This window comes from Diadema setosum, chromosome 9 (assembly GCF_964275005.1).
Source record: "Diadema setosum chromosome 9, eeDiaSeto1, whole genome shotgun sequence".
NCBI lineage: Eukaryota > Metazoa > Echinodermata > Echinoidea > Diadematoida > Diadematidae > Diadema > Diadema setosum.
The window spans coordinates 32212428-32284516 of NC_092693.1; the positions used below are offsets into that span (position 1 = coordinate 32212428).

General features: G+C 38.5%; 1 protein-coding gene across 1 annotated transcript; it reads right to left on the bottom strand.

The window, feature by feature from the left end:
• Positions 1-34239: 34239 nt before the first annotated feature.
• Positions 34240-36940, bottom strand: LOC140232932 (uncharacterized). The gene is made up of 2 exons (XM_072313042.1): positions 36478-36940; positions 34240-34529 (listed from the first exon to the last, which is right to left on the bottom strand). The coding sequence occupies exons 1-2, from the start codon at positions 36938-36940 to the stop codon at positions 34240-34242; spliced, it is 753 nt and encodes a 250-aa protein (XP_072169143.1).
• Positions 36941-72089: the final 35149 nt, after the last annotated feature.

The window sequence follows — 72089 nt, forward strand, 5'->3', positions numbered from 1 at the left end:
ATTTTAATGCTGATACAGCTGCTAACTGGATGATTGGATATTTGGTTTTTGATAAATGTAAAACAATACATGGAAAATATTTATGAAATAGACGAGCCCGGTTTGCTGATGTATCGTAGCAAAGCACTTTATCACGAACACCTCTTGGTAAACATAATAACTACCTCCGACATTGTCCGACAAATTTTCAAACCGTTAGCAACTCTAACTATGCATTTAGAATGAAATTTCTGCTTTCTGTAGACATTAATGAGATGGAACTATTAGAATAAGCAACAACAACAAAACATAATGATAATAACAGCAACAACAACATCAAGATCTCAATATGTAAGTAAAAAAATGAACAAGGGATTTCACTCCAGTTGATATGCACAGAGCAGCTTAAAGATGTTAAAACACTCCATCATTCGACAAAAAAGGCCCAGTTACAGGCGTAGGTCGTGGGCAGGTTAAAGGTAATGACATTGATACCTTCATTAAATTTTTATTTCATCACCAGATATGTCAGTCTGAAGCTTACAAAGACCCATAAATCCACGTTGCTCATGCGCCTCTTCCTAACCAATGCGTTGCCTTGGCAACAGACATATACCCGTATCATTTACACCCGGGTAAGTCCTGGATTTTGACACAATGTCATTTGGCGGTGTTTTTTTTTTCTTTTTAATATACTGCCGACGTCTCTCCCACGAAACGATAGTCACTATTTATTATTTTTTTTTAAACTCTTGATAATGGCCTAACTCAATCATAGGTTTCTTTATGACGTCATTTCTAGAATATGATTTCGTAGTCGTCCTTCGTTTTGTTGACTCCCAACATCACATTCATGACATTTGAGGAACCACGCTGGCAACACAAACTGGATGAGGTTTGCTTTGAAATTAGCAGCAATGGTACACCAGCGTGTATTATGGACATTTCTTCGCAATAGCTCGAGCACAGTGTCCGAGAAGGGGGCGTCGCAATCCAATGTGTAAATATCAATTCAAGAGAATGCATTTCGTACTTTTTTTTTTTTTAACGTGAGTGCAAATTTGCTGATATCTTTGTTGACATATTGCCATTGTGTTGTTGTTTTTTTTTTTTTTACACATGCAATTTAATGCTGTATTCTTAATACTGGAATATGATACATACATACAGACAATAAAAGACATACAAAAACAAATCTATCCCTGCATCCTTTTGGAGTGTATGGTCCCCCTCCATCCCCCCCCCCCCCCAAGGGGTGTCTGTTCGGGCAGTTTTGCTGTTTTGTTTTATCAATGTGAATGTATAGCGTCAATACCTAATGGTACCAATTGTAATATATGGTGATGGTAGTGTTGCTGACGACGATGATGTTAATCTTTCTAAAGTCAAGGCAGAGGGTGGAGGCGGGGGGGGGGGGGAGTACGGGGTGCCGCTTTACCTACAGGTCAAAGCACTTATTTGTAATCCTCTGTTGAAGATGAAATTTGATCGAGGTGATGACGGCATTTAGGCAGGAACGTAGTAACTCCTTAATGTTTGTCAGTGAGAAAAGCTCACATCACATTTTGGTCATTTCTAAGGGGAAAACACACCCACCAACACACACACACGCACGCACAAACACATACAATACCTGTGCATGCGTGTGTGAGTACGTGTGTGTATTTATATATACACAAATATTACAGATATATAAATTTCTTGGAATATACATTAATTCAATCTGTTTCGGGGAGGATGAACTTTGATTTTTGTTCTAGTTTGGATTATCCTTCAGCGTGTTTCCAAGTAAGGCAACAGATGTGGCACATGAAAGTACGCGAAAATGATGCGAGAAACAAAACTAATGTAGGAATAGTAAAATTGCTGTGTATGTCATTTTTGTTTCAAATTTGTTTGGTCGTATATCACAATATGGCCACAAATGCAAGGTAAAATGCTATGTTGACGCCATTACCTCATCTCAAAGAGCTACCATTCACTTGCACGAAAAAACTTATAATTATAAATTAATTTTTCATATGTGACCCTGCACCACCAAACAAACAAAAAGTCGGCAGACATGGATTTTTAGTTAAGACTTGATTCTGAAAGAGCAGACTCTAAGCTTTAAAATGATGTATAACTCAATTCAAATAGAGTCTCCTAACCTATATAAAAACTGGAAAGAAAGCACACACTCTGGAAAGTGTGAACTGAGAAAAGAGGCTCTGAAACAGGGTCTATTCAAGTGCTTAATATTTACTAAGCCGTGTTACCTGTGACATGAATGGGACAAAAACATGATGTTAACCACTGTAGCACCAACAATTAAGGGATTATCAGATTAAGCTTAAATTGAGCATGGTCTATAACCACATTCTGATCATAATAAATGTCAACTTTCAGAGCCGTAGCATTATCCTTTCAAAAGTCATTAGAGTTGATAGTAAAGAGGGTGCAAAGGATTTTCAAGAAATGAGAGGGGCCTCTAAGAAAAACCTGATCACAATACTCTACCAAGAAAGGGGTTGTAGAAAAAACTGCTGAAAACCCACCTTCCCAATGCAATTTATGATTCCAAACTAAAGAATAATGTAGAAGAAGAATAGCTCTTTCAGAAAATATGGAAAACTAAAAATTGACTCGGTTCACCCATTTCACCTTTCTTGAGTCCTCGCGTAAAATCAAGGGGTTGCGTTTTTGTTTGTTTTGTGGTGCACGGTCACAAATAGAAATTGCAACCTCATCACTCCAGCAAGTTTGTGAGTATGATATATACTACAATAATTTGATGGAAAGATAAGAATTTCTTCTTGACTTACTTCAAAGTAGAACGTTAAAGGTGAATTCCAGTTCAGTAAAAAAAAAAAAAAATCTGAAAAGAAGCAGCAAAATGTTTTTGGCACAATAATGAACATTTGGTCAAAATAGGGTGAAAAATAAAGAAGGTATGACATTTTGAAATTTCGCTAATTTTCAGGAAATACTTCTTGAAAAGTCAATATGAATATGCAAATAGTGAAGTGCTGATGTCCTCCCCTCACAACTTCCATATAGTTTGTACATACAATTTTGAAATTCCCATTTTTTTTTTATTTAAACGCAATTACGCCCCAGTCTCAATCTTGAAAGACCTATATCTGACTGATGATTATTGTAGGGTTAGTCAAATGTAGGAATAACATCATGTTTTACACTTAAAGAACAGAAACATTGAATTTTCGTCATCTTTATTTTGTACACAATCAATGGAAGATTGTGAGGTGGTGACATCATCAGCTCACTCATTTGCATATTAATATCAACTGCAGGAGAACTGTTCAGCAGAAATTAGGTGAATTTCAGAATTTCATAACGTCCCTAACTTTTCATCCGATTTTGATCAATTCTTCAGTGTTATACATGTAGAATTTTAATCTTCTCTGGAGACCAACTTATAACTGGACTGGAATTCCTGTTTAATTTCTAAAACTATCTAATCTTGTTTCTTCGAACACGACAGACAAGGAGAAAGAGAAGAAAGAGATATAGAGGCTAAGAAAGAGAGAACATATTAAGAATCAAACAATAAAAGAAAGAAACAAACAAAAATGAAGGAAAAGTTAACACCCCCTACAAAATAACACACACACACACACACACACACACACACACACACGCAAAGACTCAAAATAGGTGAAACTAATCTGAAAAGGCAATTGATTCTTTTACCTTATATAGTTATACAAATATAATGAAGTGTTTTGCGTCTCCACGTGTACAGGTGAATTTTAAAAAAGGACTTCACCCTAATCAACCACAAATAACATGTATTATATATTTTTCCTTACATAAAAAAAAATATGGACATATCTATATGCTGTACGTGATTTGGCACGAATGACAGGCCGATTATTTTTGCTATTCCTGATATGACAATGATGGCAATTGGCCTGGGATGTTCCGTTTGATCTACGGGAGTTAGCGAACTTTAGTAATGTTTTTCGAAATTCACCGATCAATCAGTGTGAAATGTACACGTAAAAAGCATTGTATTAATTTTTCTCTCCCTCTCTTCTACACTACCATAAGAAAAGTAAAAATGATCAAACCCTGACATGATGTGACAAGTTAGATTGTTTCAGCAGGAGAGGGGTTTTTCATAATCATCTCGTATTTTCGTTATTGTTCTTGAGATTAAGCTGAACTTTTCTTTTTACTATACCTTCCATCTTGGTTCCTTCCTTCTTAACTCCTCTTGGTGTTCTTCTTTCAGCGCCTCACTTCTTTTCCTTCTTTTCATTTCAGTGAAATCCTTTAAAGATCTATAAAGAAATAACCAATACTCAATTTCAAGCGACAAGCCCACGACTTTTTTTTTTCTTTGAAAAAGCTCAAACTACGATTTGTCAAGTCCATTAGCAAAATCCAGGTGTAGCGCGTGTGTGCCGAGACGCAAATCTCTTCAAAATATATCCGATTTGGAGCGAGATATTGAAGCCGTTTTGATTGTTTATACGATTTTGTTTCCCTAATAGTGGCAAACCGTGATCCCAAGTGGAGCCATTCCGTCACAAGGGGAGAATGACAACGTGGGGGTTTTTGAGAAAAAAAAAATCGAGAAAAGAAATAAGGGGTTGCTGAAAAGGGGATAATAATACCCAAAAGCAAAGGGGTCAATATCTTTCCAAAGTGAATTGATCGAGGGTGTCTAATAGTTGATCCAATGATAGGGTCAGACCAGTTTTCAGGTCATACCAAGAGGCAAATTACACCAGTAACAATGGGGAAAATGACAGATATTATTGTATATACTTCGCAGAGCCCACTGAACCACTCTTTCTTAACGGTCAATCCCAATGCACAGTTTTGAGTTTAACCCTCAGTTGCTCTTTTGAAAGTGTGGGCATCCGAGCTTCTCTTTACTTTTTCTTTCTATTTCGACTCATGGTCGAGGTCCGTGATGACGAAATTTGAATGACTGGCAAGAGAAAAGTTTGTACAATTGTTGTACTCTTCTTACTATTTTAGATTTCAAGACAGTTTACTTCATCGCATTCACACATCGGAGTATTGTTTTCAGGTTATTCAAAGCTAAATCATAAGCAACTAAGGGGTGCATACTTAAAAAAACAAAAAAACAAAAACAAAAACAAAAAAACCCTCGAAAAGTACAACGACTCCAAGCCTATTCTGTTTTTATTATGATGTTATAATGTCCGGTTGTGAGTTGATATCGATGATTTGAAAAACAAAAACAAAACAAAACAACAACACAATTTGTAGACTAAAAATTTGAAGAAGAAAAAGAAAACGTAGCTCATTCATTCACATTTTATTTTTGTGTTTTTCTTCCTTTTTTCCTCTCCGACTTGCACTATCCTGAGAGGCAATGTGCACATGTCTCGCAACGTTATTCAGTAAATTCCTCTGCGTGACTGTCTACAGATAATTTTCTAAAGTTCATTTCCGTCTTTCTCCGAATTCCCAGACCTCTTACACTTGAAACATAGTGCGACGTGTTGCTACACATGTGACACGGGATGCTCTGGATTATGACTGGGATTTGTTTGTGTGTGTGTTTGTTTGCTTGTTTGTTTGTTTGCTTGTTGTTGTTTTTTTTCTTATCAGGCAACTGCAAGGTCATAGTAGATAACACTATCGCATCAACATAGACCAGGTAGCTTGGGGATTTATGGGTGACCTGATTCCCTGCCCACCAGATACAAAAAAAAAAAAACAAAACAAAAAAACACCCAACAACAAACAAACAATAAACACATGAATAATACCAGTCAGCGAATTATGTGCATCGAAGCGTACGCTCATCGGTAACGGTCGTCTCCAGTCGAGGTCCTTCGGCTGTGTGTGTACTTACATAGAGGTCAGTGATAAATCCTAAACACAATTCTTTACGATGATTCTCGAATACATCCGAACCGCGGACGCCCGGAGCCTTCGGCATTCCGTGGAATCTCCGTGCTATCTCCGTGGTATTTAACATATTATCATGGACATGATTAAGATTTTCTTTCTAATAGAGAAAACATTCCCAAAATGTTGTAATAGGATATAATGCATCAATTTTCTTGGAAATACAAATATAAAACTGGAATTCTTTGAAATATAAGGTATTGCCCAAACTACTGCGCAAACCAGTGAATTGAAATTTCACGGATACTCAAATCGGTCGGGTCAAATCTCCTGGCAATTCCTTGCCTGGTGTTTATTATTTGTTCCTTTTCTTCGTTTCAGGAAGTGTTCATAGTTATTCCACTGACGATCCGGATACAGCCTGAACTCAAAATGCACTTATGTCATTGGCCTTGACGCCAGTACCAACATGGAAGGACAAAACAAAACAAAAACAAAAACAAGCTAACTGATATCATGGTTACGACTTATCTCGAGACGGGTGAGACAGGTGCACTGCTATCACGCAGACACCCAGTAGTGGAAATATCATCATTATAATTATCACCTCAATCTTATCTATAATATGCCGTTAACACTATCCTGTGGGAGGAGTGCAGTACAGTGGACAAGCCTCTGGACTCCCAACCAAAGGACCCTTTAGAGGTGAGTATATACCTTTATTTGCTTGTCTAAGTAGTTTGCTAGTTGAGCTAGTTTTCACTCCAAATGAGTTTGCTTATCTTGAGATTTGGGTGAGTTTCGCGTGTGCCTTACCTGCTGGACGTGTGCTAATTACGTGCTACTCACGTTCTAGTTAAAGGCAAGTTGCGCGGGAGTTGCCTTAGAGGTGCTACCGCTACTGCCCTTCTACTGGTGTTCTGAGTGGACCTCTGCCGACAACCCCTGCGACTCACCCGGAACAAGTTTGAGCATGCTCAAGGACCCGGCTGTCACACACTTCGGGCAAGCCTTGCTTGTGACTTGCGGGGAATAATTTTTGCAACCTGGAGGTCTCCGCAGATGGCCAGAGCAGTGACAGTTCCTGGCACGCAGTCGCCCGTAGTTGCGCACGCAAGTCCGATTTTGAGCATGCTCAAAACTTGTTCCGGGTGAGTCGCGGAGCTTGCCAGCAGACGCCCACGCCGACGACGAGCATAATACGGGTGCTTTACTAGCAAGGAACGGTGTCGATACTGCCAGTTTTGCAAATTACGTTCATGCTTAGGGTCAGTTACTGCCATTCTGCTAGTTGGTTGAGAGTCAGCTGCGGCCAGGATAATGACATTCTCTGGGACCTCTGCCAAATAACCGTAGTCCTTCAGAGGAGTTCCTTCACTGATTGTCAGCCCCCACGCGCCAGGCACGCAGGTCACTCAGAATACCCGCAAGTAGAACTTAAGTAGCACGCACCCAGTAGGTAAGACGCATGTAAAACTCGCCCAAACCCTTGTCAGGTGTGACAGAGCCTTTATATTATATAGAGTAAATTTAAAATGCAGTTACCCCTGAATTGTAAAAGAATAATAAAAAAAAATCCCTTTAGCTCCTCTTAGTTGAGAGAGAAAATTTCGTGATGGAAACGGATTAAAGAATACCATCATCTATCGTCTTGATAAACAAGCTTCGCAAACATGGGAATGATCAACATCAACAAAAACAGCAGTAGCAGCAGCAGCAGCAGCAGCAGCAGCAGCAACAACAACAACAACAATAATAATAATAATAATAATAATAATAATAATAATAATAATAATAATAACGACAACAACAACAGCAGCAGCAGCAGCAACAACACATGTTTTACAGATCTGTGAGCCTATAAAACGGCTACCATTGATATAGTCATGAGTTATATTTTTTTCCACTGGAATTGAATTGAATGATTTATGAAACTTTGTAGCTATTTCCCTTTAAAGAGAATCTGAATATAAAAAGTCTTTTGGATATGACACGAAAACAGATAAGAAATATCATGATATTCCACCATTTTCCAAAAAAGGCAGTATTGCAAAAGTTCACAAATGATATCATAATGTTTTGATCAACTAAGATGTATTAATACATGCGTATTTTTTATTTTTTATTTTTTTTTTTTAGATAAGGTGATGAAGAATAGAATTACATTACATCATTACCTAGAGTTATATTGATTTGGCAATAATAGTTTCACAACGTATAAATAGTCCTGCTGAATACTGACAGAAGACAAGAATTCTTTGATGATGGCACTAGATATCATGTTTCATGTAAAAATCCTTTGTGCAAAAGAAATTACATAATCTCTCCTGTGCAATTTGTCCAGCGCGTCTGAATGTGATTGAATCCGATTAAGGGAAAAGTTTCACTTCCTTTTCTCTTGATAAAACTTCTGTTTGATTTTTTTTTTTTTGTGGTTTTCTCTCTCCACATTTGAAAGGGCAAACTGAAACATGAAGGGGGGGGGGGGGGGCATCGCACATTAATGTGCCCGGAGAGTAGCGAGGTTCTTGTGTCTCTCCCTCCGGTTCAGCTCGAAACCAAAAGGTGAACAACCCTAATGTCACCGACCCTTTAGATGCATACACTGTGTGCGAATCATGCCTCGCAAATTGAAACAGGAATCAAAGCATTGTTTGTCTGATGACTGCAAATGAACATTATAGTAGTCTATGCGGTGATGACGGGGATTATATTGTGTCTAACCCATTAAAATCGCCACCTTAAGATTGCTCGTTTCATTTTTCCATCTGAGAAGATTGCTGGATATAGCCCATATTCAGCTGTACTAGCTGATCTTCCATGGGGTACAGTGGTAATAGCCAGGACCACTTCACCAGGTTATGCGCCCTGCTCTTTTCGATGAATGAATGAAGCGGGATATTTTACGTGCATGAGTTGTGACTTTTTCAGACACGGGACCACGGTTTTATATCCTATCCGAGGGATAGAGTGTTTGCCTCTTACTAGAGGGGATGGTATGATTACACACCAGGGGTGGATCCAGGAATTCCGTAAAAAAAAAAAGGGGGGGGGGGCAAACAATATTTCTGGTGCTACTTCCGGGTTTCATTTCATTTTTTTCTTTTTATTTCTTCTGTTCTAACAACAAATAAAGAAGGGGCGCGCACCCGATGCGCCCCCCTCTGGATCCGCCACTGCACACAACACTGTTCAGATAGACTCGGGTATCGAATCACCTCCCTGTTCGGATCGTGCATGAAGCAGGCGCGCTACTGACTGAGCCAAATCACCAAATTCCTAAAAATAAGATGGCAAGGCAATGTAAACTGACAGGAAGGATGTCGAAGGCAATGACAACAGTAAACATGTTTGTTTATATGTATTTTGACGTTGATATGCTTCTTTTGTTCCACTTCAACCTGTTCATCATTAGGTGAACTCGGTGAATTCCAGACTACAACGTAGTTTGACATTCTGCACCGTATAGACCATGCATGTTAGTAGTTGGACATCTCGAGAAAAAAAAAGCCTTGTCATACAATTTTTATGTAGAATTTAAACCTCTTTTGTTATCTATTTCCACCAAAACTGGAAATTCTATGTAACGAGAACACGAACATGCTTTATTGGTGTGATTTATTGCATATCGATTCGCACTGGGTTATCTACGTGGATTTCATATTTCAAGGCCATATTCCTTTATAGTTTTAATCTTTGTGTGGGCTAGCTCCTGGGGGTAACAGTTCACTTGAAGAGTTAATCGTTTTGACATCTCAGATTCTATTTTACGTTCTTCTGTTCATCATTGTATTTTCTGGGTTCATATACTAGATAGTCTATGTTAAACGTTACTTTTGAAATGTCTTTCTGAGAGGGTAAATTTCTGCAAAAGAAAAGAAAAACAAAAACAAAAACAAACAAACCCGGACATGCTTACTGTCATTTTCACTTTCCTTACAGTGACGTCAATTCAATAAGGTTTAGAATGAGCACGCATTAATTTTTTAGATTCCTCAACACAACGAAAAAATCAGGCAATAAAAAGTGAATTTTGTTCCAAAAGATGCTTTATCAAGCAGGATCTAACCAGACACGAATGCTTAACCGCAGTTTAACCCGCGAGTAAAGCCAGGTGGGCTAGCTTTCATGCTTGTCTTGCTCTTCAGATGATCCACATACTTCTTGATTATTAGCTGTGAGATATGTTTCATTTCTGTGCATTATAAATTATATGGAAAGATGGAGGAAAGAGGAAGAAAGGTATAGAGTTATTACAAATCGTCCCACAAAATTAATTCACAAAGTCACAGGAAGAAGTCACTCACCGGTGCTAAAATTGTTGTTCCGAAAGGTGTTATACAGATCCACAAAATCCAAAAAGATATGAATTCATTAATATCACTGTAGACTAGTAGATTTTCCCGCCGCACATTTTCTTCATCTCATCATGAGGTATAGATATATGATTAAGTTATTGCGTGAAAACATTAATTAGAAGCATGAGAAATGAAAAAAAGAAGGTTTTTCTCCTCGTCACCAAAAGTGGATTTAGCATATTTTGAGACAACTCTTCATACATATCATGTATATATCAAAATTTATCTATCCATCTATCTATCTATCTATCTCTTTCTCTCTCTCTCTCTCTGTCTCTCTACCTATCTATCTATCTATCTATCTATCTATCTATCTATCTATCTATCTATCTATATATCGATCTATCAATCTATCTATCTATCTCTTTCTCTCTCTCTCTCTGTCTCTCTACCTATCTATCTATCTATCTATCTATCTATCTATCTATCTATCTATATATCGATCTATCAATCTATCTATCTATCTACCTACCTGTCTATCTATCTATCTATATACAGTATATCATATTGTATATATATATATATATATATACATATACATACATACATAGGCCTATTATATCCTATAAAGAGAGAAAATGTGAGAGAGAGAGGAAGAGAGACAGAGATAAACAGACAAACAGACAGACAGACGGACAGACTGAGAGTATATATATATATATATATATATATATATATATATATATATATATGTATATGTATACAGTATATAGGAGAGAGAAAAGTGGCAGCAATGAACTCGACCTTTACGGCAACAGGTCAGCTGGGGTAATAATACCCCGAGGAATCACTTTGGGAGAGAGACAGACAGAGAGAAAGAGAGAGGGGGAGAGAGAGAGAAGAGAAGAGAACAAGCAATCATCGTGCAACAAGGCTGCGTATGAAGTGGTCCGTTAAATCATCTCCGTATGAATTCTTTAATCGTTAATAGGTGTCCTCTCTCACTGTGTCAGAGTCAAACCTAGCGATTGACCTCTGACCACTTTGAAGGCATGTATTATCTTAATATCATTAAGACGTAGTTCATTGTCTTGTCGTTCCGCGACTGATCATACTATTGTATTGTATTGTATTGCATGTTTTAACGGTATTTTCACAGCGGTTCGGTTAATTGGTTAAAAGTGTGAGAGTTCAACAAATGTTTGAGGTAAGAGAAAATATGCCAGAGGTAAAACCCCACCCATATCGCGGTAAAACCGTGACTAAAAATAATCAGTATGTGGGTTGATATTTACATTTAATCTTCTGCAAGCTCATAGCTCTGACGTTTAACTTCTGGTACTGTTTAATTCTGACATTTTTATCTCTGACATTTCTACCTCTGACCTTTATCCCTCTAGCGTACGTATACTTTGACATTCTTTCCTACAACAACTACAAACTCTTGCGTTTCTATGGTGAAAAGGAAACTAAAAAGGGAACAGAGATCATTTGGCTACTGGCTTAATTTTTTTTCCTTGCCTATAGGGCGGCGGTATGACTTTCGTGTCTTTTTTATTTTCTTGGTAACTTCTTGTTTTTCTTTTCGTTATCAAATGAACTACGCAATGCAACTTCATGTTGACTTGTATTGATTCATGATACTCTGATCTGCACTTATGTGGCCGAAAGAATGTCTAAATATGTGCCAATTTTTAAAGTCACATTAATTGGATACGCCCATGCGAAAACCTTCCAACAATGATTCTACCAGTGACATCATCTGTCAATCATTGCTATAGTAAAGATAGATAAAAAAAAAAAATGAATATACCTTCCCCTATATAGACCGAACATAGCTTACCTATACTGCCTTGCAATGTCGTTTGTTAATGATAATAATACCTTAGCAATGTTTGCCGGATGGTGCCACCGGCAGAATCTTGGCTTGTTGTTGTTGTTGTGTTTTTTTTTTTTTTTTGATATGTACAATTAATCTGAAAAGAAATAGAAAATAGGAAAAGAAAAAAATAAGAGAGAATAGAAAAGTAATAGAAAATTATTATAAAACATATTTGGCACATATCAAGGTATTCATTTGGCCACATAAGTGATGTTGACTGTATCGTGAATCAACAGAAGTCAACATGCATTTGCACTATAAATAGTTCCTTTAAAGCTCCCGACCTGCATCCATCCTCCGGGATTTTCTAAAGAAGAAAGGAGAGAGAGAGAGAAAGAAAAAACATAAACATAATCCAACAGTGCGACAACGTTGATTGCCACATGTAATATTCCGTTTAATTCATCTTCTTTATGCATTACATAGCCTCTTAAATTGTTGCTCCTCATGAAAAACACCACAAGCAGAGTAACTGACCAGATACAGGAATTACATGTTTTTTTTTTAAGCTCATGTTTGCGTTTACGAATTGAATTATAGAAATCTATGATGTTCATAGTGGTTTATGCATTCCTCTCCCTGGATTAGGTTATGTTCAAATCGTTAAAGTTCCGTGCTATGTATTCAATCTTAATGAAGTAAATTTGTACATGGACACGATGGAGTAACAGTTTAACCAACCAGGAAAAAGCAAAAAGGAAATCGTTTTTGAGGTTTTGATAGCACTGGTACCCGATTGAATCTCTCGCTGTGGATTATGTTTAACCTGAACGATTGTTCTGATTCTTTCCTTATAGTGATTTTGTTGTTGTTGTTGTTGTTGTTGTTGTTGTTGTTGTTGTTGTTGTTGCTGTTGTTGTTCTTGTTGTTGATGTTAAGAATTGGGGTGGGAATAGTTATATGATAAAATATTGAAGAATTTGTTGCTTTTTTATGATCTCTTTAGTTTGGTCATTGCTTTTATGATTTATTGACTATAGCGTATGTACGACGATTGAATAGACAGTGACATAATATCTGAAAGAAGGAAATTATGTCTTAGAATTGAAGTTCATTGGGTCTGGGGTCTAGGCTGTATCACAGTGGGAAAAAAAGGATCACAATGGGGTGGGAAATAGTACAGAAACCGAAATTAGTAACTATGAGAACAGAAGAGGAGGAAGGAAGAGATGACGGAGGGAAGAAGAAGGGAAAATTAGGAGAAGGAAGAAGAGAATAGAAGGAGCAGGAGAAGGAGAAAGGAGAGAAGGAACAAGATGACGAATAAATGAGATGCATAAAATGAAGGGGGAGTGAGAGGGAGAAGGATAGAAAGGAGAAAAAACGGAAGAATTTTGAAGAGGAGGTACTATAGATATCAACAGGGTTGAAAGAACGCTAAGAAAGGTATCGCGAGTGAGGGGTGTCCGTAACTGTCCCCGAGGTGCCGCAGGTGATGACGAGACGCGTTCGCGCCTGGCAATCGCGCGGGAGCGCTGCGGCGGGCCGTGTTGTCGAAACGTGGTCATCAGTCAACGAGCCTTAGAACCCAAGAGCACACAGCGCAAAGGGATAGGGGAGAGGTTGGGAAAAAGAAGGACGAACGACGACACCATCATAGAAAGGCAACAAGAAAAAAATGCATGCAGATCCACTGGTACGGTGGAAAGTATATTCGATTCACACACGCGCGCTGAAAGTGCTCAATTTCTCCTACGCATTGAGACAAAATGACATATAAAGTTTTGCATTAAAACATGCATCACAATAGCACATCTAAAGGCCTCGCTCGCACCTAAGCGAACATCGGTCAGCAAATATTCTACAACCTCTGAAATCAGTGGCACGCAGTTGGTTGTTAGCGGCCTTTTATCATAAAGTTGTTTTTGGAGTGGGCCAAAATGGTTGTCAGTGCTCGGCGACCGGTCGATCGTGCTGCATCGAAAACCTTTGGACACCAAACTGGTTGGAGAAAGTTTTTTAATGGTCAGAAACTTGTTAAAAAGGTCCTTCATCGGTCGCCAACCTCTTTAGGACTAGTCCTCTGTAATTTCTAGCCCTTGACATAAAGATTTTTTGGCTGCAACCAGTTGCTAACCAGTAGCCATGAAAACAGACGAATTAAAGACTCATAACCAACCATTTGTCAAGTGGTCATGTACTAGATTATTGCAACTGCTGATACATTATTCTTGTAGGGTGTCCATGTTCCAGGGCAGTAGGCATATACCTGTTTGATGAGGGCTAGGCATATACCTGTTTGACGAGGGCTTGAAGTGCAAATGGTTGAAAACACAGCAGCCAGATACTGACTCATTTGCTTCACCGTCCACCCATATGATCTTGTAGTCGGCATTAACGATACCTATCGGAATAACGAGGAAAACTCCTTTGCAGGTTTAGTAGACGGTCTGTGAGTTCTTTGGGCACTGACACCAATACTTCTATTGTCCTTGTTCTTGTTCTTGTTCTTCAGTCCTACATTAATTGTAATCCTGCAATAATCTTTAAAAGTTGTTGCAAGCACCAAACGAACATAATCCGATTAATCGACCGATCGCCGAACAATTGCTAGTCGTGCTAGTGGTCTCGATCAAGGCGCAGACCAGTCGCCTAACAGTTGCCGCCCATTTGACGAGCACTTGACGAGCAGTAGACGACAAGTTGTTCACCAGTTACTGTCCATAGTTGTTGACAAGTTGTTGACCAGTTGCCGACCATTTGCTAGCATTTTTCGTCCATTTATCAACAGTTTTGTTGTTGTTGTTGTTGCTCGCCAAGCGTTTGCCAGACGCTCGGCAACCGGTCACCACTTGGTTTGCAAACGGTAGGCAACCAGTTGGTAACTAATAGGCAACAAATCGCCTACCAAAATGTCGAGGTTTTGGTCGCCGATTGGTTGTCCATGATTACCACTATTTTGGGGTTGTTGTTGTTGTTGTTTTGTTTTGCTTTTTTGGTTGCTGGAGGTCGGTGACCTGTCTTCGTGTGTATGTGTGACCGGGAGAGACATTTTGGGAGCACAAAATGTCCTGCTTGACTTTACAGCAGCCTTTCCTAGTAGAGCATGTCCTTCGTGTAATGGTATCAATTCAAACTCGGCTTTCCACCAATTTCGGTGATGTTGGTACTTTTTCTTTTGTCCAAACTGAAGCTGGCCAGTTCAAAATATGCATATTTGCGTAATCAACAAAATTAATTATCATAATCGTCATTATAGTCATCATCATTGAATATCATCTTCATCATCGTCATCTTTAGCATCATCAGAATCCGATTCGTCATTACCACCTCTGTCACCTTCGCTACCTGCTTCGAAGCACAGTAAATGTTGACCATGTGAGTGGGGGGGGGGGGGGGTAAGCAGTTAGGTTTCCTCTGCATGGAGCTTTCTTTATCTGCAAGGTGAAGAAAAAAAAAAGATAGGGCATAACACTAAGGTGCTCGGATTGTTGTCAGTGTCAATGCGTTTAGTGTGGTTCTACGACATTTTGTGTTTCCAATGGCATTTTCCCGCAAGGACATAAATTCTCGCACAGGCGACATGACTTCACCGTATTCACGAATATCTGTGCATCCTCTGCAACATGGCATATTCGTTTGTTCCATCTCAACGGTCACTTTGAAGTTCACGAGTCAATACTGCGAAAATAATGCCATTTATTCAAGTCATTGTGTATACACACCTTAAAATGCAGTGATTTTATGCTTGTTGTTTTTTCCCCTATTAGTAACATTTTCGTCAGGTTTCATTGTATCTTTTTTTAAATGATGAAGATAATGAAGGAAGGGAGAAAAGTTGATGTGTTAGTCTGCTATATTTTACTCTTTAATAGTGATCAGCTTTCAACGAATGTTTTTTTTTTGTTTCATTCAAAGTTATTACATTAACAAACGCAACAGAAACATATCTACTTGCGACATTTGCAAATTTACATAAGTGGGGCACCGAACTGGATTATCTCCAGCTTAGTCATGACATGACGAAGCAAAACTGTGGTGTGTGTTTCTTGCTTCGTGAGAAAGAGAAAGAGAGAGAGAGAGAGAGAGAGAGCGAGAGAGAGAGGGAGAGAGAGAGAGAGAGCGTATGTGTGTGTGTGTGTGTGTGTTTGTGTGTGTGTGCGCGCATTAAAAGTGGCAAAGATGAGACAGAAAAGGAAAAAAAAAGAACATTCTAAACGGTCATTTCAGCTCTAAATCTCTGAAACAACATGTACACCGTCTTGTTATTCTGAGCTTTTTGTTCGACATTAAACATTGTGAGTCAACTTCTGTATTTCAAGCGCGTGGAACAGAATAAACAGTGGCAAAATGAGACCACTTAGGACTGCAAACAGCTCGGGGCAGACTTGGCGGGGCACGCGCTCGATTTGTTGTCTTAAGATTTGCGGAAGTATCACACTCCAGAAGAATGAGAAGACATTCAAGAAATGCGCGTTTTGGGGAAAAACCAGACCATATCAATCACTACAAGTAAGTCAAATAGGTTTAAAGTAAAAAGTGAAAAGAAGTAAGTGAGAAAAAGAAATAGGCATTATGTTGGATACGAGTCAGATTGAGAAGGGTTAATCACAATATTCTAGTTACCAGTTATTTTCTATTTATTCATTATTATTGTTATTACCTCTTTTTTTTTTTTAACCGAAATATCCCTTCATAACCATCAAGACAATCATATTGAATACACCTTGATCAGGCCCGTAACAAGAGGGGGAGGGGGTTCAGGGGGTTCCGTGGAACCCCCCTCCCGTTTGCCAGCAGCCAAAAAAAAAAAAAAAAAAAGAGAGAAGAAAAGAAATAAAAAAAAAAATGAGTCGCGGAAACCCCCTCCCCCCGCTTGAAAAAAAAAAACAAAAAATGGGAGGGCTTGTAGTGGCACCAGAACACTGTGCTGAAGCCTTTTTTTGTTTTTGTTTTGTGGGGGTTTTTCTTTTATTTTTGTTTTTGTTGTTGTTGTTGTTTTTTTCTTTGCTTGTCAGCCTATGAAACCCGGGAGTGGCACGAGAAACAAAATAAACAAACAAAACAAAAATGCACTCTTTTTTTTTGGGCTTGTCAACTAAATAAACCCGGAAGTGGTCCACTTTTTCTAATTCTGAACCCCCACCCCCCCCCCCCTTAAAAGCCTAGTTACGGGCCTGATGATCCTATGTATTATGTAATTGGGTGTGAGAGGAAGAGCTAATGTAGGCCCTAGTGAGAAAGAGAGAGAGAGAGAGAGAGGGAGAGAGAGAGAGAAAGAAAGACTAACAGGCGGACAGAAACAGAAATAGACAACGGGAGTTAAATATATAACATATAAGAAGAAATGACTACGGAAAGTAAGTGTTTTTATTCCATGTAACAGTCATGCGTGAACTACTGTATCGCATGCACTAAGAGTATTTCACAAAAAAAAAAAAAATGTAGCTTGAAGCTTGAAGGTAACAATGTGTCATTTATAATAGACAAATCTGATTTCCCATAGTAGATGTACGATGTGTGTTGTAGGTAATGGCAGATTTATAATGTTCATTGTTCACCTACTTTGGAAAAAAAAAATCGAGCAAAGACCAAGATTAGTTTACAGGACATTGACTCCAAGCAATTGTCAATTTCACATCCTATTCGTCGCGTGGTCCTCAAAGCACGTGACCTTTGTTCTTTTGGGCCAATTTGTTGATTTCTGAGGAAGCACGCACTGTGCACACCGTATCAGCGGTAATTCGTTTTGTCATCCGCCAACTGTCGGCTGTCTGAAATATTATTCTCGGCGCAGAAGCAGTCGAGATGGAACAAGGTTCTCATCGCGTAGAAACAACACTGATGCATCCTGACGAGACTGCTGGTGAAAAAAAAAAAGAGTAGCTTTGCGGTGTGCGCTCACACGTTAGACAGTCGTAAAATTCAGAGAACAGGAAAGGGGAGGGGGATGCAGAAACGCAGAGAGTAGGAAAAGGTATGATATTTCATTTTCATGCTACTAAAACAACGATAAATCCTGGTTGGCTGTCGTCAAAAACAGGCTCGTTTCTGCTTCATGATGTACACACAAATTTATCTTTCCTTTCATTGTGTGTGTGTGTGTCTTTCTGTCTCCAGAGCCTGATAAGTAGCTCACCTCATTTATTCCAAGACGATTAAACTAAGTAAACAGACGAAAGAGAGGAATGGAGATAGAGGAAGAGGGAAAGAACAGAAATAAGAAGGAGGGAGAAAAATTGACACGTTTGATTCTTTCCCTTTTGCCTATTCAGACATTTATTTCATCTGAAAACATTTCCTGAAAATACAAATTGCAAGTTTACAGTGATCCCTAAAAAAATATCGATTATGAGTGAGCATTGATGTCTGATATGTACCGAGTTGATGTGACTACAATTGATCAAACAATGGGATTATGCCTGTTTTTCATTTTGTTTCACTCTTTGTTGGATGGAAAATAAGTGACACAGAATTGAATTACATTGAATTGAATTGAATTGACAAACGGAGATTCAAATATCAGATAATAGTACAATAGAGGACAACGTGTGTCCAACGGTAAACATGCAGTCTATGAATGGCCCTGGAGTGCATGAAAGAGATCAAATATCAAGAACGAACACAATCACAACAACAATACCAACAACAAAAACAATAAAGAAGACGACGACGATGACGACGACAACAACAACGACAACAACAAAACATTATAAATGTGCAGTTGCTGGAGATATAGCAAAATACATTCACGTCTCGGCAGGTTCTCTCATAGCCACCGACCTTCCTGTGTCACTGCTAATGCTACCATGTGTAGCACGAACTGCGAGGGACAGATGTGGTCGGTCTCTATCTGTAATTCCAAACCATTTAAATCACATTAAGCCATCAGAACGATCTGAGAGGGGCAATTTCTCGATGTCTCTTTCCATCAGTTGTGTCGGGGAAGAGCGGCAGAGGGGTCAAGGCGCAGGGAACCGTCGAAGCCAGTGGTACAGCGAACGCTGCCAATGGCTGCATCCGTAGGGCCATCACTGCTGTAGCAGAAGACGTACAGGGAGTTAGAATCTTGGCCCGTTATCAAGAAAGTCTGAAAGAGTCATATTAACATATATTTCTATTCGATATAATTGCAGACCTCGACTGCAGAATCACATAATGGAATGGGCATGTATTTCAGTCTGATTTGGCTGTACGTCAGTAGTATGAGAACTGATAAGCAGGTTGGCATTTCTGAAGCAAAGGCTTTGCATGTATGATTTACAAGTAACCACATCCGCATGCAGTTATCATTTCCTTTCAAGCCATAAACGCATCTCATACTATTCAAGGGAAGAATAGACTCTTCAATTATCTTTCAAGATGAATGTCAAATGAAGGACGGGCCGGGGGGGGGGGGGGGGGGGGGGAGGTGGAATGCTACTACAGTTTACATGTGTCACAAGTCAACGGAAGGATCCTGGCTGTGATGTTATTATGTTACTTGACGTGACATCCGTCAATGGTGTCAAACTGTAAAGAACATCATTCAAAGTCAAATTAACACACGATACGTGCATATCATATCAAACCTTCTTTTTTATTTAAACTAAGATGAGAAAATAACAACCAATGAACTTTGGCTCACTTTACCCTCGCTACCCTTGTGGCTGATTCCGATCAAGAAATCTAGCGAACAAACGAACGCACCAAACATTCGTAAGCATTCGGCACGCCTTTCTGACCTGCCACACTTAAACTATAGTGACGAGTATTCAGAGACAACTGTAAAATAAGATGAATTTCCTGGAAATCTGAGATCTAACATTTGTTCAGAAATCAACAGTTATTATTTCAAGTGTCAGGGTCGCGATGTCAATATCGAAAAAATAAATCGAAATTCAAAGCCTGTTCGAAATTTGTTAAGATTTGACCCTTTCAGTTTTGATGCTTTTCCTTATTTCGCAAAATTGTGAGTATCTCTAGGACGCCTTTCTCATAAGTTTCTTGTGGAGTGTGTGTGTTTTTTCTTCTTTCAAGAAAATGCCTCGAAAAAGTACGACATACACACAAAAACAAAAAGAAACAGAGACATATTGAGAAGTTTAGCGTGAAGACAACTTGGTAAACCTAAACAAGAAAATCGATTCTCGCTAGCTTTCAACAGCCTTGTTGGGTGACGTGTCATTATTATGTACTCGTGCAATAATGATAATTGCGAAATACTGCATGTGGAGGTTATGCGGCATTGGTATATGTTATCTGAAACCCTTAATTGGATCATGGAAAATGTGTTAGATTTTCAACCAGAAGGTATCGTATCGTTTTATTTACCCAGTGCCTTGGACGAGATGATTTGCCTGCACTGATCATCGTGACCCAGGTGTATGGATGGGTGCTATCTAAGTTCCCAACAACATGAACAATGTCGGGGTTTGGGGAATGGTAGGGTCCTTTGACGGAGCTGTGCCACATCATTGGCAAGGGATATCATTGGCAAAGTGACTACTGTATTATTGCAAAGTGATCCGTCAAGGACTCCATGTATGGAAATTTTGATATCATGATATTTTGATATTATTGATTCGTTTGTGTAATGTTTGTTGGCTTTTTCCTCGTCCTCTTTTTATGTTAACCCTCGCCAAACTGTCCAGGGGCGTAGACATGTTTCAATCCGTGCCGTTTGATTATTCAATATCAACCTGTCTTAACTGTCCCATTGGAGTGGGGAAAACCCCCAGTGCTTGCTCTTGCACATGGCGGAAGTCAGACACAACCCTACTTCCTCTCTCTGTCAAGCTCTAAAATGAAGCACACTGTTATCTCATAACGTCACAGCACTATATCTTTTCCCTGGCCCTTTGTATTGATTTGTCGAACTTGCAGCATCCGCGATGCACCAGGAAACTATATTCTAGGGAAGCTGCCATGTGAGTTTCCTCATTTCTTTCTCTCTTTTTTTTTTTTCGGCACTAGGAAATTGAGATGAATCGCAGAGCTAACGAACAAAATAATAAAATGATTGAATCCAAATTAGGGTGGATGTATCATAAGAGCGAATGGACTCTGTGGAGGAGGAGGTTGACATGTTACCGTGAATGAGGTTTCCCGTTTTGTTTAACCCCACATCTTGAAATCAAGTCATTACTAGTCCATGTGGCACGAACATTACGGTGCAAAGCAATAGAATGTGGCGTCGTGGAATGTCCCCTTGCCTTGTTAACTCTTCACTCCTTCCTTACCCATTGACATGATTGAGGTACTCTGGTAAAGTTGATAAGCTATCGGACTCTTGAACAAAAGGTCACGAGTTCGAATCCTGCTGAAGTCTTTTGGTATTTTACCTCTGGTGTCTCACTTCACATTGCTACATAACGTGGCAACTGAGAATTCTGAGGTAATAACAATAATGAAATTTCTAGATGGAGAAGCAGTGCAAAACTCGAAACGGCTACTCTGGGTTGATAAAACCGTTAGCATCCTTCATATTCACCTCCTTGTTCTTCTTCCTCTTCTTCTTTTTCTTTGTAATATCATTATCACTTTTTATCATTATAATCATTATCATGGCTATTGCTATCTTTTGCGTTAGTAATATCATCTGGATCACCGTTATCATAGTCACCAGCACAAGCTACATTTAATGCCTTGGATCTAAATAGCATTGAAGAAGAAAAGGTGCCTGAAAGAATACGGCAATCACATATCCTAAGCCCCTTAAACAAATACCAGTAGATTGAGACGTATGGCTGTTCTTGAACATCTTTAAGTAATCCTGTCCGTAAGCCTGGTAGCTAACCATTATGAAGCCGACATGCCATTCACTGGATTGTCGGTCGATAAGGTGGTAGCCGACTTAACATTACAAAAAGAGTAAACATGGCAAAGGAACACCCTTTAATTATGCTGAGAGATTTATAGGAAATCATCCTACTCATCGTCATCTCACACAACAAAGATTGTTGGTTAATATTTGTTTGGTTTATTTCTGTATCATTATGTTTTTCTCCAGTTGCAGTAACAAATGAATACAAATCGATAAAGGAATTATCTATGCAGTACTATCAGTGATCGCGATAAACCAAACAAACGGCTGTATTATGTGGATGTTTCTCGTGAAGGAAACAAAACAAAAGAAAACAAAACTAAAAAAAAAAAACCAAACTAAATAAACAGAAATATAGTACACACACAAAAACAAACAAACAAACAAAAACACCGAACGAACAAACAAGCAAACGCACTGGTGTCATGTACTCATATACACAAGCTATTTTGTTACAACAGGGGCAGGGAGCATTACCCACATAATCCACGATAGCCTGGTTTGTTGACGAACCCTTATTCTATTCGTCACCCCTGTGCCATGTCAAATTTGAAGTCCATCTTTCCGAAACAAATGTACCTGTCATGGAACCAATACTACAACGGATGTGTGGGCGATTGGACGAAAACATTCGGTTTCATTTTCGGCACAATATTGAGCTTTATTTTGTCCCAGAAAACACTCAATAAAACACAATTCTCTAATTCGTGTTTTTGCCAGTTCTTCGTCCAGTTATATGTTGCGGTTATACTCTCAAAAACACCTTGTGCGCACTGTGAAGAAACACCATTATTTTTGTTTATTCCGCTACAGAACACATGGCTGTTAATGCTATTGCAAAAGGTGTGTGGTTTATCAAGAGGAAGTTATTCACTTTCATTTCTCACCTATCTCATTTATTATTTGTTTCCATCATGAGTTACAGACAAGACATTTTGTACCCACGTCTGTGATCCACAATGTTTCCGCCCGATGCCCTGATACTCTTCCACGTGCAGCGGTTTGCCCTGAATCACCTTGTGCGTGTTGTACAAAAATTTGTTTGTGTTTACTGTTTATGCGTGCGGACTGTGTAGTCTAATTATTCAGACCCGAGTTTCATTTCTACATCAGCAAACTGATTTATCGCTAGATGATGATGGTTTTATATGGATGTCTCAACCTTTAATTCATGTTAGAGATTATTTCAACATGATAAGACTTTCCCCGCAAAAAGAGGTCCATATTCGACGGATTGTATTGACTTCGCCAGGGCCAGTGTATCCGTAATTCATAACCTTAGCGTCTGATGCCGCACGCATGGATCGACGCAATCGAATATTCATCGACAAGACAGTGATAAAACAGATGTATCCGTATCATTGCCATCAAACAAGTCTTGTTTGAAAGCGTCGGTTAGCACAACGGATTCTTAATTGGTTGGAATTGAATTTTGGGCAGTGGTCTTGACTTAGTGCAGTGGTCGTGAATCGGATCTCTGTGTTGCCGGCGAACTCCTTTCTCACCGTGGTGCATGTAAACACCGTGGGACGCTGAATCATTGGGAGAAATGTGGGAAAGTGCGTGACCCCTTGAACTTTGTCCAGGCTCCGGTTTGACCCCATTCAAGTACAAGAAGCAACAAAGACAAGTCTTCTTCCTCAGAAAGAATGGCGATCAGACGCGCAAGCTTACTAAATACTCAATGATTGGGCTGTTGTCCTGTGCTTTTAAACACAAACAAACAAACAAACAAACAAACAAACAAACAAACAAACAAACAAACCTCAGTAGCTCAAAAGACGACACCTGCAAGCAGCGATTATGAAGAATTATTTCTTCCAGTTGCAATGCCCCTTTTTCTTCCTGTAGGATGTTGTCAACGTTTAAAATTTTTTAACTGCTTGCTCTAAAAAAAAACAAACAAAAAAAAAAAACCCAGCTTTGATAACGACCCATACAGCACAGCTTTTCTACACACTTATCTAATGCATTAGAATTTAAAAATAGATTTATAAGTCTCCTCATGGAGTTTATGATGTCTTTTTTTTTGTGTGTGTGTGCGTGACTTCAATCGCATGACGTTTCCATTTGCAGTCTGATTCATAAAAACGTATTGCAGGTACCAGAGCTCCTTTTCTTTTGTAACGTATCATAGGTGTTTCAAATTCTTATACGAATGGCAAAACTCATTCGCGAGAGCAAAGTCGATACAGTTGGGCTCACTTTGATAGACGGATCAGAATCAGAGAATGGTTAGAGTTTCTTCATAAAATGCCGTAATATGGTAAGAAATCTGTGGTATTGTAAATTTTCGCACGTTTTCTTCGTGTAATGATATTTCACGCAACCCAAATATACAACACAGTCAAAATAATACCGTCATCTCACGATTCTCAACTTCATACTTGCCCAAAATGATAAAAATCACAATTTTCTCGCTAATTTACCAACTGTAACCCTTTTCCCAATAAAAGGGCAGAAGTGCTTGATTGTTCAAACACGATTTGTGACCTAAAACAAAAATAATAATAAAACTTTATACGTGGATCAATGGGAATCGGCTTGAGAGGCAGTGATATAGCACCATGCAATTTGAATACTGTTTTGTGGCTAACAATTATGTCGTACTTTTAAAATTCCTCGTATTTTTTTTTACTTTTTATTTGGTTATGAAAAAATAATCCATCATTCAACTTGCTTGACCTTACTCTACGGTTACAGCTCGTTATTCCGAAGGTTCGTTATTCCGAAGGCTCTTCATTCCGAAGATTCATTATTCCGAAGGTTCGTTTTTCCGAATTTCATTTTCTGATGAACAAATCTTCGGAATAACGAACCTTCGGAATAACGCCACAAATAATGTTCGGATTAACGAACCCTTTTCATTTTTGGATTAACGAACCTCTAGGTATAGGGAATTTGCGTGTTTCGGATTAACGAACCTTCGGAATAACGAACCTTCGGAATATCGAACCTTCGGAACAACGAACAGCACCCTACTCTACTTATCAAAGAAAGCATGTACTTGGTGTGTAACTACAATATACGAAGGTTTTAAAGAGGGTTGCGGTCTTGAAGAATAACTTCACAGCCAATAGTTATGAGACGATGTAAGTTTTGATTCAATTAGTTTATTAATACGATTAATCAATCCAAGTTAGAACAAACACCCGTCCATTCTTACATAATGTATTATTAGTGTAGTCTGTTAGGTGACAGATTTATTCAATTTAGTGCGCTTAATTATTGAAACTGTATTTAGCATCATAATTACGTAAATATGTATAATGGTAATATTTGTTTGAAGACAAGTAAATTTCATCATAAACTCTTGCTTTTACATCACTTTTACTGCTTATACTCTTCCTGTCATTTAATGTATCCATTGCTTGATTTACCCAGAAAAAAACTTCCTTTTCTAACAAGTTTATTTACGGCTAAAGATTGAATGGATGAATTGAAGTTGAAGTGTTGGAAAAATGACAGGTAACTTTTTTTTGCAGTCCTCTGTTGAAATTGTCAGTGATGTTGTGATGGTTAGCAATTTCCGATGGTTTTCGATGGTTTGCTTGCTTTATAAATAGCAACCGCACGAAATGTACATCGATTATAAAGTGAGGGCTAATGAAGACTTCATGACTGACTAATGGAATTAGTTGTAGGTTGTGTCTCTGTCACCATTTGTGCCAGGAGTATCCTTGATTGGGATAGGGTTTTGACCACCTATCGCGAAGATTACTGAGTGTCAACCATTGTAAGTTGTTAAATACCGATCATTAGTGGTACTTCCATTATTCCATTTACACAATTTGACATGATTATGATTTGCACAAATGATACTTTGGTTCCTGTCAAACACATCGAATGGCGAGGACTTCTGACCGACTCATAGTGGATCGTGTACTAACCACTACGTCTTATTATGGTGGTGTCTGTGATGGTGGGGGGGGGGGGGGGGGAGGCACAGAGTGTAAAACATCCGTTACTGTATGTCTCGACGACTCAAGAAGTCATCTGATCTCGGGCGCAGTATGAAGAAGAGAGACCATCTACATAAAACAACAATTGTTCTCGTGTTGACGAAGACTGGCGTACTTCTGATTCAATTTCACCCGTGACCCATTTCACTAGCCCAATATTGTGTTCCTCAAGTAGGCCGTGTCATCTGAGTATTTAGCACTTGCTTGGTGAAATTGTTGACACCTCCCCTCCCCCCCTCCCCCAGATGATCTTGACTACCAAGGTCAAAGTTGACATCTCTTCATAGGGCAACGAACGCTCTCCTTACCATTGCCACAAGTCTCACAAAAATGTAAGCATAATCTCGTCTGAAACTCGCCGACGTACATCTATTTATATCTTTCTCATGTTGTCCTACGAATCTCCTGTAACCTTCATCCGTCACAATGGCGTGCTTTCATTAAAAAGGGCTCTTCCCATACAAACACTGAAAAAGATATATAAATTATATATATATATATATATATATATATATATATATATATATATATATATATATATATATATATATATATATATATATATAATACCCGTGTCTGTATGATGCTATACAGTTTGTCAGTGTTTTTTTTTTTCATTCGTAAGACGTGTCAAGTGAAGTTATTAGTTGTTTCTTGACCACAGTTTAAAACATTTCATGTCTTTAAACAATAAATTCTGTTATTTCGAACAACACTGCCCTTCATATTCTATGTTTGGCTTTTTCTAATCAATCTATACATTGACCAGAATTAAGCACTTATATTTGAACTTATGAATTAGTCTTTAGTTCCGCAGAGTGTGTTGGTTCAGTTCAGTTTTATTTCTGCACTCACTGTTCAATTACTACAACAAAGTGTCGGCATGATAATGTTCGAACACTTTTTATTTTTTAACTGCTTGTTTTACGAATTACTTTTATTTTGAATCTTTGTCAGTTATTCGGATTTTTTTTTTTTGGGGGGGGGGGCGGGGGGGGGGGGGAGGTGATTTCATCAATCTGTTTCTACCAGTGTAATTGTTGTTTCTCAGTTACTATTAAATAGCGGGTATGTCTACTCATGACATGTACCAGGCCTGCAGACTTGGTGGTAAGCTGTCCACTTCCGTGTTGGCAATGTCAATAGGCATAGTATCTTATTCTTTCTTCAGAGCGTCGGCCAACCCCTACACAGTATCAGAAATAACAGTTCTCTCGTTGATAGCTCGATCTATAGGGCATCCGATATACATGCTCTGTGGGTTCATATCTGGCGAGCAAGATGGCCATCTCAAATGCACCACTCCCTCTACCTCAAGGAATTCCTTTACTGCAGCGTCCTTGTGTGGTCAAGTGTTGTCGTCCTGCAGTCGGAAACTACCACTGTACCCTTGTCTTGCATATGGAATAGTTTGCAGGCACAAACCCTTGTTGGTCGTATAGGAGTCTGCATGCGCCAAGACTAATACACGCACCACTACACTGCAGCCTCTCCCAACAAGTTGTTGTTGGGAGAAGCTTCAACACAGGGCCTATGGGACAGTGCCAAAGTGGTGCATGTAGTAGTCTTGGCGCAGACTCCTTTACGACCAACAAGGGTTTGTGCCTGCAAACTACATATGGAAGGCAAGGACATTCCAGCCAAGGAACTCCTTGTTCCAATATTATCTCCCGATACACGACGGTGTTGACGTTTCCTTGAGCAACCACCAGCGACGTTTTTACACCGGACTGGATGCCGGCCCATATCATTACTGAAGTTAGGTTCACACGCTGTTCCTAAACTTTAAGTTTAGGTCGAAAACTTAACTCTCGATGATTAGCTTGTAGTTTAACACCGTGTCGACGCACTCGAAAGTTAGCAGTCTTAAAGTTTAGTCGATGATTAGAACCACAAGACATCTAAGGGTTTACACTCTCTCCACGAGCCATTGGGGTCCGCCCTCGTAGGTTTGCTCCGTGTGGACACAATAATCAACGAGCTTGTGAGTTAACGTGAACCTCGTGTCTCGTTCGCTGCGCTATTTTGTATGTGCATCCTAAAGGTCATCTAGCAAAGACTCTGCACTTCCATTGAAATCATCGAGTGGGACTCACTCGTAAGTTGTAACTTAAAGTTTAGGTGCACGTGTGAACCCTCGTCGTGAATTTACGAGAGGAGCTAATCATCGACAGTTAAGTTTTCGACCTGAACTTCAAGTTTGGCAACTGTGTGAGAACGTAACTTGAGCCACCATCGCCTTGAGTCATCAAGGATGCAGTGGCCCTCGTCCGTGATGACAACATGTGTCCAGTGTCCAGGATGCAGCATTCTGTGCGGGTGCACGTCATGAGACCGACACACACGAGTCATAGAGCCCACGAGTCACAGAGCTCACGAGTCATACAGCTTATGAGTTATACAGCTCCCGAGTCAAACAGCCCATGAGTTTGACACTAAGCTAACAAGGCCCACGAGACCGACACATTAAGCCCCGTGTTGTATCTGTCGAACTCGTGGGCTGTTTTTACCTAGTGTCGAACTCATTGGCATTATTTGCCCAGTGTCGAATCATGGGCTGTATGACTCGTGAGCTGTGTGACTCATGGACCTTTTTTCAATGTCAAACTCGTGGGCTGTATGTCTTGTGGGATGACCCCTTCTGTGCTCCCTAGCCCAGCGAAGACGAGCAGCTCTGTGGCGAACAGCCAAGCGTAGACACTTTAGTCAACCGTCGTGCTCGCTAACCATGTTGTAACAATCTCCGATTAACGGTTGACCGGGAAACATTGATCAAGTAATGTCTCCTCCACATTGGACGAAGATGATTTATCGGCATTTTCACTTTTGTTTTTGTTTTGTTTTGTTTGTTTGTTGTTGTTGTTTTTTCAAGAGATTTAACAGTTGGTGATCATATCAATAAAACGTTTAATCAGGGAAATGGACAGAATCTCACATGCACTCGCTTTTGTACTATCGAGCAAAAGAAATTATTACGTACAATGCATTTCTTTTTTTTTGGTGCAAAGTTGTGGTCTACCTGTGAAAAAGTGAAATCACGTAAGAACCCTTGTTTTACACTAAGACTGTCAAATAGCAAAAGAAACCGTTGAATCACGTTTAAAGTAATGTTAGATGACCAACATTGTAGATGTGTGAATATTGTAAATATGAATAATCCAAGTCATTAAAAATGTCAACTGCAATTCCTAAGATTTCGGTGGATCTGACTTCACTTTAATAGAGGCAGTCCATCAATGTTGATAGCCGATCCCACCTCATACAATATTAGATTTTAGACATTTTGAAATTTGAATGATGCATATTGCTTTTTTTTTTTTTGTCAGATAAATAATCAATAGCTATGAATTAGAGGCGACATGTCTCTTCAATTCATAAATATCTATGATCTGCAACTGATTGACAAATTGCCCAACATCGACGTAAATAAGCACTGAATTGATCAGTGTTTTAGTAGTAGCCATGATAAAAAAAAAAATCATGGGCGTACATACTTGAGCAGGATTCGACCCTACGACCTCCTGATCTCATGTCCACTGTCCCGGAGATCAGGAGGTAGAATTTCATGAATTTGAAGTATCTATGATCTGTTATATAAAATGCTTTCGAAAGATCTATTTAGTTATTCCAATCAATTGCTCTTACGAACACTTGATTATGATTCAGTAAATTTGTCTAACAATTGGGTTATTGACAGGTTGGTGGAATATCCCTTTTTGATACCAATCGAATTTAGTATACTTAGATCATCCTTATGAAAGGAATTATAAAACCGTTTAAAAACTTTTCCCCAAAATTTTAGATATTCAAGGCAGTACAGATATTGGTCTGTAATTATCTAGAGAAGAAGGATCATTCTGTAGAAGATGAAACTCCTTTCGCTGTTTAAGGAAATTGATGTTACTACATTTATATATTTGATAAAGGTGAATTTATTTGTTTAATCATTTTCATCAGCAAGAGACGTTTATTCTATCATGACCTCTACATCAACTATATTGAAGCTTTCGACAATATTCAATAATTATTTCCTCTTCCTTCGCTGGGGTAAAAAAGAAAATAGCCTTTAATATGGAAAATGGTAGGGAAAATGTAACATAATTTGAATATAATACTTATGTACAGCACATTCTGTTTATATACATATCTACGCATACGTACACACGCACATTATATAGATAGATAAATGGATAGATAGATAGATGGATAGATAGATTAATAGATAGACAGATGTGTAGGTAGAGAGAGGGAGGGAGAGAGGAAGAGTCAACAGATTTGTTTCATGATAATTATATTCATCATGTCATATCAAGGAGGGAAATGAAGAGACATTATAATTATTGCTATGTTTAACAGTCTAACTGTGTTGTAGGAGTAAATCATGAAAAAAAAACAAACATAATTTTAAAACTTAATTTTCTCTTTTTTTCTTTTCCTCTCCCCGTTATACACATACACACACAAAAACTACTACTACCCCCCCCACACACACACACAACTACAGCTAGGCACGGCACCACATGCATGCAACGCTGTGAGGGATGTGTTCGTTCAAACTGTCGTCATCAGCCAAAGTGTGTGACTTGAAATGATCAAAAGATGTGTTGACAGAGGATTCAGATAAAGGAAACTTAACGAGTATGGAATACGAGTACTCTACGAATGATACTGCAAATAGTGGTTGATGTGATATACAAATCTCTATCTATCTATCTATCTATCTATCTATCTATCTATCTATCTATCTATCAATTTATCTATCTATCTATCTATCTAAAGATCTATCTGTCAATTTATCTATCTATCTATCTATCTATCTAAAGAGCTTTCAAACAAAAGGCGCTAAATCCATTGACAAATGTTGGATTTAGCGCCTTTTGGAAGCAACCTCTTCAACACACATACACCCACCCACCCCCCCACACACACACACATAACATATATATACATACATATATATATATATATATATATATGCATATGATTTATATAATTTTACATGTGTGTGTGTATGTGTGAGTATATTTGCACAGATTAATCACTGTTAATGGTGTAATACCTAGATATGTACTTGTGTGTGTGTGTGTGTGTGTGTGTGTGTGTGTGTGTGTGTGTATTTACTTGTGTGTGTTTGTCTGTGTAATTGTATGTATATTTCACTTTGCCATACTATTTTTTTTTTTAATTGTATCTCACTTTTCCCTCTCCCCCACTGGATCAACAAAGTCCATGCTACTAGGCTAACAGTAGCTAGGTCGCCCCCCTCCCTCCCCCCGTCGCCGACGAGAACAAGAACTCCATATAAGTCCCACATAACTGCATTGACATTTTCATGTTTTTCTCCCTCCCCCTCCTCTACCTCTATCTCTCTCTCTCTCTCTCTCTCTCTCTCTCTCTCTGTCTGGCTTCAGACCGTTATGCACTTTCCAGACTGTTATATCCATCACGTGATATTTAATTCGTCCATTTTCTTTTTTGTCTATGGCATCACTTACTTGCATAAGTGTTGTCACGTATTTTTCATTTCCTGTACTAAAACTGCAAACTGCATGTGTTCAGGATATGTCATGTTATAACAGAAATGTGGACAAAAAATGTTTAAATCACTAATATAATATATATATATATATATATATATATATATATATATATATATATGAATCACTAATATACATTTTGTTGCTGCTGCTGTTAACTCTTTACATGCCAGACAAATTGCTGCTCTATGACATTTGTGTGTATGTTATATTTGTGTGTATACAATATGGTGCAAAATTGCAACCTTGGCAACATAAGACTTAAACGCTGCGATAGGACGCCGATATTAAAGATGGTCCATTTAGAGTTGAGTCAGTAAAATATATATTTTTTTATTTCATTTCTTAAGCTGCTAATATTTACATTTGTCCAGTTTTAGAAAAAAATATTTACATCAGCTCAAGGTTCTGAGATGGGAGAGAGGACATAATATACAAGGTGAAATTTACATTTTGAAAGTAACACAAAATGACGGGAATGTCTCTGTACACTGGACCTCCGCATATATTCGTACTGTAATTGTAGTGAATAATCTTATACTCAAGTCCAACAAGCATACACAATAATATCAAGGTAATAGTTCATTCATCAATGATGTGGTAAGCTCAGTTGCAAAAGGTGCTGAGACAGGGAAGGTGATTATACTGTTTTAAAGGGATGGTAGAGTTTCGATTTGAGATGGAGGTTGAGGTTTTTAACGTCCTTTGATGATGATATCGCAAGATAATGAGAAACCACTTATGGAATATAAAACAGCATTATCACTGATGAAAATCGGTTTTGAAATGGCGGAGGTAGCCCAAAACAAAGCGATCCTGATAAAAAGTAGGACCTACCTTTCATTAGGATTGCTTTGTTTTACTTTGCTTTTAGATATCTCAACCATTTCAAACCAAATTTTTATCAAGTAAACATTGAATTCCTCTTAGAATCGTATACTTTTTGGCATTTTTTTTTGATAAAAAGGTTTTTAAGTATCTTGCAAAAAAAGGCTGACTTCTCACCTCAACCAAAACTATACCATCCCTTTAAATTACCGTTATGACAATCGCAATTTGGACACAAGCTGAATCACACGTCCTCGTTATGATCTACTGCATGAAAAAAACAAAAAAACAAAAACAAAACAAAACAAGCCCCAACCCCTCCCCGTGGGAAAAAGTCGGGGGGGGGGGGGTGTTCTTTCTGGGTACATAAATATTGGGCTGCCTTTGTTCTTCGACCTGCATGATTAGTCCCACATGCAGCGAATTTTTTTTTTTTTTTTTTTTTTTTTGCCAAAACAATTGTACTCACGATGTAGCCGGCTTAGAGCAGCTCTTTCGGCTGGTAACAAGTTTCCACATGGACAAGATAACGATTAAGTACAATAAAGACATCCTCAATGTTATGCTCGCTGTGAGTTTGGAGGACCATTTCATCATCACCTATCATATGGAGTAGATCAAATTTAAAATCATGCGGAATGTAGGACCTACTGATAGAGTGACGTGTAACATGTTGCAAGGTGTAAGACGACGTAACATAGGATAGAGATAGTATCAATGTCAAAGGTTGTATATCTTGTTTTTATAACATGTACATCAATGATATTACTCAAGACACAATTGAAAATAAAATGTCTGTTCATACATACAATAAGGCAAGGAGTAAGGCAATGTTGGTCACACTTAGTCGTTGCATACTACTTGTAAACACTTGTGAAAAAATATACATTGTTTGCTTGTATTTCTGTTCTCATAAGAGAGGCACTTCTCGAAGTGACAAGAATCGGCGATCAATACACTGTTTTGCGACTCCCGTTAATATATAGCTTGAACGGTGACAAAAACACGCAGAAATGACATACTTCGCTGTCAAAACACCTGATGTCGGTGAATACAGAACCCCGCTACACTGACCTAGGGGGAGAATGGACGGGGCAAACGGTAAAGAGAAGGTGGAATGCACTTGTTCTGGAAAACAGAAGGACCGTGTTTTGGCCACACACATACACACACATTTCACTGGCAGAGCTTGTCAATACTTTCTTTCCGAAGTGGGGATTTGGATCAATCCGAAATGTAAATATCTTACAGCTGCTCAGTGGGCTCTTCATATCATGTAAAAATATCCCCAAACCTCCACAACCTGAAGGTACAACAAGAAAACGGGAATATTCCAGTACCTCGACATAGAGCAACAAAACGGGCACATAAAAGAAAAGAAACCCCCACCCCATGGTGTCTTCGCTTGTACCGTGGAGAAATTCTGGAAAATTGATGCGATAGCATTTCCATCTGTTTGCAGAGGGCTGTTTATTGCGTTCTTACTTGTTAGTCGGTCTCCGGCAGGCAGGGTGCGCGTCGTGCGGAAGGCGCGTGGCGGGTCCTCTGGGAGCTCGAGGAAACTCGAGGGCTGCCATTGCCTCCTATGTGTTACACACGCTCTCTTTCTCACACACACACGCACACACACAAAAGTTTATCATACTCAACACACACACACAAGCAGAACACATAGCCGTCCACGCATACACGTTGAAACACATACACACTCGTACATATGTATGCTCTCACGCATCATGGAGACACTACGGTATGCTGATGCCCCTACAAACGATAAAAGTCAACGTCACTGCGAATCGGCGTACTGGTTGGCTTGTCTTGGGCTGACGTGGTGGTTGCCCGCAGGTAGACTGCATCCACGCGCCGCTTGTCTACTCTTCTCCCGATCCAAGGCAATGGCTTCAGGCTGACGGATGGGATGGGTGACCGGACGAGGTCAGAGGTTGAGGTCAAGTCAAAATCACTGATGGGAAGATGGGCTGCTTGTCCACACGGCACGCTGCAGCACGCGAATCGAATCAATTTACGGTTTACTGCGCACGCCAGCTGGGATCGCTCGTTAGCAACCCAGTCGCACTGCGGCAGTCTTGCACTTTCTCCTTATTCCATCCAAAAAATTGATAAAAGAGAAAAACAAAAAAGAACAAGTAAAAATAAAGGTATTCCAAAGTGTTTACTGGGGAACGTGGAATCTCATGACTAAATCCACCATGTCCCTTTGCATCTGCTCATTTTCCCTCTGTTCTCTTTCCATCGTGCGTCGAAGCTTTGTACGCCGATTTTGAAACCAGATCTTAACCTGACGCTCCGTGAGTTCGAGGACTTTCGACAGCCAAGCTCGGCGCTCACGGCACGGGTACATACTTCTCTTGAATTCGTCCTCCAAGTGGATGAGCTGAAGTTTTGAGTAAGGGCGGCGCTTCGAACGGCCGCCGTCTGCTCCCATTTCTTTGCCATTGCAGTCTAGCACAGAGAGAAGAAAAAGAAAAGAATACAAAACAAATATGCTTTGAATAAAAATACATTTGCCATAAAGTTTTCACAGTTCTGCTAGTTTCGATCAGCAGCAATGATTTACATCAGTGACGCAGGTAGGACAAAATCATTTTGGAAGTATATGATTTTTGTAATAAGACGGGAGATGTGTGATCCGTCTTGACGCCAAACTACAAATGAAATGACCTTCATCGCAAAGGAAAATCCCAAGCATCGATGATGTGGAATTAATGATGACAGAGTGGTGGTTAAAATATGCTTTGCCTTTTTCTTTTTGAACATAGAAACACAGAAGACGACATTTATTTGCCCATGAACATTAGTGTGTAACATTAGTGATGAAGCAAGTCCGAACGAGCATGAAGCAAGTCCGAACGAGAGAATCGTGTTATTTAAGTCTTTTTTTTACTCCTTTAACAGACAATGGGACAGAAGGAAACACATTACAGTCAAGAAAGTTAGACAGGTCATGATAGTGTATTCATTTCTTTGCGCTCATTGCAGTATAATGGCGGGTGACGATAAAAACAAGAGAACAAAAATATGTATGGATAATTTGTGTTAAGAAGTAAGAGGATGACGAATTGTTTGTCCATTTTAGCACAAGACAGTCTCTTTTGAAAGTTTTCAAAAGACGCGATAAACTTCAATATTCTACCTTTCATTTTTAATTGAACAGCAGTGATGGATATGGACAGATTGAATTAAAGACGATTCAGTTTTCGAAAGAAAATCCCCCCTCCTCTGCAGTTGCTGCAGTTGCAAACTGCCTTTGAAAATTTGAATATTTCGACTGGTAATGTTTATGCGTTTATTAGATTACTTATGGTACAAGTATATCGAGGTCACAGCGACTTCGTCTACATTTACATGTAGTAGTGAAATAAGAAACATATGCTGTAAAATTATTATCAGCACAATTTGTCTACTTGTTTCAGTGGCTATTGCTACACTACAGAATCCAATTATTTATGCGTTGAATCGTAAAACACGGTCTTCTCAAACGTAACAACCGAGGAACATACGGTTTCACTAAAACAAGGTGAGGGCACTCAGATATTTACAGATGGAGGTGCTTTATTCAAAACATTTCACTCACTCGAAACAATTAAAGTGTCAGACGGAATATATGAGAGCGGTAATGGGAACAAGCACGACTTATTGAGAGAAAGCCGCCACTCATTTTAGCCGTGGAGAGCACCTTGCTTCGATTTCGACGTCATTAACGAATAAAGCAGGTAGCTGCTTCGAAGCACCTCTTCCCCTAGGGGACGATATTCTGAGAGTTGTCAGTATGGCAGAGATTTTGGGCAGGATCGAGGGCGTAATGCGACTCGCGAGCGAAGGATTAAGGGCTCGGTGATATCCTTATATATCCCACATATGACGGTGTTCGTCGCGGGTCGCCTGCTCGGCACGCGCCGATCTGGCAACATAGGGAGACGGTCATTAGCGATGCCGTGGCCGAATGACCGAATAATAACATCATGTCCAGTAGTCCTCGACCACTGATGACTATGAAAGATGTACTGTCCGACCGAAAAGATTTAGAGTTTCAACCGTTCTACTTAATTCAACCGTTATTTCAATAACGATCCAATAAAGTTTCAAGCTGTTGTAGCATTAATTTTCCTTCATACAGCAGGAAAAAATATGTTAAAGTTATTACAATTTTTGAAATAGAGACTATCTTTGATTTCTTTGTGTATGTTATTGTTTGCCAAGTAAACGTTAAAGAAACTCCCCCATACACAATCACTCATTATGAACCAATCATCTCAAGAGTACGGATTCTTAAGAAATCAAATCAAACAATGGAAGCGGCAGCCATCAAACCATGTTTGCAAAAGATACTCAGGACAAAATACGCATTTGTCAATTAAAATCTAACATTTATCATAAAGTCTCCTCTTACCTGTTTTCTCGGGCGTCGATTCGTTTGACGAGCTCGTGTAGACTTTGGTACTGCCCGTCTCTGACGATGGCGACAAGTCGTCAACCGCTTTCCGGCGTTCGTACGTCATCGCATTATCGGAAAATGTCTCGAACATCGAAGAAGAGCTCGATTGAATCGGTGAACGCTGATGAAAAGATGTTGGTCCAGAAATTGTCGGTGAAGCAGGCAGAAATGACGACGAACAAGTGGTCGTAGATTGTGCCACTTGGCCACAGAAGGGAGGACATGGATACGGGCGAGCAGCAACGGGCCCGAGATCGGCGGCAAAAATGCCGGCAGCATTCGTGTACCAATTCCCCGAGCCTGGTCGATCAAAAACATCGTAGTCGGTACGAGGAACGAGCGAGGTGGCATCGAGAGAACCACGGTAGACGTCGTGATAACGAGTGAGATCACCCGAGGCACATTGCTGCATATCCATGGCTAGCCTGCTAGCACTCGGCTCGACGCGACTCGTTCGGCGACTTAACACGGACTGCTGGCTGCACACGGGCGCGAGTCAGTTATACTTTTGCGTTTGGTTGGATACGCGTAAACACTCCCTAGTTGCTGAGCACCCACCAATCAATCATTACTCACTTCAGCTCACAAGGGGCAGTACAAAAATCTAATGACAATTTAAATCAGTTGCTCGGACAGTACGCATTTCGCGCATCCGTTCCGACCCACGTACTGAAACTGTTCTGATGAGTATCAAATGCCCCCAACTCCCGACCGATCCCGAATATTTTAGCAGTTGTACTTTTACTTTTACACTCAACTTTAACTCAAAATAAATTAAGAAAATATAAGTGTTTGAGCAAAAGATCGATTTGATAATTCCACATTTTCCAGGAGTAACAACCCATATGGTACATCTGACATATATCCTTCATATTTCCTGCCAACATGCTTTACACGTCGATCACGTCAATCGGTAAGACATTGTAGGGAGTTTTGGCTACGTTTTCGACAGAATTTCATCGAAATTCATAAGATGATCCCTGAATCTTATAAAATACTACATCTGCTATCCTCTGAAAGTTTGGAATCCTAGGCGGGACATTTGAATGGTGTGCACCCTCAAATCTCAACCTCGTCCCCTCGTCTCCCTACACTTCTGCGTCTAATACCTCGGCTCATCGGCAAAGCCTAACATACACATACCCTTTAAGTTACTCATAATGCATTGTATTTATTGCAGATATTTAAAAAATGAGTATTTTGGACCAAAATGTTTGTAAAATACATGAAGTTTGGCACGAAAACATCGCATCAAACTTGCGGTGGCGGCGAAGGGTGTCGAGAGATAAGATTGTAGTTTCACGCGTCATATACGAGGAGAAGTTGTTTACATCCCTCTCTAGGTGGCGCATACGACTTGAACCTTGTCACAGAAAATAATGTACTTCAATATCTGTAATATAATTTGCACTTTATTAATATCTTTCTCTTGAGAAGAGCAAAGGACAGAAGAGATTCTCCGTCGCACATGCCGCTTTTGAAGACGCGTAGGGGGTAGAGGTACCTCCGATTTGTCTCAGCCGTTTTAACTACTATACATGCCTTATTGGGTTTCTACATACAAATTAACGTGTGAGGATCTTTAATTGTGTGTTTAATTCAGAAGAAAACTGTAAAGCAGCGAAGAAACATGGTTGAAATACAGGCCAAGCTCGGACAGAGAAGCGACTGAGGAGCATACAGGGGTACCCCTAAACATCTTCCACGCACAGCTGCCGGGAACGCCTATGACTTCATGAGTTCTGGGGTCATTAGTTCAACTTCATCCGTTCCTGTAGCATTCATTTTCTGCCAAAATATCCTATTTTGACTCTCGAATCATTCGAATTTCTCCCGATATATCACCCAGCTTGACAGACACCTTGCACTGTGCCCTTCTACCGACTACACCTCCCCCTGACAACCAGGTCAGTGAGCTTGGGTTGGTTCCATAAGGAGAGTAAAGAGTTACAAACACACGAACGCTAACTTTTCAGGCTCGTTCATATTATATACAAATTTTGACACACTAAAACTTTTCTAAAAACTTTAAAATGCAAGTTTTTGCCTTGAAACTTTCAGAGAATGTTTTATAGGTTTATTTACATTTTTTAAAATGTTTCTTGCGTATGAATGTAATTAATTAATTAATTGATTATATAATATTATATATAGGGATCGTCTCGGTCAATTGCTGTATGTATATAAGACGAGAAATCTCGACACCCGCATCAGTAAGCAGCCGAGTGCCTCTCGAGGCGCTGCGTCCTGAGTGGAGACGGAGGAGCTTTTGCGGAAATTTCTGCGAATATTTTCTTGTGAGGAATATAACCCGTAGATTGTGTACCCCTGAATTCATGTTGCCTGGAAACTAGACGTGTGGAGTCATATTAACAGCGAAATGTCTTGATCGCTCAGGTAGACAAACGCTGCGTCGCTGCTCGTCCAAGTGCCCGGCAGCTTACGGCGTTGGCAGACAGTCGGTGAAATCTCAATAACTGTGCGGTAAGTGGTTGCGTGTATTGTGTCGTCTGCTGGATACCAGTACGTTGACCTGATCGCTTAGCACGCCCTCAAAAGCCAAGCCCTTTTGGGCAGGGACTGATAGGCGTTTTGACGAAATGCTAAGATTTTACACGTTATTGATTTCTGAATATAATTTTGCAATGTCAATGCTTGCGTTTGACCTGATCGATATCCAATCAGATACAATCGGAGCACCACCACATGGTGCCAGTGAATGGCAACCTGCCCATCAACAGGTGGACGTGTGCCATGGGGGGAGGGGCAAATATATGGTACATGCGGTAATGACAATATCATTACTGTGAAATTCTTAAATAGTCCGAATGATGTGTTTCATTGTAATACACATGCAGAGAACAAAATCCCACAATAACCCAGTTCTGTACGACACGCCAAAATATGTGATATTAGCTTCGTCCATATATTGTCAACCATCTCTTCTTAAGGTATTAAGGATGATAACGGTAACAAACAATCAATTTAATCATGATATCAATAATTGAAGTAGTAATAGGGATAGGTAATATAGATAACAATGAATCTGTCCAATGCACATTGTCTGTCACATATAAGTGACACGTATGGTGAAAAAGATGAGACCTCTTGTTAACATTGATCATCGGAAAACAGCTACTATTTACAGGTAAGCATGAGTTTGTTTGTTTGTTTGTTTTTTTAAACAAAAGTGACTCGAATTAAGAAGTTATTTCCCAGAAAGAGAAAAAATATACACAAGAAATAGAATGGTCTTAACTTACGATTATGCTATACTGTCTCTTTTTTCCCCGCAAATGTAAATATAAAGGGCGTTCGACACACGGTGGGTAAAACTCATTTTTTTTTTTGAAGAAACATTCAGCACTAAAGTATGATAAATTGGACTTATATCTACGTCATGACAAGAACCAGTGAAGAAAGGGTGCATATACCCATCAAATTTCTTTAGAGGGAGAAAAATGTCACGACCAAGGAGATGCAATAATGTACGTGGGCAAACTTTAAATTCCATTCCGAATTTTCTGCATATCTATGACCCTTTAAACGTACAAGGGCACGGTGTGTGCGCATTCGTGTGTGTCTATGTGTTTGTGTGTGCTATCTGCATATATATGACTGGGCTTAGTGTAATGACGTAGGTTTATACCCTTTATTAGCATCATTTTTCTCCTGTCTGTGATTTAAACGGGAACATAATCTCGATCAATTATCTTTTTTTTTTTTTTTTTTTTAACGCGCTCTATAGTTTTGAATGAAGAACACACAAATGAATAAAGATCTTTCATTGAGTATGTTACTTTCCACAGCTCAGTAGAGGATTTTGGTGTGTAGTGTCGGGGACACTTCTGTGCCATGTCATTTGTGACGCTGGTAGATAAAATGTACAATCATCTCTTTCTTATAAAAAGCAAAACAAAACAAAAATAAGAAGCGAATATCGATGGCTCAATTTTGACACACGACCTTGCATTGAAACGAGCACACAATGTTATGTCTCTGCATCTTGTGCTCGCAGCGAAAGCATATGTCACTTATAAATGAAAAAAAAGAAAAAAGTAACAGCAGTCTTGCTTGTGTGCCAGTTTATACTGTGATCTGTTTATGATCTGTTTTCGTTCCATGTCATAAAACAACAACAAAAAGGTAGAAAACGCGAAAAGCTTCTATCTTTAATCACCATAACGTAGTCAATTTTCAGTTTAATCTTTCGTCTGCCACTTCCATCACGCAAGCAGCATGCCTTTAAGTTTCTCGCGATGCATTGTCTATCTACAGGGAAAAAAGATTAGCAAAAATGCGATGAGATCGCATCGACGCTGACCGAATTCCTCTCATAACGCACACCAATCAGGGCTGTCTCGTCAATTTTGCCTCGTTTTTATTGTCTCCGGGCTGTGTTGTTGTTTCTCCCGTTAATCGTTCGGCGTTTGCTGCGTTCTCCGCGTCGCGTACTCCGTCTTTCTCTCTCTCTCCTTTTCTCCATCTCGCTCTCTTTTTTCCGTCTTCAGCGAAGCCTGTCACCATAAATCGGCATCGGTTTACAAGATGGCACTCGAGGAAAATCTCGAGGGTTCGTGAGAGGCTATCGCTGACCACGGGAAAGCAGCAGGCTCCAGATCTCGAGAATGACCCCATGGGAGCGATGAGCTTGGGCATCGCGTGGCTTGGGGTGCCGTATGTTGGCACCTGTGCGATGCAAATTGATGCTACCCCCCCCCCCCCCCGACAGACACACAGACAGACACACAGACACACAGAGACACAAACACACACATACTCCTCTGTTTTCTTCGCTCGCATTCGATGATGGTAGACATGTCCCCTAACCCGTACATCTTTTGTTTGTCAGTCCTCAGGTACTCTCGCTGTCTAATGGGCTTCCCACCCTCTTTCTGTTACACCAGGGAGCCACCTCCCTGGTTATACCAGGGAGGTTTAAGTCTCACCTCCCTAGTTATACCTATCTTACCTTCTACATTTCTATCTATCTATCTATCTATCTATCTATCTATCTATCTATCTATCTATCTATCTATCTATCTATTTACGTATATATCTGTATGTATACATCTTTTCAATTTTCCTTTCCAGTTGCAAAGGCGTTTTAGGAATAATAGGTAACATATTACTTGCCTAATCTTTCCGAGCACGCGTTTTGTAGGGCTCTTCCGAGAGGGGACGTTTCCGCAGCCACTATCGTCACCAGGCAAGAGCTTCCTCTTTTCCGTTACTGAAATTGTAGAATTGCCGTGAATGTGTTCAAAAATGTATGGAACATGTTATGATTTGCCTAATCGTCACAGCAACCCTCATCGTAGGGCCTATGCAAATACGCTGGACGAATTGATGATCATCGTGTCTTATCGAAATTTAGCGTTAACTGAACATAAATGATACTCACCTTGCATTTGGCATTCAGAAACGAACTGTGTGAATTGTTTTATCCATTTTTTTTTTAATTTCTTCGAGTCCTCTAGTTGTTCTAAGGTCGCTTGTAGGATAAAGGTCTGTTATGTTTATCATAAGTAGACCTATCAGCATCTCCATTATATCAAATGCACAATATCTCAGAATAATTCAGTAGTATCGATATTCAAGCTACGTCTTGCTTTTAAATAAGCAAGTCGTTCCGAATGTTCTTATTCAATTTTGTTATTTTTTCCCCTTTCACCGATTCATTAGCAACTATAAGTCTTAACATTGAAAGCACATTATAGTAGCATGAGGGTTTAGGTTTCGGCTGATGTATATCATTGGATACAGTTGCCATAAAGCAGTGATGTACAAAGAGATATTTATGCTCAATAAATGAAGAGGAAATGGTCTGTGTCCTTGAAAGTATAGGGAGTGTTAACAGATGTCAACAAAAATGTGCTTTATGTGAGAGATGAAGTGTTAGTTTGTTTAATTCTCAATACGAAAACAACAAAAAAGTTGAAAAAAAGTATCCAGGGTTCTATTTTTTCTTGTCCCCTGTTTCATCATCGTTTCCACTTCCATGCAACCTGTGTGTGTGTGTGTGTGTGTGTGTGTGTGTGTGCGCGTGTGCGTGTGTTTGGGGGTAGTATACAAAAGTAGCCATTCGTATAGCTCTAATAGGGAGTTATGACTCCCACTTTGCTATCGGTATAGTAGCTCAGATGTTAGTTTGCACGCGAGCACTCGATCCATACGCAACGACTGGCAACGAGCCATGCAAGCCCAGACAACAAGCGTCGATGGCTGAATAGCTCGCCATAAATGTATATTAAAGTCATTCTATAACTCATAAATGTGGGACCTGCCAATAAAAAATGATTTTTCACGGTTCACCCAACGCAATTGGTCGAAAAGGATCACTTTTGCTGTGTCTATCACTTTGATCTCGGTTTTGATTTGATTTGATTTTTTTTTAAATTCAATTTAAACTTTTGTGTCTGTCTGTTATAAAACTTTTCGATGGAAGTACCTAGTATCAAGGGAGAAGGGTAACGATATAGAAAATGTTAATTGATTCCCAAGTGATAGTGTCTCGTCACCAATGCCTTCCGTCTGGCCTGTACGACGACTTCCTACGGCAAACGTTTTGATTGATAACTGCTGAAAAAGGAGAAATTTTGAAAACTCATCCAGTTCCTGTTGCGGATTTCAAGGCTACGAATTTATCGAAGTACAGAACTTATTGCAGCTTGTCCTAATGTCTAATCTCTCACCGGTTTGTTTCAGTGACCCGACTTACGACGATTTTTCTAATATGTGTTTATCGGGCAGCATGCATGATAGTGTTTATGTGATAGTTTTAGAACATTAATAAAATGCTAAATTAATACTTGAATAAGGGCATTGTTGTTCAAGGTCTTCATGAAGATAAAAGGTCACAAATACACACGTGGGATAGCAACTTAACCCTCAGATAACACTATTTATCATCCCTGTCGGAAAGAACACAGTGTTCCGTGTTCACGGAGTCAGCTCTGTGAAAACGCTCTATAATTGATATCTGTCTACATGTGGTGTGGTTTTTCACAGAGTGTGCACAATAAGAATGATAGTGATAAATGTGTGACTAATTTAAGATGCTCGAATTTAACAATGTCAAGAGATTTGGCGCTGTCTTCACAATGTGTTTCGCATTGTGGGACATTGCGTTCTTTCCAGCAGGGATACTTAACAATACATTAGAATAATACAGGAATCTCATCATAAAGAGGATTGATAGATATGATAGACTGTATTAAAATGTACTTAACCCTATGTGACACCTAACATAAAAAGGATCTCTAAAACTGTCTTGTAAAGGAGCCGACGGCTATAGATGTCATGATTAACAGAAAGACATTGATTCGGTACTTCTGATGCTTCTATAATAGTCTATTCCAGCTGACGAAAATGTAATTTAGGAGACGAAAAAAAAAAAAGGAAAACATTAATTTTCTCAATGCTCAACTACGGTATACAATTTCCCCCTCTTTATGATAAACGACCTACCACAAAAAAAAAAAAAAAAAAAAAAAAAGCTACTAGAAATTCTGTACAGTGTGGAGAAAATAGGGTTTGAAACAGACGAAACTCGAAGAAGCTAGACGTGGCGTTTAAACACATGGGCCCAAATTCCTGAAGGTGACTTGACCTTAGACCATGGTACAAATTAACACCATGGTCTAAGCTAAGCGTAAAAAAACAAAAAACAAAAACAAAAACAAAAACAACAACGTACCGTTGACATGCGTGTACCTCTTTCTGGACGTCTGTTGTCGTACGCAATCTGTCGGTCGTACTTACGCAGAAGAAATTTGCATAAACCATGTTCTAGATTTAAACCACCTTCTTGAATTCGGACCAATTGGTCACTTCATAACACACCAGAGCAACTCACTACATCAAAACTGAGGTTTCCCAAACCCATGTATGGTCTAAAAATTGGATAAAATGAAGTGTAGATGGCAAAAACACTGAACTGAAACAAAAGAAGACAAAATCGTATAGTTTTGGTTGAGACCTAATTTCAGGTTTCTACCATTTTTTTTTTTGTGAGATAATGAGAAACCTCTTATGAAATATGAAATAGCATGTACTTCTCCGAGGAATTCAACGTTTATTTGATGAAAATTGGTTTTGAAATGGCTGAGATATCCAAAAAAGAGCGATTCTAATTAAGTGTGGGACCCACACTTTGATACGATCGCTTTGTTTTACTTTGTTTTTGGATGTTTCAGTCTTTCCAAACCCGATTTTCATCAAATAAACTTTGAATTCCTCTTAAAATGGTATGTTCTGTACTACATCATAAGTGTTTTCTTGGTATCTCGCAAAAAGTTAAAAGCCTAATTCTCATCTCCACCAATACTGTACCATCCCTTTAACCAGTCAACTTTTGCAGATTTCTATGCTTAGATCATTCATTTTGCATCTTCGTCAAGGGTGATTGAGGGGCGGGACAAAAATACGGTCTACATATTTGTGGAGCCCTGTGGGATGATGGAAATCCTCTTTGTTGATCAGGGTATCCTCACCCCATGATGTTGATATAAATTCAATTTAATCAACTCTTAGCTAATCGTCCCAATTAAGACATTCTCCTCCTTTACAACTTTAAGTTTCATAAGCTAAATTGTATTCCAAGAAGGTGCAATGCTGTGGCGCGATCTATTATTTGGTTTAGAATAATTAACTGTAAGCAAGAGAAATGATGTTTTAATTGTAAATGAGTTGTATTCCAAGCAAGGTGCAACACCGTGGCACGATCTATTCTTTGGTTTAGAATAAATAACTGTAAGAAAGAGAAATGTTGGTTTAATTTGAATCAAAGATTTCCTTCACCATCTCGGCCATCAAAATGTATCACATCGACATTGCTCGCTTTGCTTAGCGATTATTACGTGTTAACCGCAGTCTACAAGTAGTGACATCTCAACTAGAAGACAATGTTGTAGCAAGAAGGTATGTTACCTTCTTGGTTGTAGTGACGAGTGCAATATTGTAGAACTATTTCTAAACTGCAGAGACTAACTGAGATAATTTACTGTTAATGGAATCGTGCCATTTCACTTCATATGCCTTGCTTATGCTAACTTCTAACTGGGTCATGTGGATGAAAATGGTTACACGACACACCCTCAATACCGTTAGACATGCTCCCATGCATGCAAACAAAGGTAGATAGATATTCATTCAATGATAACAATTGTAATTTACAATCAACACTCATGTTTGAATTGACAGTAAAAACGGATTTTGCTGCAAATTTAACGTGGGATCACTGGGATTAAATCACAAAACACTCTCTGCGCTCCGTAACGAAAATTTTCAGTGTTGACGTCCACCCCACGAAGACTCCGGCGCTCTTCAAATTGGCGTTTGTCCCACCCTCGCAACAATTCGCCCTTCCTGTTGATTCGAACGCGGAAAGCTACATGTCAATGCCAGTGTCTCTGCAAATGAAAGAAAAAAAAAATATCCATCCGCCATCCCAAGTTAATATCGCTGTTGGTATCTATGCTTACAATCAATGCTTTGTGCCCCAGTCACGTTTCTCTTTATCCCACCCCCCATCATTATTTCTCTCTGGAAATCTGCTTCCCATCTTACCCCCTCTCTCCCCTCCCCTCCCCACGCCCTCCCTCTCTTTAATACCCCTGCCCCCTCCTCTTCCCTCTCTTCGGTCACAAACATTTTGTTCAATGCACACGTCTGCACACTTATCGAACGACTAATGTAGAATGTAGAATTATAACAGACTGCATGATTTTTTTTTTTAATGATAAATCATACTTAACCAAGACCACCAATATGGTTTCACGAAATTTCATGTGCACGTATATGCACCAACTCTGGTTATCGAGACCATTCAGATCCTTTATTCGCAGAAGTAAAAACATTCAAGGTAAATGACATTAATCTTTTGCAAAAACTTACTTTTTTATGTTTCGCTTACATAATGATTAGTTGAAATCTTCATTTTCTCATTATTTCAATTGAACAAGGACATACATTCTTATACCATAAGACAATCTAATAAATTTCACTTGTATAATCCTAAAACGGTGATGGCTCTGAAATCTATCAGACACACCGGACTCGATGATTGGAACTCTCTTCCTTCTGAAATTTGAAGTTTAAAGTCTATGTACTCTTTTAGGAAAGCTGTCAAAATAATGCTGCTCTCTGGATATCAGTAATTTCATCGTCACTGTTAGTGTATTACACACGAGATTCTTTCGTAGAAATATCGCCCTATTTAATCTATTGCGTAATCATGTAACCGACCATGAACTGTATTAACTGTTCACCTGAACCTTCGTAAGAAAATATTTTGTCATGCCTTACTGATCAGTGATCCAGGTGAACTTACTTTGTGTAAACGTTTAGTGAAAGCAGCTAGACCTCTTCTTTCCCTTTCTCCTTTCTACTATTCTACCTCTACGTAAGTCATCCCTCCCTCCTACTTTCTTTCCGATGTTTATTATGTACTGGGCTGCACGCAAAGGAAACCACGCTTATGCTGTAGCCCCACTGTATTTATTATTCGTTGTTGTATTGCTGATACGTTTTGCTGTAAATTGTGTAAAGGCAATGTAGAAAAAATACTTTGTTAACAACTTATGTTTATGTATAATATTATGTATGGCATGAACTCATGTACATGAACAATGATAATACAGAAAACAATAAATCAAAACAAATCAAATCAAATCAAATGTACGTGACCATAGACCTTACTTGTAAGATGCGTCAGACTTGCTAGATGTACCAAATTCACAAGGACACGATTTCAACTTGAGCCTTATCGTTATTCAAATGAAAAACACGTTTTCTGGTTTAGGACGAAATTTTGTTCATGTTGGTTTTTGCAATAATATTCATTAACACCAACTCAATAATGTATGTATAAGATACGGCCATAAATAATGTGATTTCAAGACTTCGCGCTTCATAATGAAAATAATAGTTATGTCTGTTGTCCCACTTCAGTCCAATTACGACCTCAAATTGGTGCAAGAAACGGCCAAATGTAAGAAACAGAAAGAAAAGCAGAGGAAGATCTACTTGCAGCTTAGCACATAACGATATGCATCATAAAAACCAAGGAGCTTCGTATATTCAAACATGACAATCGTTTTATGTGTGAATAAATAAATGAATGAATACAGAAGAAATAAGTCAATGAATAAAACATTGATTTATTGTAGTACAGCCATAATTTCCCTATGCAAAATTGCAATATGTTATTCGGGGTAAAATAAAACATATTTTATTAAATAATTATGGAATATTGAGATATGAGGCTTTTCTTTACAAAAATTCTTATTTTTTTAAACATACATTTGAATATATAGGGAACAAAAAAAAATCAGTTCAAGTTAAATTAGAGTCAATTGTAATTCCTAAAAAAAAGTGGATCGCGCGCTTCAATTAAAGACAACCCACCAATACATTTATCATAATAATCAGTATTGTTATGAATTTGTAAAAACAAAATATTGTCAAAACCTACAGACTTTGTTTTGCGAACATTTAAAGGCAATCTATTGCACGAAAACCAAATAGTAATTTCATCTATTTCAATGTTTACAATAATAATTAGTGTTTCAAAATCCTCATGAGAAGGAAAAATATTAGTATCATTGGCAATAATTGAATTGAATTTGGAGTGCTGGAGGAATTAATGTTATTATATATATATATATATATATATATATATATATATATGCATATATGATAAACAATAGAGAGCTCAAGATTGATCCCCGAGGAACGTCACACACAGTATTAGACTCCCGGGATTCAGATAATTTGAGTGGTAATCTTTAATTCATGAAAAGTGCAAAGTATCATATCTTTGTGACTTATCAATAAAAAAAAAATCACGATCTCTTGTATCAAATGTTTTTAAATAATACATAAATATTTCAGTTGAATGTTTATTTTATAGGTAACTTATTTTCATTAATTAATGATATAAATTAATTTATCAATTTATTCATTTTTAACTTTCAATTGATTCAGTAATTTTACGTAATAATTGAGTTATTGCCAGGTTGGTAGACTATTACTTTCTGAAACCAAAATGATTTAGTGTACGTAGATGATAAAAAACATTTTCCCCAGAATTTTAAATATACTAGTCACTCACTATAGATACTGGTCTATAATTATTATTCAAAGCAGAGGCCTCATTCTTTTTAGATACTGGACGTACTTTCGTTATTTTAAGGAAATTCGGACAAATCTCTGAGGACAGAGAAAGATTTACCACATTATGATTAAGTTATAGCTATTCGCTTGATTATTTTCTTCAATAAACAAACACCCATTACATCATGGCCTCTAGATGTGCTTTGTTTCGAACTTTCGACAATCTTCGATATTTTCTCGTCATCTGTTGTGCTAAAAAATGGTCCTGTATAATTGGATGTGATGGACGAAATGTGAATTTACAGTCATATTTTTCGGATGCTATTTTAGGACCAATATTTGTAAAATATTAATTAATAACATTATGTATATCATCATCGTTGGTGAGTTCTATATCATTAGCATGAACAATATACAGACCTTTTATTTTTTTTACATAGTTATTACCTCATGTGTAGGCCCTACTTCCCATAAACCACTTACATTATCTGTATAACTGACTGATAATATTGCTTAATATATTTTCGTGATAAACGAAATTAATCAATTAACATATTATTTATATAATGTTTCTTATTATCATTAAAATTTGCAACAATTTGTTTTATAATCACTAATTTATATAATCTATTACGGGTGTTTATTTAATGTATAATTCCATACTTCCCTTGGTGATCCAAGGGTGTTTGCTTTTCCTTCGTGCTTTCATTTAAAGGAACATATTTCTATGATGATAATTCTCAAAGATATAAAGAAAAACATCACTAGGTTTATCCGCTGTATTCTGGAGACAATTCTACATTTTGCCAGTCATTCTATACTATCTAATAATCACTGCCTAACAGTGCCATATTTTCATATAATTCTTCTCTAAACTGCACTGTACATTGTTGGTCTGGTCGGAGAGGTGTTTTTCACTTTTTTTTTTTTTGTAACTGCAAAATAATTAATATGGGTAGATAATTAGATAGATCATGAAACAAACTAATTAAACAATCAAAATTATTTACATTTACCCACTTTCATTCTATCAATCTCATAATCATCCCATAATGTAAACCCCCTCATTTTATGAAAATTAACATCTTATTAAGACATCCTTCAATACTATGAACAAATATATCGATTCTGATACTTGGTGGCCCGTGTAAAACCACGATTATCCTATTTCTTATCTGGGAATTATTGATGATTTCCAGAAACAAGCTTTCACTACCTTAGATATGAATATCAGTTCGCAATTTCTCACGCAATCGGTTATTCAATTTATAAAGCTACCACGCCACATCTACCTATGCTTATGAAGTGGCACGTTGCGTATCGAAGTAACCTGTTGCATGCTGGAACCGATGATAAAGTCATCATTGCCAATGCAGTGTGTAACAAGGTGCACGGTTTATGAGGTTCACAGAGGGAGCACCAACCATGCGTACAATGACAGATAGCATTATTGCAGGTCGTGGGTAGTGTGTTCTCCCCTCTTAACCCCCCCCCCCCCCGTCGCTCTTTCTTCCCCGCCCCCTCACCCCCACTCTCTCTCTCTCTCTCTCTCTCTCTCTCTCTCATTAAACTCTTAAAGAGACATGAGCCACCATTAAATTGGTAAATGCCAGCTCTGGTAATTTTCTTCCGTCTTGGATTTCGACTCCCCTACCTCCCCCCCCCAATCCTTTCATCTGGTAGCCGAAGCGCTATCTTCATAGTAGCATGGACCCTACCATGATTGTAGCGTGAGCGTGACCTTAGCTGTTAGACATGGAAAACCGATTAGCAGTGTACAGCCACCATCAGTAACACCCTGGTTGAACGCCGAGACAGAGGACAATACGTTTTTAAAATAATTTCTTTCCCCATTGCTTTACAAACACCACGAATACGTTTAACCACCGTACCAAATATATTCCGACATTCAGGTTTTGAATTCACCCCTTCCCCATTTCCTTCATTTTTTTTATCCAGGTTCTAAAATCTCAAATAACTAGACATAATACCTCCAAAATTCCATGCCTTATGCCTTCCCTTTCCCCACTTATTTCTGGTTAGCAAACTTCATTCGAAAACGTATTTTATACGTATATATATATATATATATATATATATAATAATATATATATATATATATATATATATATACGTATATATATGTATATATCTATATACATATATATATATATATATATAATATATATATACGTATATATATGTATATATATATATATATAATATATATATATGTATATATATAAATATATATATACATGTATATACATATATACGTATATATATATATATATATACATATATATATATATATATATTATATATGTGTGTCTGTGTGTGTGTGTGTGTTTCTGTGTGTATCCATCAAGTGATATAATTATATACATATGTGTATGTATTTATTATGATATATCATTGAAAACAACAGCACTCGATATAGCGTTTACATCCTTTCTTTTAATACACCATCAGCCTCATCAAATAGAGACGTACACGTGCAGCGGAAGACATACAAGTATTTCAAATTGTCGACAATTGTAATTAAAAATAAACTGAGAGAGAGAGAGAGAGAGAGAAAGAAAATACAAATATTCTTTCATTTCGGCACATATTCCCTTGGTCATAAGAAACTGCAGACAATAATGGTTACTGTCATCATTTTTTTTTGATATCACTACTAATGTTCCTTACTACTGCTATCGATTACTACTATCCTGGTACAAAAGTGTACTACATCATGTACTGCTATCACTACGACTACTACTGCTACACTCCTACTATATACTACTACTACTACTACTACTACTACTACTACTACTACTACTACTACTACTATTAATATACTACTACTATTACTACTGCTAATACTACTACTACTACTACTACTACTACTACTACTACTACTACTACTACCACATCTACTACTACTATCAACTACTAAAACTGCTACTACTAGTACTACTGGTACTGCAGTTCAATATTGTCATCAGCATTTTACAGAAGACAAACTACACGATGGTACACACTGCACAGAGACATGTTAAAGAGATTTCTACGCATGTGCCCCAAACGACGCAGCCGTCCTACAAAAAAATAGGATCGTCCCAGAAGCAGTTGGATTGTTAGTGGACAGCGGGAAGACTAAAATGATATATGATTTATATCGACCAAATCGGTCAGAGAAACAGATAGTGTCAGCATCGCTTCAAGAGATATAATATCTGCTCTTTCTCTACACATCCCATCCCCAAATCAAAGTTATTCAAACAATGTCCTACGATCTCGACCCACGGATTTCACGACGAGCTGGTTTGAATTTCAGCACGCTTTGACTTGGCGCATTGTGTTTGGAACATGTCGGCATTGATGTCACACTCAACAGAGGGGATTACATGAGATTTGGTTCGCAATCATAGGAATGTGGCAGTGGCAAACTTCTACTCAAAAGTGTTTGTGTGAGCGGTTTGTTGATTTGTTTGTTTGTTTGTTTAGTTTTCCTGAAGCCGAAGTCTTTGTGATTTGGTCCATGTTTTCTTTCTTCACCGTTTTCTTGTTAATCAATGTTCGGATGATATAATGTTGTCTCGACGTTCCTATTGCCTCGAAGAATCATGTCACCCGCCTTTGTGTCGTTCTCATGAAGCGAACCGCTGTTCACATGCACACATACATGGACATACTGCACAAAGGAGTTTTGCTAAAAATCGTGCTAAACTTCCATTACAACTGTGTGCTCATCTACGTTTTCCCTTCCTCCCCTAACTATGGATTATTCTGAAAACACAACACAAAACAAAACAAAACAAAACAAAACAAAACAAAACAAAACAAAACAAAACAAAACAACGACATGCTTTGGTAACATTTTGTTTAACATTAAACTGATTATATTGTCTGCGTGGTTATCTCTTAGTGATGTGCCCGCAGAGGACAAGGCAAACTTGCACTGACATTACTCGGGCTCTCTTTGTCCTCACAAATTCTGTTGAATGTGTTCTTAGCATTTTTATGAATTTATGATTTATGACCTTGTGGTACGAAGTTAACTATTCAAACGATGGGTTGCTGAGCTTTTTTTTTTTCTTCCGTTTATGTGTATGTGTATGTGCGTGTGTCTTCTCAATTCATACATACAATACATTGGCGCACGTCCGCGTCTTTTATCTCCTTTCCATGCTATTGAAGTGAGACGCTGTTTTGATCATCCTCCATCCAGTATAGAATGTGACGTTATTTCATATATTGCACGTATGTTTCCTTTCGAACTATTAAACATATAAATGAAGAGATAGGGTACGTACCGGTATGTGTCAATATTTAAATGAGTGCCTAATTATAATTTTCTTTTTTTCACCAGTTGAAAATTATATTCTTCTCAATTCGACAGCAACTGTTCGGTAATGCTTTGGGATTTTTTCACATTATCTCGTCATTTACTTTCGTGAGATATTCTACAAAGCTCAAACTTTCATTATTCCTTTCCTGCAATACATTATGCACATCTTGAAAACCTATCTATAATTAGTATATCTTGTCTTAATAGACTCTGTCCGCTTGTACCTGGCTTCTGTTTTTTTTTTTTTTTAGCTCTCTTTGCTTTTCTCTCGCTTTCTTTCTGTATCTCTTTCCCTCTCTCTCCACTCGGTAGTAGATTCCTACTTATCTCTCTTTCTCTTTACTTTTTTATTTTTTTGTTTAGCTCAGCACATTACAGTACACCCACTCTTCAGGACATGAAAATATGTACACTACAAGAAGCATTGAAGAAAAAAAGTAGGACGCAGCTTTTCTCTCTCAAATTCTTCCAAACCACAAATTAAACGCTCTGAATAAATACGAAAATGTTATGTCCGAACCCATTCATACCCCGCTTTCCAAATAAGGTCATCCAGATCCATGTTTACGCGTCCCCAGTACGATGGCTTGTGAGCGCTGCAAACTGGCGGGGGACAAGGGAAGGATAGAGGGTTGGAAATAGGGGAAGAGTAAGGGAATATTGCCTTACGCATAATGTCTCCTATCATAGTTGCATAGAAAGCAAAATATATCAAATATATACGATTTGCTAGTATGCTTAATACATACTATACGTGAATTTTTTTTTTCTGTTTAAAAGTAAACTGCTCCCGACATCAGTCAATTAAATACTTCCAGAAATTCCCAACGAAATAGAGAAAAAATACGAAAGTACGTCTGCATCCGCTTTTATCCGTTGCTCACAAAGATTGATTGAGTACTGCGCATATATGAATAATATAATTGATTTATTGATTGATTGATTGAGTGTAGGTTTCAGAACAGGTGAGTTTCACCTGTTTTAATAGTTTCAGAAGAATGCTACTCTCACATCACTGTAGCTTCCGAGGAAGGGTGATTTTCTGTCTCTCCCATTCACGCCAACACATAACAGAGCAGATGGTCTCCTTTGTCACCTCTGCCACCTGAGCAGAAAGACATAAGAATCCAGCGTGACCTGCTAGATCAAGCCTGACCAATCTTCTGTTTCCCAGGGCTCGCTGCCGGGCGACGGGAGAGATCAAAATCGTCAACTTACTACTGATATACTGTAATCATGTAATACTTATTTTCGTGTACTTTAAGTGAGTATGTGTGCGTGTTTATATGTGAGCGTGCGTGCGTGTGTGTTTTGTGATTCAGCAGCACAAATGAGACGAATACAGCTGTTCATTTTTGTTCATACTCGTTTCATTGTGAAAATTATGCCGATATTGAATGAAATTCAAATAAAGGATACCATTGAACGTGTGCGTGTCTTGTGCGTGTGTGTATTGTGTGTATCGCCTGGTTGTGGTGTGATTTTGCAGTCCGGTGACAATCGAATTTCCTTTAAATGACAATTATATGGGCGAGAATTAACTCAAATCAAATAAAGAAATTTCATAGCAGAGTCGTTCTACATCAAGATATCAATGAAGTGACGGATGAATTTGATTTATCCACTTGTCATGTCATAGCTTCCTTATGTCAGGAGCGTGATACGAGTGTTAATGATAGTATATCGGGTGCACGTCACGAGCTAGACACCCACGTGTCACAGAGCCCACGAGAAACACTGCCCACGAGTCATAGAGCTCACGAGCTCGACATGTATTGAAAAAAAAAAACACCCACCAGCTATAAAAAAAAATAAAATGATAAACCTACTTAAGGTCCACAAGCTCGACATTACATTGAGTGGCTTTATAATATAGGCCTACGTAGTGTCTAGCTCTTGGGCTTTTTTGCATGTTATAGAACTCGTGGGCCTGTTTTACCAAGTGTCTAGCTTGTAGGCTAGAGTGTATGACTCGTGGACCCTTTTTTCAATGCCTAACTAGTGGGCCTTTGATTCATGGGTAACTAGCTCACGGGATGACCCTAATAATTATAGCAATATCGATACTTGTATCAATCCTTGTCCGTGTATCAAACATAATGTTCTTGAAATTACATAATTAATATCAACATATAGCTGAGAATAAGAAAATTGAGTTTATTTGACTTGCAAGATGTGGATACTAACTGCACTAAGTTGTCTTTGCTAATATCATCTTTATCATATTAATTCATATTATAATGCTCAGTATTTTACTTGCGAACCAAGCCAGCTTCATTCGCGAAATACTGCAAAATCTTCAATGAAGTGTAAATATCTCAACAAGGAGACTGACCTCATCCTTTTTCTACAGGTAAAAAAAAAAAGAATTGAATTAACTCTCGTAAATGCTCATTGATACAAACTAATAAGAAATGGTGATGATGGTAACCAGGTTTGAATGACATACGAGGAATTCATTCATTGTTGTTTTTCATTCGTGGGGAATAACAGAATGGTGCTTCAGTTTTGTCCAAGTTTCTGGAACGGCAATGTCAAACAACTTCTCAACCCTTACATGTCCACACGGATTCTACAATTCATACAATAATTATTATCAGTCTCCTTCCACACAAATATGCAACCCCCCCCCCCCCCCCACACACACACACAAACACACGAACAAGCACACATGCAGGCACTAACCCACTCACTCAGATTTTTATTCCCGTTTTTGTCGTCGGACCAGGGAAGTGTTTGACGGGTCCCACGCCACGCGACTGTATAGAAGCAACAAGCGATTTCATCTTTACAATGCATATTAGTGTTCTCCTCTAACCTCCTCCCCCTCCTCCTCCTCCTCCTCCACACCCCCTCCCCTTCACCCCTCCCCCTTAAAAACGGGATCGTGCGCCTGAGACCTCGGCCAGAGTGAGTGAAACGGCAGATGTGACCCCGTGTTTGCGCCTTCTGAGCAGCACAGATAAATTATAGACATAACTAGCTTTTGGATTCCCAGTCCAGTAGTCATGAATAGATTATGAAAGAGAAATCAACAGCTATCCCTCTCTCTCTCTCATGTCTCCTCTTCTCTCTCAGTCCGTCTGTTGCTCCCAAACCTCCTCCTACTCCTTCCCCATCTCCCTTCTCTTTCTAACTGCGTCTGTCTGGTGGAGACACCTAACAAACTGGCACCACCGCAAGATTTATCACAAAATTCCGTGCTATATCCTTGTTTTTAGAAAGTGTCTAATTTTTCTTTCTTTTTTGTACCCTCTTCCTTGGAAAACTATCGGGAGTCTCGCTTGTCGTGATTCGTCCATTTTAGGAGACAATTCTCGGCACCAAAAAATTCTGGATGAAAAACTTTACCCCCCTGACTTTTGAGATTGGATTTCGAAAGAGTAAACGTGTGACCGACTTGTAACCGATATGAAAACAAGCAATGTTTCACTGGTGTTGCAATTTTGTTTTGATCGGTCGCATTTGAGGCGTGAAGATCTTTTTTTGCCCTTCTTCTTTTCTTTGCACGTCCTTCGACCCCGAGACAATGCATTTAGCTCGATACTTTTCCTCTTACCCCATTTTTATTTGATGTACTTCTGAAGCAAAACTATATACAGCATCAAAGAAATGGTGCATGTATTCCTTTTCCTCTTCCTTCTTCTCCACTTTCTCCTACTCCTCGATCCGCCTCCTCCTCCTCCTCTTCTTCCTCTTCATCATCTTCTCGTCTTTTCTTTCCATTTTACTCTTTCTTACGTGGAGCTTCGTGTCTGGGGAGAATGTCGTCAGAAAAATAAACCTTCCTGTTCACAATAAGTAGCCTATCTAACTATCATGTGCCCAGTGCCTTCCCAACTTGTATAAGAAGCCCCCAACGTTAAGTCGAACTTGATGACTATCCATTTGTATATTATCAACAAACCTATGAAGAATTTATTTTAGGACGTTTTATCCATTTCTATTCCAATGTCCCATCAGAAGTGTATTTACATGCAATACAAACGACTTGGTTACCGTTTTTGTTTGTTTGATTGGCTGTTTGTTTGTTTGTTTGTTTGCTTGCTTGTTTTTTACGGGGGAAAGGGTTATAATGATGCTTCCCGGCATAATCGCGACGGGATGTGTGGCATATCAAGAAAACAAAAACATAATAATATCTTATGTTTGATGTAGAGTTTGTGTAATAAAGGGTAGAATTCGGAATAGTATAACTGACGAGGAAGCACATACTCATGTAGGTTTAAGTGGTCAGTGAACTTACACGAGCTTCTCAGTGTGAGCTGTAGACAACTCCTTTCATGAATGACAGCAGGCTATTGTGCGAGTTGTCTCGTTGTCCCACCCACCCCTTCCCCCGTTCTTCTCGTCTCTCTCCCTCACACACTCAAACACACACACCCACTCACACCATCTCTCTTTGTCTTACGTCTGGTATTTCCAAGAATATAACACGTTTAATACATGGACTTCTGGATACGCAAAAATGATTTGTATGTCAACACCAGAGAGCACTTGTTTGTAGTACTTATATGCGACGCTTGCCCGACATAGCGACCGCCATGCTGCGACAGCAGAGGGAAAGGCAAAAGATGTGCGATAAAATAAAAATGATATTTTTCATTATGAAAAAGTCGAACTCAATGACTCAATTAGGAACATTCGTACCAGCTCAAGCCATAGTCCGGCATGGATGGAGAAATGTTTGCCGAGACATCATAAGTCCAGGGACCACTGTCCTTTTACACGAGACGCGGCGGATCATTGACAAAGACGACTGTAGGATGTATGCTGCGGAGTGACGCGTGTGCAGGCTGTTCGACGTACGCTTTCACAGACGCGATACAGACGCGATACACATAACACGTTTGGCTTCAAACCAATGGCGGCTAAACAATATTTACTCGCAAATCGGTGTATGTGATTAATTTTGTTTAACGAATTGCCAATGATTAGCACCTCAGGAATAAAAAATCCACCATGTCGGTTTGCTCATTATGTGTTTCTCTTGTATCTTTATAAGAAACACTATATTTCAGCTCACACCCCCTCCCTGCCGTTCTAATTTCAGCAGCAGGTGAGATCAGCCGAAATATAATATATGACTGAAACACGCATAACTGGCAGGTTCACCGTCGTAAGTTCTTCTTCCCACATGGCTTTATCATTAATTAGGAGTCGACGATAGACGCTATGCTGAACAGCGAAACATTCCTCGAACTTGCCTACTTGTGACTATCTGCACCCCGAATTGACCTTCAGCATAACATAATATCTTCTCAGTATCTCCGAGATCCTTCGGCAACTGCGATGACACTACTATCATAACATGTAGGTCAGGCAACCTACCCCCCCCCCTCCTTCCCCTTATATATCATTCATTCTGCAAGGGGGGGGGGGGAGGTATGATAAAAAAAATAGAATAATAATTTCCCACAACTTGTTCTGCCCTTGTCGTGACAGCTTAATTTTTCCCACACTGTCCATAAGTATATGGACGCTTGCGGAGTGCGGTGGAGTGGTTGGTGCTCGTGGAGGCAAGCCGGCGGTTGCTCCCCCGTATTGGCCATAAAAGGCAATGCCCACTGCCCGCATGATAATTGGCACGAATCATTTTGGCTTCACCTGTCTTGGTTACCTCTTTTTGTCAATCCTTCTCTCAACCACTCCTTTCCTTTTCTCCCTCTTCTTCTCATCTCCAATGTATTTGTATACCTCTATCTATCCGTCTGCATCAAACAGATAATCCTTGTTCAATTTAATTTGGATGAACTTCAGTTTTGAAAGAATTGGAAATTAAAATCTCCAGATCAGCACATCTATACATGTTTGGCTAATTATTATTGTTATTTTTGTTGAATGGCTTGGCGCCACTCATCGGCTTTTTTTAAATGTTTTATTCGTTTTCAAAGATAGAATCAAAGATAACAATCACAGAACAGGTAACAAAAAATAGATAAATAAAAAACAGCATATTAAGTTACAGAAAATATTGGCTTATGAATTTATTTGTCTGTGTCAAAATTGCGATATTACAAGGTAGAAATGATGGTCTTGATTTATGTACATATTCTAAGCCCCCTCGCCACCAGCGCCACCGCCCTCTTCTCCCCTGCTTGTTTGATGTCGTTCTGTCATAATAATTTGAAAACCTTTTGGAAGCGGGCATGTGTAGTAGAATGAAAGGCATGTTTTGATAGCGCGTCCCTGTTTATGACCACACAAAACAAGTTTCATCCGTCACTATATCCAAGCTGGAAAATGTTGAGCTCTTCTTTTCGTCACAAAGCAAGACATGTAATCCAGGAATTGATCAGAGGACAAGCTCGGAAAGCAATATTATGCTTGCCTTACGCACAGGTCTATAGTCATCGTCAGTGCAATCTGCAATAGATGAACTATGCAAGTATGATATTCTTCTTAATCCAGGGTAGCCTCTTCAGCGTTGCCACTGCTCTACCAGAGGGCCCTGCCATCATTTTTACCCTAGCGTTGCCTAACCATTTATAGACCTGAGTAGAGAGGGACATGTAGGGTAGAAGCATTCAGATTTTTGTCCAAGGATGTATGCACTGACTGGATGCGAACTCGGGTCCTGCGAATGAAAGTCAGAAGTCGATCCACTGTGCCACAATGCCCCCAAATAGAGCTTAAGTGCTAAAATATCATCAAAATGATCTTGCATCTATGCAGGGGCATCGACACAGTAGTCCTTACGGAAATCCAGGGAGGTGATCACCTCCCTGGCATTGTGGATGGGAAATCTAAAATCTCAGCAGATACTGCACAGAGCGGACTATTAAATCACAATTGGTTCCCAAACGTAACTGCACCCACCGAATTCCCGGCATGTCTGACAGACTGAATGCTACCATCGAATGGTAGACCTCAACGCTTGGATTCTCGTTGAGCTACCATAATCGATTTGCGCGTTACTACCACTGCCACCTGCCTTCAGGTTTGTATCCGATGTCGTTGCCGTCGACGTCCACTGTCAAGGACGCCGATCGTGTGACGGCATAAATGGAAGGAAATAGCATGATCTGTAGGACAGCGGAATCTGTTCTCCAACCAAACGCTTGACAGTTTTCCCTGTTGGGCTCATTGTAAAATGATTGCCTTTTTAACCCGTTGAAGACGATTTGATTTTGCTACAACACGCATTTCCCATAGACGCTTGCCCGAGTGTTCTCTGTACTCATCGTTCAGTTCAGTTCAGTTCAAATCAGTCGTCAGCGGGTTAACATCCAATGAGCTATATTCCTTGTCACCATGTGAAGATAATATACACGAAAAGAGAATAGGTCAAATTGAGAGGATACAGGAACAGCCATTAATTGGTCTGTCATTTACATTCGATGAATGGATTTCATGTTTAATGCATTGTTCTCATCGATGCAATTGCTGACTAACTTCACATTTTTGTATGTGCTTGGATAAGTGAAGAAATAAAAAAAAAAATCACGCATGTCACGATAGTCAAGTGGGGCCGCCTGCCTACCACACGTCACGTACATTGTTCCAGTTAGCGTAGCCCAAGTGATGGATACGAAAATGAATGAAGAGTAAGATGAGTGATGGAAGAAGGAGGGAGACGAAGAGGAGGAGAAGGAGGAGGAGGAGGAGGGCGAATGAAGAAGAGGAAAAGAAAGGGAAGAAGGTTTGTGTCTCACTTTACGCAACCGAGCTAGCATAGACATCATGCAAAATGTGACTGCTATTCCCCAGACCACGCCCACGTGAGTATGTGTAGACCTCAGGAACTGACTTGGCATGACTGAGCAGTGATAGAAAAACCAAGGAAGTAAAGATCGAGATTGTCCCACCCCCTCTCAGTGTGACTTGCTGCCAGGGTCAGAGTTCAAAGTAGGAAGGAAAATTGTGAATGGGGTTGACTGATGTATCACAGTTGTATAGCTAGTCAGGGGACCGAAATAAAATACGATCCGAATTTCCTGTACGTTTTGATAGAAATGATGATTCCCCTGCAACGAAGCTCAATTTCGGTATTTGATTCTTGAACTCAGCGATAGCAAAATGGAATGAAAATAGTTTATAGTCTGTTATGCCTGAGCTTGGATATCTTTCTAACATCTTTCTGAACGCTCGGGAGTATACTGTTTTGTTTGTTTGTTTGTTTGTTTGTTTGTTTTACGAGCATATCGCATGCGCATAATTATAACAAACCAGGAACACTTCTTGTGTCATCTTCTGTTTAGTCACAAGTTATAGGTATTCAAAGGGTTTGATGGGCATGCAGAAACTGACCATAGATAGGGGAAATAGAAAACTTACGTCAGCAGCTCCCCGTCTATGGAACAGACTCCCGGACTCAGTGAAGGATTGTAACACTGTCAATGACTTCAAAAGAACACTAAAAATGCAAATTTGGACTAACTTTCTTTGAGGATGAATGTGTTGCAGCTCATGTAGGAACTTATATGTAATTTACCATGGGATTGTGTATTTGCTCATATACATTAATAAATGTTAAGGGCACCTTGAGCACCTATGAATGCATAAAATATGTTTTAAATATATTATATGTTTTTAAATGTTTTAAAATGTTATAAATAAATATATGTTTTAAAAACATTATAAATGTCAATATTATAAGGGGGACAGATATTTACACGACTTTGTGAGAATATGGAGGGCATGCGTCAACAAGGCGGTCAAATTTCAAAACTCCCGGCCGGGAAAAGCAAATTCGGTTTACCTGGATTAAAGTATTTCGCCTAAAACCTGACCAAATGGTGACATCTGGATATCAGTGCCTGTCGGTGCCAGTACGTCGGAGAAATACACTCGAAACATAATCATTAAACTTACTTTTTATTCAATTTATGATTCCATTATTATTGACCCGACACCACAAAAGGCTGATAAAGTCCCCGAACATAAAATTCCATAATTGCGGTATCTTTAAATTCTCTACACGTTTTCCCCATTAAATCATATTAATTTTTCATAATTATGCATAAATTATGATATATGTATATCCCAACACGTGATGAAATTGATGTAGTTGGTAAAAGAAAACATATATTTTCTGGATGATTTTGTGGATATTTTAGTCTGTGTGTGCACACGCACAAAACATTGTTATGGAGTGAAGACATTCTCTAATAGTATGACTTTTAATACTTCTGTTCCATGAAAACCTGTAGAACTTCATGACAACATCTTCAAAACTGCCTGTGGTGAATTTGCTCCATTTATATTAGTCGCCTTTACTGAAACTCAGGGTTGAATTAATACTTGTCATAGCTGTATACAAGCCATAAACAATGTGGCATTACTAAAGAGAATTACATCAGATGAACAGAGCAGTGAAATACTCACTGAAACTGGACGAGAAATAAGAAAGTTTAGGCAAATATTAAATTCCCTGGCAATTCTACATCTTTATGCGCAAGTTTTGCAAGAATGTTGTTAAACTGTTAACTGTTGCACAGGCAATTGATCAATCGTCGCTACCAGTTGGTAGGCCCACTGACACCCAAAGGACGCGTAGAAGACCCTCTGAAGGAGTTGAAGAAGAAATACACACCCCCCCCCCCAAAAAAAAAAAAAAAAAAAAAAAAAAAACTTCAAAAGAAAGCGAAAACATTGCAACAGAATGATAGAAAAATGACAAAAATCGGATAAGAAATGATGAAGATATGACATTTTGAAATTTAACATTTTTTTTTTCCCCCGGAAAACATGTCTTGTCTTGAAATTATTACGAATTTGTAAGAGCATGACATCCTCAACTTGCTGATTTGAGTATTCATAAGGACTGGTCAAGAAATGTTTTCGAAAAAAATTGAAATTTCAAAATGTAATACCTTCCTTATTTGTTATTCTAGGGAATATTTTTCTCTTTCTTTTGAAGTTCATTGATTTTTGGGGTGGATTTCCTCTTTAAGTTCTGTTGTTGTTGTTGTTGTTGTTGTTGTTTTTTGCGAACGTTTCCTGTCTTATTACAGCGGGTGTTTGTGTTTGACTTCGCATGAGCAACATTGCATCCGTGCCCTTTGTATGTGAATTGTGTGTGCTTAAATCTCCTTGAATGTTTAAATGATTAACGCATCTTCGAGCACAGTGAGAAGATTGTTGATTTGGTCCATTCATAGGAATGGATATGCGCCATACCAGAAAAAAAAAATAGCAAAATAACTATCTAGGTTCTTTATGTGACAATCAACAATCCATCTTCCACATCCTCCTGTCCGTTATAACTTCCCAAACATCCTCTCCTAAACTGGACGTATATACACATCGACTACCCGCACAAACCTCCAAAATCTATCCTTAATTGTTATTGCTAGGTAAACAAATTTGCCCAGCGACGCCAGGGTTTGTCTGTCGGTTTCTACAGCGTGCACATCATCTCACCCACCAACAACTCGAGTTGCATGTCTGCTCCCGTTGACGTACTCCTCAACACATGTTTCTCAAATGCAAGCGTTAGTTAGAACCACATGTTCAGCGCTATTTAAAAGAATATAAGAAAACAAAGAGAGGACGAGAAAAAAAAAAGAAAAGAAAAGAAGGACAGGAGAAGAAGTTGAAAAGGAGGTGGCGGATGAAAATGAAATGGACCAGCCAGATCAACGCGAGCCTCTGACAACGCGCAACCCAACGATAGTACGGATGGAGAGTAACATATGTATAATGTGAATGACATATTGTGATGTCGTGAAAAAGATTTTCCTGGATATCCGCGACAAAGGTAAAAGCAACCCCCCCCCCCCCAAAAAAAAAAAAAAAAAAAAAAGATGGGGAAAAAGAATGAGATACAAATATAAAGGATATATATTAAAAAAAATGTGGTTTCTGTTTGCCGCAAAACAATTATTATCGCTCATTCGCTGGCCATTTTAATGTAAGCGATGAAATATGGGCTCCGATTTCCTCTTACAAGGTATTCCCCTTGTCACGACCTTAGTTTTGATAGTTCAGCTTCACTGAAAGGGGACCAGCTATCAATCCTACCTCCAACCTCAACGCTCACCCGCTTCCTCGCCTCACCGCACTCGGTATACCACCACTACATCGGAGAGAAAGAATACCACCACTACATCAGAGAGAAAGAGAAATATACCAGTACTATACTATCAGAAATATACGTGATCACACGTTTACACAGAGATGATAAAGACAGATGTAATTTCTTTTTCCCGAATAGCCACATTGTTGTGTCCTTTAGGTACAGAAAACACAACAGAGGTGACATATATATATATATATATATATATATATACATATATATATATATATATATATATATATATATATATATATACACACACATAGTTATTACATATTTCTCCGGGGGAGAGGGTGGATGGGCAAATAAAAGCAACACAAGACATAACAAATGATATTATACCACACTTTGAAATTTGAAATTTGGTGATGGCAGCTCATTCGGAATGCAAAAATCTTCCTCCCTATATAAAATAAAGAAAGGCAAAATACATCTATATTGGAGAGAAAATGCTGCTCCGATGATGACAATGGCACACACACACACACACACACACACACACACACATACACACAAATGAATAAAGGAATAGAAATAGAAAATGAGAGTTGTAATTGCTATAATAGTTTGTTCGTGTGTACAAATGTAATCACATTGAATCCTTTCTGAGACAAAAGGTTATTGTGTGATGGTGTGTTTGTGCTTGTGTTTATTTGTGTGTGTTTTCCGTACTGTCCCAGGCATTGTTAACCACTGATCAACTACATAAGAAGCATTTAGGTAGTTGTTTCGGTTCCTTCCTAGGGCAGATGCTGTGAACTGAGGTAGTTTGAGAGACGGAGGGATGTGTGCGGGAACGTGCAATAATGGACCTTGGAGCTAACGCCGTAGATGGGCCGTGTGAGTAGTGTGACTGAGTACGGTCTTAGTATTATTATAAACAATGGGTGCGTCTTTAAATTTATTTGTGCATCTTGGAATGGAGTTTTGGAGGGTTGTGAATGTCAAGTCCTTATCCTGTAGTTTGGTCAGATGAGGAGCTGAATTCTATTTTTGTTTCTTTAGTAGGCCCTAGGGTCAAGGTAGCCATGCTTGAACAGAAATCATTTTCTACATTAAGTTACTTGCTGATAATTAGATGAAATTTCATGCAGTAAAATATCTGATGTTTCATAATCATACAAAATTTAGGAAAATGAAAACATCCATCTTATCCTTCAACATGTGACATTTCTTCTTTCTCGTTGAAATTTTCACTAGATCAACAACAACAACAACAACAACAACAACAACAACAACAACAACAACAACAACAACAACAACAACAACAACCACGAAAGAAAGCCTTGAAACGGGTCTAGGGCAATTACCCCCTGGGCAATTACCCCGCACCCTTCCCCTGGCCCTAATCCTAATCCTAATCCTAATTCTGAACCTAACCCTAACCCTAACCCAAACTCCTAACCCTAAACCTAACCCTAACCCTAATCTTTACTCTAACCTTACCACTAACCAGTATTTGGCCGGGGGGTAATTGCCCTCTGGGGGTAATTGCCCGGATACGCCTTGAAACCATTCGTGCATTGAACTTCGTTTATTTTATGTTGAAATGATATCATTTAGTTCAGGTAATACATTGCTGTTCAACACTGAACTATATATTGCTACAAACAGATGCCGTATGATTGTACTATGATAATCGATGTCACGTTGTAGGGCAACAACAAACGTCGGTTTGTTTGTTTGTTTGTTCGTTTTTTTCATTTCATGAGTAAGTTCTCCCGTTTAATATCTTATATTCTTGCACTATTTGCGATGTTTACGCAAAAGACACAATAATACGCGTGAATATGCGTAGAACTTAAATGACTGGACAAGTAACAAAGGGAATTCCGTTCAAACAACGTACTTATAGCCAGAGAGTGTGGGAGCATGGTACAATTCATTGTTTCTGGTTACAGTATCAGTGGGAAGGTGTGGTCTCCGCACACCTCCCTGGTATCGCTTTGAGAATTCCCGCCTTATCGCGCCTTCATTTATCATAGTCGGTAGAATTTCACTGTTGTGAACGATGTGACATTATATCTGCTTCTTACGATCTGCAGCCGCGTCGATTAAACACCAAACAAGAAAACAAGAAAATTAATATACACAAATATACGCGCACACACGCGCACACACACACACACACACACACACACACACACTCACTCACACACACACAAACAAACACAAAACTGCCCTTGAATAATCATATTTGCTCATGCGACTCCTGCACAAATTAGATGCAGGTATCTACTAAAGAAAACTACCAAATGATGTGATTTTCAAAAGTCTGTAATTAAAAAAAAATAACAATCCAAAACTCTGATTATCATAGAGGTAATATAGGATGGTTGCATATCTGAACAACTACCCTCTTTCCAGCGTTCATATTTTTAGAATGTTTTGAAATTCGATACTTTTCGGCTTCCGAAAGGCATTTTACCGCCTGGTTACAGCGCGATGTAACCAGTCATTATTTTGCCAGTCGACGGCTGTTACTACCAGCAGTCGACTTTCAACAATCTACTGCATCTGGATATCAGCAAAATTCCGACAGTTTGTCCGGTGGTTGGCTTTCTCCCCCTCCCCTTTCTGTGGTAAGGATTGATTTGTATCGCCTTTATTATGAAAGGATCACGATAAAAAAAATATTGTGATTTCTAGAGTCTGGAAAATTTAGTCCACAGTGTGAAAATCGATGTGCGACTTCGTAAAACTTTCGTGGTTACGGAGACTGCGCCATTTCTACAGGTCGTGTTCATAAACTATCACGCTTAGCATGTCATAGTCAAACCACTGCAGCTTGTAGTGAGCGCTGAATTTAAGCGACAAGTAGCCAAAACTGACAGTGCAGGAGAAAAAATAACAAACGAAAGAAAGCGAAAAAAAAAATATAGCTTGTGAGACCGAAAAAAGGGAGTCGGAAGTTGACTCTGTGGGAAAGTCGTGCATAGATGTTTTCTTTGTGAAGAGCATACGCTTCCACCGGGATTACTGTTTGAAACGATATACGATATGAAATTATAGCGAGAAATCGATATGGGTTAGCGTTTGTTAAAGGTCAAGTTTACCTTTGGGAGAAGTGTTTTTAAAAATGTTCAAGATAAAACATTTGATGCATATGTGTAGGTCTGTTGTATCACAAAACATCCTACCATAAAAATTTTCACAAAAAGGCCTAAAATATAAGGAGATATCAGTATTTTTCTCACTAAACCATAACTGTAGACGGTTCAATCTGGAAGAATTCTTATCATAACTATTGTTCACATTTTGTGTATCTAACAATACTTAACATCGATTATACGGATTCAAATTTTTACAGTGTTTGTTTCTATCCCTAACTCACATTCTAGAACTATTTTATAGCACTAATGCTGGGTTTCTGTTTTATCTGCAAATGGTAAATTATGCCTTTAAGTCTTTTCACAGTATTTTCCTTAAAGGAGACCTCTGAATGATAATCAGATTTTCACGTTTTGAACAACGATAAATTACTTATACTGAGTACAGAGTCTCAGAATCTATAGTGATTGGGATGAGGTATAAGAATGTTTTCAAAATTTATAACAAATTGCAATTAACAAGGATGATGACATGACAGCCTCACCACAAGAATGCATGAGTTGGGGCTCACAGAAACACAAGAAAAGAGAATGTATACATACATTCTACACAGGTGAACTTGTCAATCAAGCGGAATTGTAATGGAATTACACTGCTACATTTCTGAAGTACGTGAGGCTCCTATGTCATTAACACTGTTTAGTGTAATTTGTTTAAGATTATGTATTTGTGGGAGTATGAGGTCATCATCCTTGTTCATTGTAATTTATTCAAGGTTTCTCAAAGTATTATTTCTCTGCTAAAGAATCACAATAAAAGCCCACCTCGGGAATGCAGACCCTATGATTGTTATTATTTTTTTTTGGTTTTGTTTTTTTTTTTGTTAAAGCGAAGTGAATTAATGATGGTCAAATAAAATTATTCGTCCATGAATAACTATTGGCCTGCAGCGGAATGGAGAATCAATTTTGACCCTTGAATTCATAATTATGATCGTCGTTGATGAACGTGAATTGGCCAAAAGATGCCAACAATCATGACGGAAGAAAGCACCCTATTCCAATACAAATCCTGCAAAGATCCTGCAACATCGTCGTTATGAAGTTGAATGTTTTCTTCGAGCAGACGCCAGTGGAGTTCTACTAAAAATCTGCAAAACGAAACGATGCCAGACTGCAATGCCCCCCCCCCCCCAAAAAAAAGGGAAATACAATTGTACCACGGAGGTGGGTTTCGTCTTACCTCCCTGGCTGTACTCTGAATTATCATTTCATTAACAATGTTTTCAGTCAGAAAGGCATTATAACAAAAAAACACCCAAAAACAAAAACGAACGAACAAACAAACAAACAAACACACAAACAAACAAACAAGTAAACACAGATAAGCGATATTTCCTCTTAAAAGCACTGTCATGACTGTTGAACACCAAACTCCGTTCAATTCCTTGTGTCGGTACGTAAATTGTCACACTGTTGGTAGTGTCTTAATTTGTAATTTGTATTTTTTTTTTATTTTGAAATAGTCACTGTTCATAATGATGATGTTTTAGTAGCCTGTTATGCATGAATTAATTTGGGATGATATTAATGCATTATTTCGTCTTTAGTGATCCGAGTTTTACAAGCTTAGATTTTTAATAGTGGACCACTTTTTCCCTATTCTTATATTTACTTTTTTGTCAACCTTTTACAGTGTGCATTGCTATTCTTGATTATTCTGCGAAATTGTATGTATAGTTGGTCCTATGACACTTCATGATCCTTTTACAACAGTATAATGTATTTCTTAGTCAATCATAAAACAATAATGTAATGTGTCATGTCTGTTCTGTATTTTGTTTTTATTTATTCATACATGTATATATATGTATATATATTTATATAAAGGGTTGGGGAAAATGGTCGATAACGTGGGAATTTTACAAAACTAACCGGTATCGACTTCCGCACAGATGTATACATAACAAATAGGCCTACATACTAATAATAGCAACGTGGCGGATTAGGGTTTTATGCTTGTATATTGTTTGTGCTTAAGCAAACTCGACTACCAAACTCAACATTTCGTCTCATGTTTTGCACTTCCCTTGCAGTAGCCTACCTGCTGTTGATAGGATGTATGCGTGTTTTCCCTCTCTTCGTGTGTGTGTGTGTGTGTGTTTCTTCTTATGATACAGGCCTACTTGATAACCTGCCTTTTGTTGCTGTTCTTTTGGTCTTTTTGCTTGCCTTGTCAGCTTGTAAAAGGCGAGAGTGGGAATTTCCCACAGATTCACTAGCAAAAGACAACTGACCTTGTAGTAAAGTGACCTACATAGCCAACAGAGTGCTCATCTATCATCATCTCCAATCTTGTGTCGTATTGGCCGTGTAAAGTAGAGAGACAGAGAAAATAAAATGGTGGGAAATATGAGATATCGATTTCACCCCCCCCCCCCCACCTCGCGAGACTTAGACACCCAAAAGTTAAGATGCGTGGATCTTGAGCAAATGTTTTCATTGCGAGAATCTTTAAATCATACAATGGCGATACTCGGCGATTCTGCCAACGGGTCAAATAGCAACGTCTCAATGGTTTGTACGTCTGACGTAGTTTTAACAATTTTTCTTTTTTTTTTTGTCTTTAAAGCATAATTCTTACCCCAGAGGTTAGTATCCCATCAAAAAAAAACAACAACAACCCCAAAACAAACAAAACAAACAAACAAACAAACAAACAAACAAACAAGAAAATTCCCAGACATGAAAGTTATATAAAGGTGCCCTCATATATAGCTGCCCTAAATTCACAGCAAACACATTATCATGATTATTAATACATAATTATTATACAAGCCTAAATTTTAGGCTTGTATCCGTGTATGTGGGTGTATCTTATGTGTGTGTGTGTGTGTTTGTGTGTGTTTGTGTGTGTTCCTTCCATTTTCCTGTTATCAATTAAACAAATGAGATCCTCTATGTTTTTATCACCAATTCTCTATGTTTTTATCACCAACCTTTGAATTTTACCTCTACTGTGTGAAAGGGCACAGGAAGGACTTTTTTTCTGTTAATTGTGTCCAAATGATGCGAATATTAATTTGTTACGCAGTTCAGAGATACCAGTTTAGCTTTGCCCTTCTATCAATTGTCTGAATGAAATAAACACATACCACTGAAAAAACAAAAACCCATTGAACTTTCAAGACTTTTGAGATGCATTCATGTCTATGTCAGGTTTATCGAATATTCCTTAAACTGACACTACTTACTGACTACAAGGCAATAGTTGTTAAGTTTTGAAAATAATGTATTTAGGAGCATACCAAGGAACACCTAAGTGCACATAGTTTAGTTTAGCTCAGTCCCTCCTGTTTTGTAACACTTTTCATTTCCCCTTTCACTTTTCTTGCCACCATCAATACATTAATTAACTTACCTAGCAAACAAAAATGACAAAAAACGTTTCTTGAAATACGTTCAGCATTCAAAAGTTTGGAACATTTATTTTGGTTTTTGCGACGTGTCTCCCAAACCCCTAAAAAAATCCAGACCTATTAAAAGTTAGTCTGATGAGAAAGAGTTAAATTCTAAATAAAAAAAAAGAAGAAAAAGACAATTTTGATCAAAACCGGATTGGAAAAAAAAAACAGAAAAAAACTTGAACAGTTAGTATGAATATACTAATAAATAAGTTGTTAAATGTCCTCACACCTTGCTACATGATATTAATTGTTTATAAACAAAACCTTGACATTCCAGGTTGTTTGTTTGTTGTTGTTGTTTTTTGTTTCTGCTTCAACACAATTATGCCCCTGTCTCAAATGTTGAGAAACAGACTGATCATTTTTTTTAATCTAATTTAGCCACGACTAAAGATATATTTACTGTTTTATAGCAAAAAAAAAATTGTCTTTTTTATTTTGTCACAATCAATGGAAAATTGTGGATCATCAGCTCACTCATTTGCATACTCATATCAACTCTGTGTGTGTTTCAAAGAAAGAAGAGAGAGAGAAAAAAAATGGGGCCCCATACCCCAACACACACACATTAACTGTCCTAGAATTGTTTTGCAAAAAAATAGGAAACCTTTGTAATCTTGATCTGATTTTGATCAAAGCCTACTCTTTCTTATCAGACTAATCTAAATAATATCCCGGAGCTCCCTTTCATCTATTTCCTACGAGGCCCCGAAGCCGAACAAATTTGTGCACAAGATTCTTCAGGTTCTCGTATACAAGTATTGAGGTGTATAATAATGATAATGATTATATTGTTAGTAATGATTAACACAGCAACAACAATAATGATGATGATAATCATTGTAATTCTTCTTCCTCTTTTTTACAATTCATTTCATTTCAACGATTTGAGTAAAACAGTTTCAAATTCAAATTCAAATTCAAATTTATTTCCGTTTTTCGACAATAAGAATAACGTGATATACATCTCACTTTCTTCAGTGATAGAAATCGTATACACAAAACAATGTGAATTTAACAGAGTAAACAATGCTTGTAAATTTACAGTAAAGATACATTATAATGCATTAAGTAAAATGAAATAAAGTTAAATACCAATGTGCACTTTGCGAGAAACGGCATAAAGTTTGAAAGGCATACGTTACAAAATTCAACAGTTGTTAAAAACATTATATGCAATACACACTTGTATGTGCTTTGTGAAAAGCGTGGCAGTATAGTTTCAAAAGTATGAAGACAGAAATAAACACTTGTTAAGACTGCACCAGTACAATCCAATATAAAAGTTATATAAGTGAGATAAAAAGCCAAGCAAAACAAAACAGAGAAAAGAACTGTTAATATACACTGATATTGATATGTATTATGGATCTATGTCAAAAGAATATTGTTATGTATGCGTTAATACTTAGGTACAAATAAGAGAATAGTTGGACAACTTAATGACATAATGTGCACGCCAAGAAGTACCTTTCCGAAGCTGTCTTTATTTCGCATTGCGCATGCGCAGCATACAAGACGTGTCAATGCGTGGCATGTGATCTGTTCTTCATATATAACCGATATAATCAGGGTAT

Bases quoted from the DNA above. Each gene is read 5' to 3' on its own strand.
- LOC140232932 (XM_072313042.1), bottom strand. From the start codon at position 36,940: ATGGATATGCAGCAATGTGCCTCGGGTGATCTCACTCGTTATCACGAC. The intron at 34,530-36,477 runs GTAAGAGGAGAC...TCTCTGTGCTAG, and splicing joins ATCGACGCCCGAGAAAACAG to ACTGCAATGGCAAAGAAATG.